This window comes from Mytilus galloprovincialis, chromosome 13, assembly GCF_965363235.1.
Source record: "Mytilus galloprovincialis chromosome 13, xbMytGall1.hap1.1, whole genome shotgun sequence".
NCBI classification, from domain to species: domain Eukaryota; kingdom Metazoa; phylum Mollusca; class Bivalvia; order Mytilida; family Mytilidae; genus Mytilus; species Mytilus galloprovincialis.
This window is the reverse complement of record NC_134850.1, coordinates 43,840,841-43,912,929: the sequence shown is the minus strand read 5'-3', so window position 1 is coordinate 43,912,929 and position 72,089 is coordinate 43,840,841. Positions and strand designations below refer to the sequence as shown.

The 72,089-nt window shown below is 32.0% G+C and overlaps 2 protein-coding genes and 1 long non-coding RNA gene across 3 annotated transcripts; 2 read left to right on the top strand and 1 right to left on the bottom strand.

Annotated features, from left to right (window-relative positions):
- Positions 1–7,443: 7,443 nt before the first annotated feature.
- On the bottom strand, positions 7,444–13,176 carry LOC143056664 (uncharacterized). The gene is made up of 3 exons (XR_012972449.1): positions 12,699–13,176; positions 11,641–11,719; positions 7,444–7,772 (listed from the first exon to the last, which is right to left on the bottom strand). It is a non-coding gene; the product is annotated as an uncharacterized LOC143056664 (long non-coding RNA).
- Positions 13,177–20,868: 7,692 nt separating this feature from the next.
- Positions 20,869–33,318, top strand: LOC143056537 (uncharacterized). The gene is made up of 9 exons (XM_076229622.1): positions 20,869–20,931; positions 22,506–22,720; positions 24,099–25,143; positions 25,764–26,056; positions 26,948–27,085; positions 28,486–28,584; positions 28,823–28,914; positions 30,299–30,446; positions 31,386–33,318. The coding sequence occupies exons 2-9, from the start codon at positions 22,555–22,557 to the stop codon at positions 31,409–31,411; spliced, it is 2,007 nt and encodes a 668-aa protein (XP_076085737.1). The 5' UTR covers positions 20,869–20,931; positions 22,506–22,554; the 3' UTR covers positions 31,412–33,318.
- Positions 33,319–38,668: 5,350 nt separating this feature from the next.
- On the top strand, positions 38,669–71,715 carry LOC143056536 (uncharacterized). Its single transcript, XM_076229621.1, has 9 exons — positions 38,669–38,699; positions 61,617–61,840; positions 63,618–64,662; positions 66,467–66,759; positions 67,217–67,354; positions 68,492–68,590; positions 69,369–69,460; positions 69,988–70,135; positions 70,997–71,715. The coding sequence occupies exons 2-9, from the start codon at positions 61,675–61,677 to the stop codon at positions 71,020–71,022; spliced, it is 2,007 nt and encodes a 668-aa protein (XP_076085736.1). The 5' UTR covers positions 38,669–38,699; positions 61,617–61,674; the 3' UTR covers positions 71,023–71,715.
- Positions 71,716–72,089: the final 374 nt, after the last annotated feature.

Below are 72,089 nucleotides of genomic sequence, written 5' to 3'. Positions count from 1 at the left end.
CAATATAATATCAATGATTAGTAAAGAAGATGAGACATATCAGAGTGTGCACTCTTGTTAAAGTGACACCTATTTCTGTCTTGAAGTGATTTATGTATTTTTCTTGAAGCTGCATAACTTTATATTTGAGGACCTGCAAACAAAACAAAAAAGAAAAGAGAATGTGATAATTTAAATTCTTAATATGCTTATACCCCAGAAATTGAAAAGTATTTCAACTCCTCAAGATATATTAGCAATAATTTATTTTTGTTTTTAATTCAGAAGGACAAGGAAGTGTGTGAGATCTACAAAGGAATTTTTCGTACCTACTGGTTGAATAATTCGGACGACTTCATGCCGGCGAAGAAAATATGTGAGATAGAAACGTAAAACAGAAGTAAGCATAGTATGTTTTTTTTAATGATAAACACACGAAAGAATTTGACCAAAACACATAAATCAAGGTAAAAATAAACGAAATAGTTATGATTCACATGAACTGCAAAAGAAGAAATGAGATCAGATGCGTCGACAAAGATCACAATAGGTTAAATGGACACAATTGGTAAATTTACAAATCAGACGGCTAATCTGGTATTTGAAGACCTATGAAAAACATGTTGCTGCTAGCATTGTATCGATGGTCAGGAAAAACAGCAAATACTTAATAACAAAAAAAAATCGGTTGTATTTGAAAATACTCATTTTCCGGCTTGTTTCTTTGTCGAGTCATGCTTTTAATCACGTGTTTGATAGTTAGTGTTGTGTAAGTTTAAGCCTAATCGATTTATTTTTCCTAACAAACCTCTATTTTCCAATTAACAGTTCCAAAACACGTTGAAAATCACTCACAGTTTCCGACGTTAAGGAGCAATCTGTTGATAGTTATTAGTCAAAACAATTATTATGTTTTAAAAAAACTTGCCGAAGTTTAATGTCAAAATGATTACACAGATGGTTGTACTAATCCTATTAATGAGGTTGCAGACAGCATGTAATGTTTATATGGTATACGTTGAAAAAGTAGTTCGTAATGTAATACTGAAAGATTTTAGATTTGATGACATTTCAAATCACTAAGGTGGTCCAGTTTTGTTTCTCACACTTAAGACCCAGTTCGATATTGATTTTATATGAACGTTATAAACTGGTAATGATTTGATAATTTCATTTTTGTCTCTAATTAAAGTATGAGGTAATACACAATAAAAAAACCGGGTATTTTGTTTCGACATCTTTTTAGTAATGTCACCACATCCAAGTGTCTATATATTAATTTATATCAAATAATTACAAAATAAGTATTGATCACGTGGTTCAAAGTTAACGGAATCGTCAAGTAAATTATCACTGAATTCAAAAAGAGCTGCTCAAACCCATAATATGACGCGCGTATTCGGTAAAAAAAATGTATCCTAATGTAAAAAATAAAAAAAAAAAGAAAGACAAATACGAAAACATTCTTCAAGTAAATAACAAATGAAGTAACAAAAATATCAAACTTCTAGGAAAATTAAAAACAAAAAGTATGAATAGGTATTTCAAAATTTTACTTTCATTTTTGAATAGATATAGGATGATGTGGTGTGAGTGCCAATGAGACAACTCTCCATCCAAATAACAATTCATAAAATTAAACCATTATAGGTTAATGTACGACCTTCAACACAGAGCCTTGGCTAACACCAAACAACAAGATATAAAGGGCCCCAAAATTACTAATGTAAAACCATTCAAACGGGAAAACCAACGGTCTAATCTATATAAAAACGAGAAACGAGAAACACGTATAAGTTACATGAACAAACGACAACTACTGTACATCAGATTCCTGACTTAGGACAGGTGGAAACATTTGCAGCGAGATAAAACGTTTTAATGGTACCAAACCTTTATCAATTGGAAGGCTTTTTTCTGCTATATATATGAACATATATCAATGTTGAGTAAACATGTTTAATATTCCAACTTTTGCAAAGGGACCTTTTCATTAATACCAAAGATTTGAATCTACATTTAAGTTTTTTTGTGATTGTTGTTGACAATTGTATTAATGCTTTACTTTAAATACATACTGTCATTGCTGAATGATCACTTTTATTTTTCAGGAAACATAACGTATGACAGTTTCAACCTGTTAAACAGAACCTTTGAATATTTCATCGAATATACCTCAACAAATAAGTGTCCAACAATAAAGCGTTTTTAAAACACGTTCAGACATATATTTCTGTTTAAGTGTCTGTCGTGTACCTTTTTTCAGGTGGTTGAATATTATGTGATACATGTAACTATGAATATAAATGGTGTGTTTGTATTAAAACTCCCTACTGAAAAATTTACTTTGACGGCTTTATAAAAATAAGTATGTAATATGATTGTCAATCAGACAATTATCCACTAAAAATCTAATGAGGTGAATGCAAGCAGTTATAGACAACCAGACATCATACAACAATGAAAAACACTCATAGCGCATAATCAGCTATAAAATATACCGACATGAAAAATATGAAACAATTCAATTTGAAAAACTGATGGCCTAATTCAGAACTAAACCATTTATTTACATAACATTGAATCTCTTCTTTTGTATCTTGTGGATCGTTTGGATCATGGGAATGTTTTGCTTATAAAAATGATTCATTTTAAACTCAGCCTCATTAAGTTCATTGCAAATTCTTACCATATATCTAAAATAATGAACACCATTACTAAGAAAATGTGTAAGCTGAAGGACCGAACAACCATGTGATTTCGTTTACTAGAAAGGACCACCAATGTTCAAACTAATGGATTTATTTGAAGAAAATGCAAAATGTAAAATTTCCGAGAAAAATTCAAATCTGAAGACTCTTATCTAATGGCAAAATCAAAAGCTCAAACATATCAAACGAATGGATGAAAACATTCGTATTTCATTTATTACAGACATTTTCTTACGTAGTAAATGGGGGATTAAATTTGGTTTTAAAGCTAGCTTAATCTCTCACATGGACAGAAACTTATGGCACTTCTTACATGAGAGACACACATTGATAAATTACTTCGTACCTATAAAACACAGTTAATAAACCTGCTGAAAAACGTAAATCTTTCTATGTGTAAAAAGGCACCATATGAACAGTTTGATAATGACATGATGTATTGCCGTCTAACCAGGGAACCCATTTAACGTCTCTTGAAAAGTTGTTCCAGGTTCAACCCATCACTTTATTCGACAATTACCCGTACTAAGTCAGAAATATGACAGATGTGTTCCATTGTGTCGATTATTGAAAAAGTCGAGCTTGTCACTTTGTATAGACGTATCTTTTTGAATTTACCTTGTGAAATCAAAATGTTTGGTAAATCTTCTCATTTTTAAACAAGTGTTAAACTGTTAAACATTTAAATATCGTTTCATTTCGGCCTCTACATGCTCTAGTAAGTGTTCTACGACCAATCTTTCAGTGCTTTTAACAGGTTCCTTAACTACTATTAAAGAGCTTATCATAAACTATTGTAATACAATATATGAACATTAACTATTTTTGGAGTGTATTAAATTCTGTTTTAGATAAATTACGTGCTTTTGATGGTTCTTTTTATTCTGTTCAAAGATTTGTTTTCTACTCCTTATACTACACTTCCACACTATCTTATTAAACAAAAGTTTTCCTATTTGATTAAATGGTCGTTTAGTAAAAATGAATGCAAATATATTTGCTGCAACTCATTAAAAGCCTTTTTCTAAGAAAGGTAAATATGCTAGATATACTTACTGGAGGTGTGATGAGATGATTGAAGCTGTTTATTTTCTCCTTTGTAATATTTATGTAATGTACGTTTCGGCAACAAAGTTCATCGACAGGTTGTAGGTATCCCTATGTTCTCTAATTGCGCCCCTTTAATAACAGACTTGTTTTTGTACTGTTATGAATCACAGTTTATGACTAAACTCAGTAAAGACCCGCCGAAATTGCATTTGATTGATAAATTCAACAACATTTACCGTTATCTTGATGATATTTTTTGTTTAATAATCAAGATTTTTCTAAATATACTGCTGAAATTTATCCCAAACAACTTACTTTAAATAAATCAAATTTAAACGGTCATAACTGTTCTTTCTTTGATTTAGATATTTTGGTTGTAAACGGGAAACTCCACACTAAAGTTTACGACAAATGGGACGATTTTTCGATCCCTATTGTTAGTTTTCCATTTTTAGATGGTGATGTTCCTTTGTCACCATCTTACAGTGTTTATATTTCACAGCTCGTTCGCTATGCTCGTGTTTGTTGTGACGTTTTTGATTTTAACGAACGTAATCTATGTATTACTGGTAAATCATTAAACCAGGGATTTCGTTACCATAAATTACTTATTAGTTATCAAAGGTACCAGGATTATAATTTAATACGCCAGACATAAGACTCATCAGTGACGCTCTTATCAAAATATCTAAAAAGCCAAACAATAACAAAGTTGAAGAGCATTGAATATCCAAAATTCCAAAAAGTTGTACCAAATACGGCTAAGGTAATCTATACCTGGGATAAGAAAATCCTTAGTTTTTCGAAAAATTCAAACTTTGGTCAACAGAAAATTTATAAAAATGACCACATTATTGATATTCATGTCAACACCGAAGTGTTGACTACTGGGCTGGTGATACCCTCGGGGACGAAACGTCCACCAGCAGTGGCATCGACCCAGTGGTGTAAATAGTTATCAGGATTATAATTTAGTACGCTTTTACTAAATTTTTCCATAGATATAAAGATTTGGTTTTGAAGTTTGGTTGTACCTGTAGAAAACTTATTTCATACGGGATAACACATCCTCATTTTTACGTAAATATTGTTAACCGTGCCCGGAAATTAGAAATGATCCTGGTAAACTTATCGCTCCTTTAAATAAACTTATTCTAAAAGGTTACTAATTCAACAATGTAATAAGATAATTGAATATTGTTTTTCTTGGTATAAATATTGATTTTGTAATCAGTAAATTAAGAGCAAACTAAATATTACTAGTATGTTATATACATATACACATTCATGGACCTACTATCTGTCGATACCTGTATCTTGACATTGCACAAGGTCATGTTTTTCTCTGACTGTTTATGACGTCTTTACACTTAATCCATTGGATGTTGGATGTGTACGGATTGATAATTTAGTCTTAGATGCATGCTTTTTTATAAGTTGTTAGTGACTTTGAACTTTGACTCTCAGATCTGTACCTAGTGTCTTTTTATTGTTGGGATGTACAAGTACGCAGCTACGTCCACTTGTATTTTTGTCCATCTGATGAGTTAAACCTTTTTAAACTGATTTCTATAATTCGTTCTTATGTTGTACTGTTAAACCACTGTCCCAGGTTAGGGGAGGGTTGGGATCCCGCTAACATGTTTAACTCCGCCACATTATGTATGTATGTGCCTGTCCCAAGTCAGGGAGCCTGTAATTCAGCGGTTGTCGTTTGTTTATGTGTTACATATTTTTTTCGTTCATTTTTTGTACTTAAATAAGGCCGTTAGTTGTTTTGTTTGAATTGTTTTACATTGTCATTTCGGGGCCTTTTTTAGCTGACTATGCGGTATGGGCTTTCCTCATTGTTGAAGGCCGTACGGAGAGTTGTCTCATTGGCAATCATACCACATTTTCTTTTTTATATTAAACAACTTAGTTTTATGAATAAAATGGAAACTAAGGAACACATGTACATATGTTACTTGATTTATAAAAACAAAAAAATGCCCTGAAACTGACAATACTATAATAATTGAATGATTATATAACAGCATATTTGTTATATTTAGGGAAGGTGTCTTTCAACAAAAGCGGCATTCCCTGGAAAATAAAATGTGCTCCTCGTCAAAGAGTAATTACCATAATTGCAATTGTCTTAATAAACCTTGAATAATAGCTACCAAAAACACATATAGATAAGCTTAAGAAAGGGGAAAGGTACCAAAATGAATATTAGAATTAATAAGTGGAATCAAATTGAAAAAGTCATGGCGGAAAACAGAAACGAAAACAGTGAAACAGTACACAAAACAAAGAACATCAAAGACTGAGCAATACGAACCTCACCAAAAATTGGGGGTGATGTCAAGTGCTCCGGAAAGATGAAACGATACATACAGTGTTTTAACGGAAATTTAAGCTAACAGCTAAAGAGATTATTTGAATTTTCCATTCGTGATCTTTCATTCTTATACAGAACCATTCAATAATCATCTGCATTCGGAGTCTATATATTCCAGATGATTATTTATTTCAAAGCATATATCAAATCATGATTCTTAACACTTAAGAGGGTGTAAAACGTACATATTTCGTATTTAGTATGTCTTATCTACAAGAAACAGATGTCTAAGTAACATGAACGCCACCATGAAAGGAATGATAAGAACATTCAGTTCGTTAAGTAGCAACCGTCGAGTTACTTAAGCTCAGAAAAAGATTCGGCGATAAGCCGTACTTGGTGATGTAACAGTCTAACAAAGGAGAACAGAAATGTGAGAACTACAATTGGAACATATAAATTATATCCATGATCATCAATGAACAAGAAGTTTGTTCAAAATCAAACAAATGATGATGACATCCGTCAAACCTTTGAAGAGATGAATTCAAGTACTACTGGATAATCAGTCTATGGTGGTATCATTAGCTCAATAATCAGTACATAGTTACCGATACGAAATTAAAACAATCTATTCTAATATTGTTTATTAGTATTTATTAAGTTAAACTTAGAAAAACTAAGGTTTCCACTCCCTTTTCTGACACCTAAGCTAACTGTACTATTGTAGTACACGATAACGTAACACGATCCCGCTAACATGTTTAACCCCGCCACATTATTTATGTATGTGCCTGTCCCAAGTCAGGAGCCTGTAATTCAGTGGTTGTCGTTTGTTGATGTGTTACATATTTGTTTTTCGTTAAAAATATTTTTGTTTTTATTATTTTTTTACATAAATTAGGCCGTTAGTTTTCTCGTTTGAATTGTTTTTCATTGTCTTATCAGGGCCTTTTATAGCTGACTATGCTGTATGGGCTTCGCTCATTGTTGAAGGCCGTACGGTGACCTATAGTTGTTAATGTATGTGTCATTTTGGTCTTTTGTGAATAGTTGTTTCATTGGCAATCATACCACATCTTCTTTTTTATATTAACAGTTAGCAGTTGTATGGCTGTTTATTGTGAATTGTTTACTGAATTATTTGAAGATCATTACAGATTTCCGATGGCCTCTTGCTGGACTAAAATACATTTTGTCAGGTGCCTTTTACTGTCCTATTGAGTTAATAAGAAGAACTAAGTCAAGGGTTATTTTTGAATAACTCTATCCAGTCTTGTTTTGCGTAACGCATTTAGACCAAGAGCAATTTCTGCCTTAAACTTTCCTTCCTGTAATAACTGATAACTTGTTCCAAATAAAGACAGTATATGCTTATCTTTTGACAGAGAGCAGTATATTTCTTTGGTCTCTGATAGATCTTTTCTTATTTCAACTAACTTATCATTAGTTATGTTTTCCGTAGAACAAATTTCCAGTGAAGCTAGAGATTTTATGAAACACATATCTGACTCGAATTCTGCCATCAATTTAGGTTCTTCTCTTGTACTTTCTATCACCCGGAATAGAACTCCATATTCATACATGTATTCACACTGCCCCTTCAAAATACTATGTTCTGCAAAAAAGAATTTCAGCTTCTCATATTCCAACTTATTCATTTTGAATGAAGCTGCTTGTTTTTGATCAATCTCTTCGGCAGTCTTCTGTAAAGTAAAACAAAAAGAACCAATAGCATTATACCACATTGACTGAACACGACCAAGTACCCCAACGATTATCGATAACAAGCACTTATTAAACTGTTCGAATTGTGTACGCTAATAATTTTGGTGTCCTTTATAGCTTGCTGTTTGGTCTGTATCAAAGCCCTGTGTAAAAGGCCGTACTTTGACCTGTGTTTGTTATTATCAGGTTGAGAACAACCCTCCCCCAGACAAGACACAAGGGATCATTTTACTGATGTAGAAAAGAAAATAGAAATACCAAGGATTTGTATAGTTCTTCTAAACAAAACCTTTGAACACTTAGAATTTTGTACTCAAAAAGAGGAGAGTTGCATCATATTTTAAACAAATTTTTCTAAAAGAGGGGTCCACTTATTTTGAATAATATTAAACTGTTAAAGTAAATGTGTTAACATGGTTAAAGTCCAGGAATATTACTAAATTCTTGGACATGTTTTGACCATTTAATACCAGATAGATATATAGTTCTATGAGAAAATATGAGCCCTTTCGTACAAACAAATATATTATAACTTATATTGATCCATCATTAAACATGTAAAAGGGATATTTATAACATTAAGGGGTTGCCCCCAAACTGATTATGATTTGGATGGAGAATAGTCTCATTGTCAGTCACACATACATAGACCAGATTTAATTACTTCTTGGTGAACAGGGAAAAAATACTTCAGAAATTAAAGAAATGTCAAAATACAAGTGATAAATAAAGTTTTAATATTGTCAAAACCTATTATTTTATGTTTACAAAAAAAAATTATAATCGCTCGCCTTTACTTTTCAAGCTTCGCATCAAAAATTTGCAAATTAAATAATTAAAATTTTCAAATCGCTCGCTCTCCCCAAATTTTGGAGTCCAAAAATCCGTAGAACAAGAAATTAAATTGGTGTGGCCTAAATTAACAATTGCAAAAGTACTCTATAAAAGATGATTAAAGGATGTAAGTACTAGTATTACTATTATAATGTTTCAAAAGTATCTTAAGTGGATTATTTATATGGTGGATTTAGGATATTCTAATTCGGGAAAGTTAACAAGATCAATAAGGCCACACCAATTTAAATCCTTATTTGACGGACCCGCCCGTACCTTTTTTTTCCAAAACAGAATTTTTTTTTATTTTTTTATATTCCCGCTTCCCGCATCCGGAAATGTAATCATGTCCATTTTACGCACCGTTTTTTGTAAATATTATAAACAGATATCAGTATTTGTTTTCAAAATCACAGTCTAACGATTTAAAACCTATAAGTACCCCACCACACTGTGTAAATATCTGTAGGAGTATTTGGGAACCTATCCCAAGTGGGAGTTCTCCGATATACATATATAACAGCGGAAACACCTGGACAGAACACAACATTGGTTTCTTTCCCCCTTACTTATATTCCCTATCAAAAACTGTTCGTTGTTAGAATAAAATACAAAGAACTTCTGAAGGATTTGCCTTCAATTGCAATTATATTGTATGCTGGCGAAACAAAACTATCCATAGCCGCTGCATGTTTATGCACCTGTCTTGATTGATTCAGGGGCCTATCGTTCAGCAGTTATTGTTTGTTGATGTGGTTCCTTGGTATGTCCCGTTTGGTTATATAAATTAGATAGTTGTTTTTCCTGTTCGATTTGTGTACTTTAATAATTTTGGGCTCCCTTATAGCTTGCTGTTTGGTCTGGATCAAAACCCTGTGTAAAAGGCCGTACTTTGACCTGTGTTTGTTATTATCAGGTTGGGAACAACCCTTCCCAAGACAAGGGGTCAGTGTTACTGCTGTAGAAAAGAAAATAGAAATACCAAGGATTTGTATAGTGGTGCTACTATACAAAACCTTTGAAAACTTAGAAATTTGTACTAAAAAAGAGATGAAATAAATCATATTTAAACAACTTTTCTAAAAGAGGGATTCACTTATTTTGAATAATATAAGACTGTTTATAAAGTAAATGCGTTATTTTGATTAAAGTCCAGGAATATTTCAAATATTACAAAATTGTTGGACATGTTTTGTACATTTGATACCAGATAGATAAATATATATTTGGGAAAATGTGAGCCCTTTTGTACTAAAAGGCTTTTTTTTTTTTACAAAAACAATATATTATAACTTATATTGACCCCTCATAAAAGGGATATTTATAACAGTAAGGGGTTGTTCCTAACCTGATTATGACTTGGATGAAGAATTGTCTTATTGTCAGTCACAATTACATAGACCAGATTTAATTAATCAATTATTTCTTGGTGAACAGGGAAAAAATACTTTATAAATTAAAAAAATGTCAAAGTACAAGTGATAAATCAAGTTTTAATATTGTTAAAACCTACTATTTTAGGTTAAAAAAAATTATGATCGCTCGCCTTTACTTTTCAAGCTTCGCCTCAAAAATTTGCAAATTAAATAATTTTTTGTTATTAAAATTTTCTAATCGCTTGCTCGCCCCAATTTTTGGAGTCCAAAAATCCGTAAAACAAGAAATTAAATTGGTGTGGCCTAACAACTAAAATTATGTGACGGTTTCATAATATGTAGTATAGAGAAAAGAAAGTTGTATGAACATTACATTATACATAGTTGATTCATTTTTTTCCACTCAAAATATTGTAAAACAAAATATTTTACAGTTTACATGAAAATGTAACAGTTATTAATGATTGTAAAGCTTTTTGTAACTAGCTTTTTTTTTTATAGACATGTCAAATGTTCCTTTCAAAGAAATGTTGTATGAGTAATATAATTATCTGTATTTTGCTAATAACTGATTTTATCTTTCAATCATAATACCCATACCTAACCAAATAATCATTAAAAGAAAAAGCTACTTAGATTTTTTTTATTTTATTGTGTTTTAACGCCACTTTTGAGCACCGCATTTAGACTATTTCGTGGCGGTCAGTTTATTTTGGTGGAGGAACCGGAGTGCCCGCTGAAAACCACCGACCTTCGAAAAAGCTACTTAGAAGTTGTTTGGCAATTGAAGTGTATTACATGTTCTTTGCATATTTATGCATTTTCTCGTTAGTCCATTTTTCCTGTTTACTTTTGATTTTAAAACATAAAAAAATATTTCATTTCATTTTCAACCACACGTTGGATGATTAATCACATCGGCTAATCTGTATAATACATTATAATGTATTCTATTAGAAATATTATATCTTAACATCTCAAAGCTTATATTTCAAACTATTTGGTTGAAGTAATGTAAGTTGCTTCAAATTTTTGTTTTGCTGCCAATAATTACAACAGGCCATAATGCTAGAATAGGCCAAGGCACTATGAAGGGCATTTTTTCTACAAGGAATTATTTTGAGATTTAATTTGAATCATTTAGAGTGTATGATAATCGTGTTTTACTAATGACTTTTTTCAAATACAGTTTCCATCAATCTATTTTAGTAAAGACAATCAGCAAACTTGATATAATCAGCTACATGTACCGAAATGCCTTTTTAATTTAATTTAAGTTAAAACTGGTGGTTTCAGTAGTATTGAAATATTTGAAGATTTTGTATTGCGGATGATTTTTCGTTTCACTGTTTCATCATGATATATTTTACCGCTAAGATTTATCAAAACTGTCGGGTGAAATAAAGGCTCAGAAATTAAACTAACAATTCCTTGTTTCCAACACCATGTTCAACTGATAATTGTTTTCACAATACTTAGTATATTGATATTGCCATTCAGAACATTTCTATCAAATAGTTTTATTCTGAATTAATAGTGGCGTCGCAATGTTATAGAATCAATTTAATTTCAATGCTAAGGACTTTTTATTAACTAAATACACATAGAAGAGACATCGTCAGAAATAAATACGTACTCTTCTGTTCCTCTCTCTATCTAACTCCTTTTGTAGTTTCCGAATATGGTTTTGCATCTGATTTTTTTCTTCCTGCTCCCTGTAAATAGTCAAAATCAAAGACTCAATTGATTCTTATTTTTATGATTTCCTTTGTTTGCATTAATGTAAAGTTTATTAACAGTTGTAATAAACAACAGTCTTTAATTGTACAAAAAGGAGTTGGAGCGATAAAAATAATAAATGATTAGATCTTCCTTTAATGCATCCTTGAACAAGTATTTATAACATTAAAAGTAGACAAAATATCTATATCAAACCGTTGTCTACATTTTTTTTTGTGGTTTACACGAAAACATCTGCAATTTCTCTAATTTGTCTGGAGATAATCTCCTCAATCCTTTATTGGAAGTAAGTAAAATTGTCTCAGAATTTTAGCCATAGATGCCCTTTTCGTTTTACATTTCGTTATAGGCTAGGGCTCTCTATGAAGACATACATTTGACTAAACTCAAGGTTTATTGAATTATATTGCTGTTGGCAATTATGAAATTTCAGATAGAGGAGATTCTTTTAAATATTTGAATTTATATTTCAGATAGAGGAGATTTATGTAATTGATCTACAGTTTTCTGAAACTTCGCAACATCACATTCAAAATCTGATTTTAATTGGAAAGAATGTTCTGTATCAATTTGGATCCTCAATACTCTTCAACTTTGTACTTGTTTGGCTTTATAAATATTATGATATGAGCGTCACTGATGAGTCTTTTGTAGACGAAACGAGTGTCTGGCGTACTAAACTATGCTCCTGGTACCTTTGCTAAATATTGAATGAACTTAAGATAAAATCTTCAATTCACATTTATCATCATCTGAATTTCGACATATATATAAATTGCAGTTTTTATTATCCTGTTTAATATATGGTTAAGGTAAACTATGTCAATAAATAATACACATGCATGTTTTATACTGTAATTATTTTAGCAATAAATCATAGAATTTAATTTTTTAGGCTAGCACTGATGAGAAAACAAATCAGGGGAAACAAGTTCCATGTCTTATTTTGCTTACTTCTTGTGAAAATTTGCATCAATTTCTTCTATGACTGAATCGGTGAAGTGATTCTGATTGAAAAGAGGAATTCGACCTGGGCTTGATAAAGCATCTTCAGTTTCTTCATTAATGCTTTGGACCTCTGTTTGTAAAGCTTTCCATTCGGTAAGGAATGTACTATCATGCAATTCTTGCAAAAGATTTTCAAACTTCAAATATCGATCCTTAATTTCGTCCTGAAGTCGTCTGAAAAACATCCTTTTTCTATCTAAATCTTGACTTTCGATTTCTTTAAAATCTAACGCAGTTGTCAAACTTATTTGTTTATATCGATCAATTATTTTATGTAATTCATCTACGGTTTCCTGAACCTTCGCAACATAACATTCAAAGTCTGATTTTAATTGGAAAGAATGTTCTGTATCAATTGTTTCAAGTTTTTGTCTTACTACTCCAACCTGTGTTCCTAACTTGTCTTTAATTTGGTTCACTTTTTGACGACATTTATCTGCCACAGTCCTAATCTTTTCAGTTTTATGTTCATTATGAGTACTTGTCATACATTCCGCGCATGTTAAACAATCACATTTATTGCAATAGTATGCAAATGTGTTCTTATGGGTTTCACATACCGGGCGGGGTCTGAAAACACGATTTCCTTCCACCACTTTATGATCTCTTAAACTTGGAACTTTATCATGAACGTTCTGTCTACACTCAACACATAAATCTTGGTCACATTCAGCACAGTATAAAGATGCCGAAGCGGTTTCACAAAATCCACAAATTATTGCCGGACTTTGAGCCATGATACTTAACTTAAACTATATTATTCCAATGTTTTGAACGGTCTCTCTCAAATATGGCGGATAACAAATGAGTCATATGCCGTCTTTAGCAATCAAAATCAATAAACTGTACACAATAATACGCACTAATAAATATTTACAAGACAATTTTAAATGTAGAAACAGGAAGTAGAATAACGGTACATATTAAATGAATGACGTAATACATTTTGTTATTTGAAAATATCAAAAGATATAAAAGAACAAACTTCTTTTTTTACTTTTCTTTTCTTTTAAATGGACAAATAAAATAAAGACAAGACTTACTGCAAATTTGAAGACATACCAAATGCTGTAAATTAAGTTAAATACAGAAAATGTTTTGTTGAAAAATGTTTTTTCAAGGAGTCATATTATTTACTTTGGTTACATGAAAATAATAAAATTGTTTTATTTAAAGGGTTATTTGTTGATTGCGATTTAATACGTGTTTTTGATGGTCCCTTAATTTTTTTTTCGCATCTGAATGATTCACTACCACAAAATCATATCAAACATTAATTTTTAATTTAATTAAATTGATTTTTAAAGTACAGAAAAGGTATTTATAATGGTAGTAGGACATTAACCAACATACTTTCGTAACTAATATCTGATGTGGTTGTGTTTGTGTAGACGAGTTGATGAATGAATCATTGAAGAATGTCAACATCTCCTTTTAAAAAAAATATTGTTGTATATTCTTACTCTTTGATAATGCATTTGAAGAACGGTGACTAGGGGGAAGGGGGGCTGGAAACTAACGTTATAACATTTCTTTTTAAAAATTTTAAACTAATACAATGCCACAAAAACCATTTAACATTAAAAGGTGTAAATACAAGTAACTCTGTTAACCCCTAATGCCAGCAATTTAATGGAATTCATATTAATTGTAGAATTAGTAAAAATCTGTTCTGCTTGATGTTAAAACATTATTATTGAATGACATTTCTTACAAAATAAAGGAATTTTAGTTTCTGATAATCAAATATATATTTTACTGAATCTGCATTTTGACGTTTTATAGTTCAAAACAATTTCGAACTGACAACTTGTGTTTATCAAATATATGACTGTATGCTCTTAAGGTGGTTTCTAATACTACAGGGAGATAACTCTGTAAAATCAGCTAAACGTTTAATTACGTTGTGTTGTTTAGGGAATATTAAGCTTCTCAATGATCAAAATTAGTGTTTGTCAAACTGCTATATAACCAATGTAATTTTTTTGATAAATTGGTTGGTTCAAATATTTTGAAATTTTTATATTTTTGTCAAAGGGTCAAAGTAAACACTTTTTTCAAAATTTTATGAAAACTAAAACAGCCAAATTGATTTAAGTGAAGGTGTTGGGTACCACCTTCAGTATAAATGTACGCGTCTTTTTTAATATTCTTACTTCATGTCACCCTTTTTAACAGTTTTCATTCTTCTAAAAGAGGGACGAAAGATACCAAAGGGACAGTCAAACTCATAAATCTAAAACAAACTGACAACGCCATGGCTAAAAATGAAAAAGACAAACAGAAAAACAATAGTACACATGACACAACATAAAAAATCTAAAGAATAAACAACACGAACCCCACCAAAAACTAGGGGTGATCTCAGGTGCTCCGGAAGGGTAAGCAGATCCTGCTCCACATGTGGCACCCGTCGTGTTCTAATGTATCCTTCGTTATTTTGACAAGTGTTAATGTTTAGTTTAAAGTTAGACAGTTAGATAAAGTAACAGAAAGAAAAATTAACACATTTTACAAACTTAGTTGGTAACCATGACAAAATCTGTTTACATATAAATATTTTTGAATTTGTGGGATTGAGAATCATCTTCGTATTCTAATATTTAATGATAAAAAATTATAATATCCAAATTTGTCATGGGGGATGCTGAATTGTTTTGAATAATTCTATAAAACACGTGACTATGACAACATTTTTAGCTACCTTATAATATTTATCCATATAGTCAAATGTTTTGCCTGAATCAAAATAATTTCAGTTTAAAAACGCTTGCTCAAGTGATTTATGACTTTTTCACACCGGTAAACTACTGTTGCCTTTATTAAGTGCATTTTTGAATAAATTATAGATAACTATAGATGGTTCAAAACTTCAATTTCAATCGATTGTAAAATACATTGGGTAATTTATATAAACATATATATAATACGTGTTGGACGTATTTCAATATATTCTCATTCAAAACAATTTCTTTATGATAATTATTTACTTAATACATGTAATAGCTCTAATTCTGACGTTTTGAATGATACAAACAATCACAGAAAAAAGAACGAGGTGCAATTAGGTACTTATTCGGTGTAATTTGTCTCTGAAATAAGGATTTTAATTTAACGTTTCAATTCATATTTATCTTAATGCAAAATAAATAGTTCCACGTAGGATCCATGACGTCATAAAACATAATCGTGTTAATTTACACACTTATTGTGATGTATTTGTTGTCAAGGCAAAATGTCATACAGAAAACTGTGACCATAAATGTTATTTAAAAAGGCAATTTTAAGAAAATTTCGACGAACGTGTTTTTACTTGTCCAAATTTTGCATCTAATAGAGTATCGATGCATATAGTTTATTATAATTTCTTTAGATTTTACGCGCATCGGTAAAATAAAAAATAAGAAAAAAAAACCCCATTACAATCTAGACTCCTATGGTTATGTTTAATGAGCTGATATAAATAAAGTATTTAAAATATTAATGCAGGTATTGAAGATTTTTTTATATAGATTATATGCGCATATAAGAAATAGACAAACATGATTCGCCTACATTATTAATACAAAAGAATGAGAGAAAAAACTTGAGAAAATAAAAGACAAATACAACAGGAATAACGTAAATCACAACTATTCAAATTGCATAGTTGAACGTTATTACAATAATCGTTTGAAGTATTTGAAAAAAATACATGATGCCCTTGATAGATATGAAATATACATGAATTAGTCATATCTATCAAAATCATAAATATCTGAAAAATGACTGAAGAAAGTTGTCCAATCGATCTACTACACAAATATTATAGAAAACATTGACTCGATATAAAGCAGCAATTCAGATTGTTATAAAAGCAGGATTAAACATAGAAGTCGTAGCAATAACATAATAACGAGATCTGGTCGTAATAACAAAATATTACATGCAAAGGGAGTTAACTGTGGTTTGCTGAATTGACTTTCGTTCGCTTCTTTTTGTTTGCTCATTCAATAATATCCATATAAAGCTTGATATATGAATTAAGCAAATATCTTATAATACATTTTTATAAATTTTTCTTATTTTCAATACTTTATATCTTATAGCCAAGTTTGATGATGACTTTAATTACTCAAATATAACACGAACGTTAGACAAAAGGAAAGTAAGTTTTTCTGCCTTTTCTTTTCTATTTAGCAACATTCCAGCAACGCCTGCATATTGAGTATATTTCTCGATTCGATATTTTAGGGCTTGCTTTTTCGATTATAATTTACGTGTTATAGGGTTGCTGCTCACATGGAAGCTATTAAATAAAGAATTCAAAGTGAAAAAGTTGAAATAATTCCTTCAGAAATCTAACAGACACATTCACGAGTTGATTGACCGTTGTGAGATACTGGTTTCACAGATCACGACGGATATGTTCCAATCGTCGAAATCTTTTACATCATTTCCCCGAATGTGACATAAAAAAAACGGGCTTTTTATTTACACAGACAAGACTACGGATGTGTAGCAGAATTTATTTACCCGTCCGGAGCACCTAAAACCCTGTTTCTGGTGAGGTTTCTGCAGCTTAATCTTTATTTTTTGCTAGTTGTGTTTTAATTTACTGTTGTTTGTCTTTTTTGTTTTTGCCATGGCATTTCAAGGTTTATTTTTGACTTATGAGTTTGAATGTGTATTTGGTTCCGTTCGTTTTCTGTTTAAGATGTCTTTACCAATATTTGCATGATATCTTTTCTAATGCACCAAAATAAATTAATGAGTTGCTATGACTGGTTTCTTTAGTTTTTCATATATTACTTTTTTAACATTTGGCTTCAGATATATCCTTTTGTGTGGCTAATTGACCAAGCAAGTCTTCCTCTTTGAAATAATGGTAATTCAAATACAAGAATCTTCGACAAACGAGACTTCTTCAATTTTAGAATTATGAATTATCCTCACCTTATCAATTATGAAATACAATATCTGTTTCGCATTTTATGAGCAATATACCAAATTCACCTGCGTATTGGGTACACATTTCTAAAACTCATACAATATTCAAAAGCTACTCACAAAAATTATAATCGGAAAATATCAAGAAGTTTAACAAATAAAAAAAAAAAAAATCATGTTTACTTCATAATTAATTTAAGACGGTCTAGAGTTATAATTTTTTTGTTTCGTTCGGTCGTATTAAATTTGACGTATCTTTGTATTTTTGCATTCCGCAATTGTGTGTTTGAATTTGAAACTTTCGAGTTCCTGGAACATGCACTCGTTTATATCCATGAAAAGGTCGACTATGCATATGTAATTGCAGATGGTAGCTAACGAATATCAAGATCGGATAATGACACTTTTCTTTTTACCCTTTAATCAATTAAAAAAATCCCCATTAGGAATTTCCTTTGGAATTCGGTATTTTGTTTTACTATTTTTCTCAAAGCTTTTCAATCTTCTAAACTTTGAATTTTTCGAAAAAAAACTAAGGATTTTCTTATCCCAGGCATAGATTATCTTAGCCGTATTTGTCACAACTTTTTGGAATTTTGGATCCTCAATGCTCTTCAACTTTGTACTTGTTTGGCTTTATAAATATTTTGATATGAGCGTCACTGATGAGTCTTATGTAGACAAAACGCGCGTCTGGTGTACTAAATTATAATCCGGTTACCTTTGATAACTATTCTAATTTTGTTTAAAAACTTTGAGTACAGTGGTAAAAGCTAAATTATGTTAGTATGTATTTAATTCAGGTACATTAATTAACCCTTAACGATACAATATTAGTATTATACATTATTGTTTTTTGATTCATACTTTATATTAGTATGAAAATATTCCCAAACGCATTCCTATACAAATCGATTTGAATGATTAGCACAATAAAGTATGTGTCATAGACTTTTATAAAAAGTCAGGTGTTATCTTATCTAGTTCTAAAAAGAAACATGGGGTTCTAATTTTAAATTCTTTATGAAGTTATACGTGCTCAACTTCATTTAGATAACATATAAGTAGCAGTTATATAATTGCTGCCATTTTGCACATTCTGTAATTTCTGTGTCATATTTTGTGCACCGCACTGTTATTTATCGTTTCCTTGTTTTTTTACCATGGTATTGTCAGTTTGTTGTCGACTGAGTTTTTTTTTTTATCATTTTGGAATCTGTCGCCTCTATTTCAAATATAAGATATATGAGTAAGTTGTTGACAGTTGTTTTGATATTTTGTCTCGATAACACACTAATATAATGATATAATGAGTGTAGAAAAATAGATACATGTACCATTATTTTTTTTATACATTCTGTCATTTTTCTCATATAACTTTTAAATTAGTAGCATGGATCACTCGGTAAATGAACATAATCAAAATAGCTTTTAGTCTTGCAGTGTGACACAACTGAACTGTCTTCTTTATTTCCACAAAAGTTAGCTGCCATGACGTTTGAAATGATTTTGCAATTGTTTCATGGTTAAAGATTTTAGTTGTATACTTAGGTTTCATCCATCATGTTTTAAAAAAAAAATGCGTGTACAATTTAAGGAATAGGACAGTTGTAAATCCATTCGTTTGATGTGTTTGATCTTTAGATTTTGCCATTTGAATAGAAACCTTCCGTTTTGAATTTTCCTTAGAATTCGGGATTTTTGTTCTTTTACTTTTTTGTGTATGATCGTTTCACTTGAATTACTACTTTGTTCTGATTTATAACTTTAGGCAAAATGAACAATGCAAGTTTTCACCCTGCAACTGTACAACAAACCTTTCTTAACTGCACCAACCAATTTATAGTTTTATGAATATTTTTTTAATTAAATTTCAGTACATTTATATATTTCTGAGTTTAGTAATACGTCCATTATCACTGAACTACTATATATATGTGATTAGGGGTTAGTTGAAGCACGTCTCTGGATGGGGGATGTTCTCGCTGTGTTGCAGACCTATTGGTGACCTTCGTCTTTTCTATACTTTGGACGAGTTGTTGTCTCTTTGACACATCCCCAATTATTATTTTCATTTTTATAGTCTCTTTGACATATTCCCCCTCTTCATTCTCAATTTTATTGTGAAAGTGGAGATGTTATATGGCGTATACAAAATAGAAAAAAAAAAAAAAAAAAAAATTGGAAGAAGAATCAGAATCACCTTTTAAGGAATTTAAAATAAATGTCACAACAAAACTGTTGACGTAAACTCGAGATATATGACGAAATGCTTCCGTTATTCTTATTGAACTTCATCTTTGTGGATAAACAAAAGTTAAAACTGTGAAAACAGTAGCCTTTGTCGATTAGTTTGTACACGTTACAATTTAAAGTAAACATATCGAGTAGACGTATTTAAATGAAAACAACTGAACAGATGCTTATATCACAGGTTAAATATTAGGACATACACGTAATCATTTATTAAATATTAAGGTATATTCTAGTCCAACTGAATTCGACCCTGTCAAAATATTCCAGCATCATAGATTATTTTTCATGTTTACGATGTCCGATTAGTCAGCGCTTAAGATAACTTTTGAATCTACTAAAATAGAGCTTTCTATTATTAAGTAGGTAAAACTTTATAAAACAGTCTTTCATTGGACACACAGGTTTGGACCACTTTGGCGTGAGGTTCTGAAATTTCTCATTAAAACCCTTGGATTGATTCACATTGAAAGTTGTATAAAACACCAAATATACTTTAAAATGTACCAGGTATTTACCAAAAAGAAAAAGGAAAATTGATAGTTCTAAACGTATCCACTCCTTTTGTGATGTTTTTTAAGACAATTAGACGATTTGTTTTTATTCATAAGCCGTTATGTCGTTTTTGTGGATTTTGTTTTAAATTTTATCTTTCTAATGTTAATTTTTTTGTACTTGCAGATATGGTTGAGGCGTTATTGTCATTGCTAATTGAAATGTGACAGAAATTACGTTTTGATCGAATGGCGAACAGTCCGTATTGATAATTGCTTCAGAAAGGCTCTAAAAGTTATGTTGGCACGTATTAACATCTTTAAGTTTTTATTTGTAAATTTCAGACCAATGAACTGAGTTATTGATATAAAGAGGAAACATTAAGAAATTACATCAATGGAAATTTTAACACATTTTACAAACATTTATGGTAACCATGGTTAATTTAAAACGTAAAGATACATAACCTTTACTGTTGATGTCTATGGCAAACTGACGTAAGGTAGGTATTTTGATTTTCTTTTCAAGCCGTTTTGAATTTGATATTTTTAAATTAAAATATATAAGATTCATATAAATTTAACAAAAAAATAAAATAAATAAAAATGCACCAACTGATTGATATGTTTATACACATTCTGAGACAGAATGTATCACCTTAAATTTTAACTCCATTGATTGAAAGTAATACATGTTTCCAGTTGAGGTCAGGACACTTAAAAAAAAAGACAAAAAGAACTTTTCAAATTAAATATACACACAATATATGTAGACTGTTTTAAAAAGATCTGTTTTGTCGACGCATTCCTTCTATATTTCCAATCCCGTACAATCAATGGAAATATCGAATTTTAGCAAAAATTCAATACGTCTGCTATATGTTATGTCATGAACAGAAGCATAATACGTCAATATTCCATCAAAATGGTAATTTACAACCGAGTCATTGTGTTATTGTGTAATATTTGTCAAATAGTTTCGATCTACATTTAAGCTAGAAATAGGGTCAATTACAGGACCTTGTGGGTCCTTCTGTCCTGTTCAATGTACGGTATTGTTTTGTACGTTTCACTGTAGAGCCATTTGTCAAAATATATGATTGTGTTATATTTTTAAAAGTTACTTATTAATTTATTCAATTCTTACATACAAGTACTAACAAAAGTGTTTTCTTAAATCTTGTTTGACTGTTTTATTTTCAAAAGCGTGTAAAACGTAGATTCACATTCACTCAAATAATGAATTGACGCACGAATTCTCTAATGTACAACTAGTTCGCCTTGTTTCTAAGGAACAGTAATACAAATTCATCGTCAAATTTCTGTAAGTAATGAACAGTGAAGCATACTAAAGATTGTTTTACTTTCTGAAAACATTTAACTTCTCTGTTTATTATTCCAAAAATTATCATCTAAACATTGTGGCAATTTTATTAGCTGTTATGTCAAATTAGTCGACCTACAGTAGTCAGTAGAATTCGTTGTGAATTTGTTAGTTAGAATTAAAACTTTAGAATTTATACAAACGTCTTTGGATTACATAAAGGAATATGACAAATCAATAGCACAGATTGGTCTACTTTCTGCATTGAATGTCATGTACTTTCCACTTGTTTCCACTTATTAAGAATATTGCTTCATGAGAGGTTCATTCTAGTTGATATAGAGAGAACTACAGAAGGCCTGGCAAATGCATGGACCAAGTAACTTCATCATACAAAGTACTTTGTTATTATTATTACATTTGAATAACACAAAGTATTTTTGAGTTATTAAGTATTGCTGACAGGGATTTTTATTTGCTCCCTTACTTTTTCTGTCCCCCTTTTTTGCCTTACATTTTAGCAAGACAGAAAAAGACAGTATGGCCAGTAATTTCGAATTGCTTCACACACAAAAAAAAAAAAAAAAAAGAAATGCATTGCTGTAGCTCGTATGCAAAATACATTGAAATATATCATGTGAATAAACACATCTGATTTTAATGGTGTTTTTTTAATTCTATATGTGCTTAACTTTAAGAATTGTCAATCAATTCAGTTATAGATTAATGCTCTTAAATTGAAACCATGTTTAGCAAGAGAAGACAATTAGGAGTAATAGTTGAATAAAAACCAGCCGACAAAATGCCTGGAAAGAAAATAAAACCTTCTGACCGGGTGTCAAATATTGCAAAGAGGTCATCAAGTTCCAGTTCTATGTTGTCCCTTACACCATCACAGCTCAATACAGCTATCATGGAAATGTTAAGCATGAGACAAGCAGCTACAAGATGTGACGCAGTTTGTAGAGGTAATAATTATTCAATTATAATCGTTATCAACATAATGCAAATGATGTGTTAGTCTACTCTATATCGTAAAGGCAAGATAACATATTTTCTTGCTGTTTTTCTAACTACCTTGTGTGTAGCGATTTACAAGCTAGCGACTGGCATAGATCATATGTGATCGCATTGCAAGCAAATTTCAAAGCAGTGTCGACACCGTTACTCTACTATATTCTTCACTTAACTTCACTTTTTTTGGTTGGGCTAAAATTTATAAGCTTCTGAACCAAATAAATCATATTGAATATCCAAAGAGGGCAATACAAAAAAAAACCGACACCAGACAAGAGTATGAACCAACAACAGAGTTAAACCACCATCAACTGAATTCATTAGCTTTGGTCAATACAACCTCCAGTGTGAACTAGGGGCGATACCATATGCATTGGTAGTGAAGGCAAATCTTAAATATTACAAATTCACAAGACGTTAAAATAGAGGCAAATATTATCAAATTCATAATGATACAAACTTAAAAATCAATGGGAACTGCTGTTAAACAAAACAAAAATCCAATCCTAGTCATCCGAAACAGAATATCGCTACAACTATTGCTTAAGTCACTCTGGTCATAGCTTAATCTTTCATGATATACGACCATCAGTCAAGTTTCTTAGAGAAGCAACTTAAAACTCATAATTTAAGTAAAAATATAAGGCCGTAGACTCGAACATTCCTACTAGATCTTAAAGTAAGGGGAACTTTTTAAGGACCCTAACCATTATAACTATTAGATTTCGAAACAACATGATTATTGAACTTTTAAACTCAAAAACAACTATTATATTTATATAACCGATGTATAGTCTATCGTCAAATGCTTTCATTAAAAACTAGTTGTTCAAACACACCTACTCTGTTGTTATGACTCATACAATGATATTTTTCTTTTTTTTAAACTGTTAATTTTGAATGATATGTTTAAGCCTAAACCGTCCTCATGTTAGACCTCGAGAAAATCATCAGCTCATGATAAATACACCATTAGTAGCATAATTTTCAGAAATTCCTCGTTGATATATAAAGAATTAATCAAAAAAGAGGGGTGAAAGATACCAGAGGGACATTTAAACTCATAGATCGAAAATGAACTGACAACGCCATTGTTAGGGTCCTAACTACCCCATTAATAGCTCAACCTAGATAAATTTTGCAACTTTAATCATAAAAATCCTAATGTTTCATCAGATGTTTTTCAATTCATGGCTCATAAATATCCAGGCTTGAGTGCTCCTGATACAAATTCCTTTAAAAACACAACAAATTTATTTTTGATATATTCATCAAGTTGTGAGTACATATAGTTGACAAGCAAGTTATTTTAAATGCTTTATTATATAGGTAATCCTATCACAGATGCTGGAAAACGCAAACAAATGATCAAAATGTTGTCAGTTGTTATGATTCCAGTATTGGTAATTACTGGCATGACAGCAAACACGTTTGCCATCGCCATTGACAACTATATCAGTTCTGCAAATATTCGAGAACTCCTCTTCTTCAGTATAGAATTAGGAGCATTGCTGCGTACCATTCAATTTGAACGAGACATGAGTGCCCTTTATGTCAGTAATATTAAGCCTGAGACAAAAGATTTTCTATTGCAAAGATACCCGGATACTGATCTTGCAATACAAAACTTATCAAAATGGCCAAGAGGAGACGATATTGTCATGGAAATGGAAACAAGGGAACGTTTTCTCTCCTATTTGAATAAACACCGATATCAGCTAGACGTTTATAATCAGTCCGTGGAAACCGAATTAGATTTTTATTCCAACAGCATAATGGTTTTATTGAAATGGTTATACGATGCAATTAGTGAATCAAGTACAGGTTCAGTTTGGAAAGACGTGGTAGCATATCAAGAAATCATTGTATCCAGCGAACTGTTTGGTAGGGAAAGAGCGTTAGGTGTGTCATTTTACGCTACTGGAGGTTTTGAAACAAGAGAAAAGTATCTTTTGTTCATGGAAAATCAGGATCGAGCAAACGTCACTTTCGAATCTGCAAGATTTTACTCTAAAATAGCATTTGACATTTATAACATAGAACTTGCTAAAAACACCGAAGTTATTGTTCCGATAGAAGATTATAGAAATAGAATTAAGTCAAATAATTACACAAGTACACAAGCTTCTATCCATGAAGCTGAAAGATGGTTTGATAACATGACAATATATCAGGGAGTCTTGACGCGAACTCAGAATGCGCTCGCACTGACCATTGACGAAAGTCTCGCCAAAGCATCTGAAGAAGAACTTCAAAGTGTAATAACTATATGTATAGTGTTTGGTGTCATTCTTATTGTATGCCCTTTGATTGTATTTGCTGTGTACTCATTAACATCTGAAATCCAAAAGTATTCCATATCAATCGCAAACAGGTAGGACTAACTTTTTTATACTTTATATTTTGATATGAACAACTAATAAGTGGAAAACTTAAATATGATGTCAACTAATGACGCGCATTGATCAAACATTTATTAGTTTCTTGATTATGACATAATGTGGAAACACTTCAAAAGGTTTTCTTTTGTTTAAATTCATTCGATCTCTATTTTTCTTCCCTTTTTTGTTAATTAGTAGATAGTTCATTGAACTCAGAACCAGTTCAAAATTGTTTATTCACGATGTAACCAGAAACAACATATGTCTAATGTTGCATGTTTCTAAACAGCTGTGTTCATATGTCAATAAGACCCTCTCCCACAGTGTTAATTGACGCCATCTGTAATGATGTTATTTTCATACCAATTATAAATACATTTAATTTTGTAATTTAAAAAAGTTTTGACAATTCTTTTTCTTTATTTCTCACTATCTACCCTAAACCAAATGGTAAATATGATAAAAAAGAAATGATTTGTTTTTTTACAATTATTACATAAAAAAAAAATAAAAAAAAAATAAATACATTGTACAATTTAAAGAAACAGTGTTGTGCCAACTAATTTCCCATTAATAAATATTTATAGTAAAAGTTCCACTTATCTTACTTTAGAACAAAAGCCTTAAACAAAGAGAAGAAAAGAACTGACATTTTGTTGTACCAAATGTTGCCAATGAGTGTCGCAGAAAGTCTGAAAAGAAGTGAAGAATTAGATGCTGAGCAGTATGGCGATTCCACAATTTTCTTTAGTGATATTGTGGGTTTCACGAGTATATCTGCACAGAGTTCCCCTCTTCAAGTTGTTGAGATGTTGAATGGACTGTATATAAGCTTTGATGCCAGAATTGAAGTTTACGATGTATATAAAGTTGAAACCATTGGTGATGCCTACATGGTCGTATCAGGTGAGAACTACATTTTAGGAATATAAAGATGAATAAAAAAATATAACGGCAAAAACGTTCTTAAGACATCATTCCAAGTACCATCAACTTGTGAGACTAATAAGCAACTCATTTCCGTGAGTGATCTATTTACACGACTTTTGCAAGTAAACAATAATGTTGAAAATATCCCAACGGTGAATCTCTTAAAAGAACTCAAACTTTAGACAATCGTTAATCTATGGCCGCACACTTCGAGTTTAAGTTATAAATGCGAGATAGTATCAGCAGAGATGGTTTAAAATGTCATAAGTTCAATTTAAAAATAAAAATGCAATATAAAACTTTATTCCGGCATCTAAAACACTTTTGAAAAAGCTTAGATATGCATATGAACAATGCCGATATAACTGCAAAACCTTAGGTAAAAAAAATGAAAACAACACATTTAATAATTTCAATGCGTCAGAAGCGCTTTTCTTGATTTATCTTCATTAGGAACGCTCAAAGCCAAACATTTGAAATCCCAGGAAGTATAAGTACCGAAATCGTTGAAGCGCTATATGACAAAAATACCTAAAATTGATAGCCAAATTCATCTAAAGTCAACTTTGCCTAAGAGAGTTGAAACCTTAGTTTCTTAATAATTTCAAAATTTATAAACGGACAATTTTAGAAAAGTTTGTTAAATCATGTCTGAGCTGATGATACCCTCGGAGACTGATAGTACACAACTATTTTTTTTGTCAATGCGTCAATGATGCCGTTACAATCGCATCAATTAAAAAAAAAACCATTACTTGTAATTGTCTTTATGGAAGCTTGCATTCGATAATTTTATACTTTGGTTATTTAAATGAAGAAATGGTCTATGATTTATTACATAACGTTTTCGATTAACTTGATTAAAAGGTGTTCCTCGGAGGAATGGAAGGAGACATGCATCAGAAATAGCAACAATGGCTCTTGATCTTCTGGATAATATCAAGAAGCTGGAAATACCACACCTACCAGGAAGTAAATTCAAGCTCCGCATCGGATTACACTCAGGTATGCATATTATATAACACTCACACATGATATTGCTTTCTAGGAACTTTAACTTATTCATGGACATTACCTTAGAAACTCATCATTAGTTGGTATTGGTAATAATTTAACTACATATGTTTAGCTTCTATAAGGTATTTGATGTAAAGTTTCTATGTGCAGATTATCACAGACATACTGAATTTAATAGTCAGCTAATATGTCGAAGGATAATACTTCAGTCAAAGGAAATGGTGTGACGCCCCTAAGTATGTTTGACCCCGCATATTGTGTATGCGCCTATCCCAAACGCGGAGCCTGTAATACAGTGGTTATCGTTTGTAACTTTGTATTATAATTGTTTTTCGTTCATTATTTTGTGCACAAATAATAGTACTCATGACACAACATAAAAAACTAAAGACTAAGCAACACAAACCCCACCAAAATACTGGGGGTGGTCTCAGGTGCTCCGGAAGGGTAAGCAGGTCCTGCTCCAAATGTGACACCCGTCGTGTTGCTCATGTTATTACAAACCCAGTAAATAGTTTAATTTGGTAGGTCAAATTCATGAAAAGGAAAGGGGATTGTAGTTATGACTTAAGGAACATATCCGAAATCATCTGTGAAACGGTTATTCCGTAACGATCAACCAATTCGTGATGGCGTTTGTAAAATTTACGAAGGGGTAATTTCAACTTCACCATTTGGAACTCTTGGTTTAATAGCTTCCTTGTGAGCAGCAATCCTCTATCAAGGAAATCATGATAGGAAATACAAGCACGGGAATATCGTATCAATTGGAAGATGTATATTCCGTATGCAGGCACTGCTGGGATGTCGCCACTCAGAAATGGAAAGTTCACAATTGGGAAACTGAAATAATCTCTTTTCTCGTAAAGTTTTGTTTTCAACCGACCCTCATTGTCAATTTCTAGATGTAAGTCAAGATATTAGGTCGACTTTATTTAAAGAGCAAAAATAAAAAAAAAAGCAAATTCAGTATACTTAATGATTATAATATTCACGGTTTCAAATTGCAAATTAATGTCTCTTAAAAAAAAAGAAAAGCGATTACTTAGATATTATATATTAGTATATATCATATATTTGAAGCGAAGGATCATATATCAGTTTCTTAACTACATAAGATGTCGTCACCTTCATTTAGTTACCCCACTTAGTTGAATGAACACTTTATGACATGCTTTTTTAATGTCAATAATGAATAGAAGTCAGTGAAAATTATTGAATTATTAAACTATTACACAGAAAAAAATCAATAAAAATGCTTTGATACTTACATATCCATTAAATGTATAGGATAGATATTTCTTTTAGATCTAGGTTATATTATGTGTTAGATTAATATGCTTACTTACAACTTGTACAATTTTGTATTAGTGTGTTTTTCAATTCAGGGCCAGTGCTTGCCGGAGTTGTAGGAACGAAAATGCCCCGGTATTGTTTATTTGGAGAAACTGTTAGCATTGCGTCCAAAATGGAATCCCAGGGTAGAGGTATGTGTACATACAATTTTTTAAAATGATAATAAAATTATTATGGCCATCTATTTTCCTGTATCAGTAACTACTAGTAAAACAATCTTTGAACCATTTTATCATTTTCTAGTTTTTGGCAATTGAATCAATATCTATGTAAGAACAAACAAAAAAGAAAAAAATGTATGTAACAATTTGCTGTTCCATGCAAATTGTCCTTTTCATATCATATGAAATGTAAATATTTTTTTTGTAGGCAACAAGATACAAATCAGCCTTACTACTAGAGATTTGTTAAATGCTTTTGGTGGATTTGTTATGGAAGAAAGACGTGATGATAAAATGAAAGTGTGTATCAAACATAATGATTTAATCAATTATTTAAAACATGTTTTGACCTTTTGTATGTTTGATGAAAGTAAGGGCGTTGCAAAAGGGGCATACATTGCAATATTTACATAATGGAATACCATTATTAGCTATATGATGGTCAAGATTGATAGATTTATCAATAAAACAATCATTTCTTTGGGATGCATTTCGAATGATCTAAACTATTTGCAAAAAGTAAAATCATAAAAATATTGAACTTAGAGGAAAATAAATTCGGAAAGTCCATAATCACATGGCAAAATCAAAAAACAAAACGCATAAAAAACGAATGGACAAGAACTGTCATATTCCTGACTTGGTACAGGCATTTTCAAATGTAGAAAATGGTGGATTAAACCTGGTTTTATAGCGCTCACCCTCTCACTGTGATGACAGTCTCATCAAATTCCGTTATATTTACATTGATGCGTTAACTAAACAGACACAAGAAATAAAATAGTCAAAACATGGGTACATCAGTCATCATTCATAACAATTTTAAAAGAACAATTTAACAGAACACAAAAACGTCTATCTACAAACACATTCATTGATTTGTGTGTCCGACGTCAGAAAATTTTATACAGAGACGGTCTATCATAAAATGGAAACAAAAAAGTAACACCACTGAATTTCGTGGTGTATTATGGTAAAAATATTACTTTAAAGGTGTATTATTGTCCTTCTTCACTGAAAACGCGTTGTCTCGCGAGACAAATGTTTTAGCAAACACATGCATGCAACAGAAAAAGTTGAATATTCATTAATTATTTAAAAGTGCAAAGGGCAAATAAATTATGTCTAGGCGTACGTTGTTCCACATTATTTACATTCCACAAACAGACACGACAAAATGATAGCAGCGTATGATAGATAAATGTATTCTTGCTCATCAGTTGAAACGAAGTTGGCAACACCCTGACAAAAGCAAAAAAGAATAGCGACCAGACACGACCAAAGTGTAGAACTGAGGATTCACTTATTGTTGTGGATAACAGTTTTGTTGGATTAAGGAATAATTTCATGTTCGTGGATATTTAGTTTTGTAGTTTTCCCGAAGTTTACATACATACCTATAGGAAATGTGTCATTCGTTGAACATTTGATTTCGTTGTTCACCTTAACCAACGAAATTCTTTCACGAGAGTTGGTATCCAACGAATAATAGTAAATCCACAGAATACGTAATAATACACATATAACTAAAGACATACTAAAGATTGTGTTTGTTTTGTTTTCAAAACATGACTTCAACAAACTAATAGTTAACCCTTGGTTAAATAAGTTCCATGTTCTACATTGATGTTTCATTATTCTTTATGATCGATAGCTATCATCAACTAATTATCTTACATTACAGCATGATCGAGACGTCTTGAATGCATTTCATGGTTATGTTCGCACATACTGGTTACTTCATCGTGATGGTTTCTTGTCTGATGACGATAATGATTCTTCCAGATCACCTTCACCAGAATGTCTTTTACAAAACACTGAAAAATCCGGAGGTAAGATCGTTTATCATTATGGATAAATAAAACTCTTTATAACTGAAGTTTAGATATTAAATAGTTATCCATTTGATATGGTGATTTCAGTAAATCCAAAAACACTTCATATATATAGAAGGCTGTAGTATTACTCAACTTTCCACTGAACATAGGAAATTTCAAAACGAGTAGTCCCTTATCAAATGACAAAATCAAAAGCTCAACCACATCTAACAAATGAACAACAACTGTCATATTCCTGATTTGGTACAGTTCCTTGTCTTAATATTCTTAATCAATGTGGAAGATGGAACTCAGAAATACTTTATTTACTTATTTCGGCTTGTGTACAATACTTGTTCCTACTGTGAGTGATTTTGGGCATTGTCGATTTAGAAACATCAATGTTAAAGCCAAATGAAGGTTAAAATTTACAAAATGTGGTCGACAAAACATTTCTAACCTAAAACTTAAAAAAGAGAGTTATGTATGTGACGCTTATTGTATTGAGCAATAAGTATCAATATTATTGACCATAATAATTATGAATATAATATTGAAAAAAAAAATCGCATTTGAATAAATAATAATGGTACCAAGCATACTTTGTTTTTCAAGAACTGTCGGGGAAAAGAAGTGTCTTAATTCAATATAATGGTATAATCGTAAATAAAGTAGTAATGCTTTAATAATAGGGTGTAAAAAATTACAAAAAAAGAGATGAATCTTATTATCTTCATCAAGCATGACATATTAACCTTGTACATTCTAAGACAAAATAAGGCAAGAGTTATCAACAGGAAATCTGATAGCATATCAGTGAGTGAAACACTGTAAAAATCATGGGAAAAACAAAACATGTCGAAAAGACAAAAAACTGTTACAGTTTACAAAATACTACACAAAAATCTTAATACTTAGTTGATAGCAGTTAACATCTTGATATTTCTATTTCAGGTTTGAAGTCGTATTTACCTCACTAATGGTGCTATCTTTTGAATTATCAACAATTCGAAGAAAACATCAAACTTGCTCAATTGTTTTACAATATTTTAGCAGATTTTATCAATTTCGCAAATGTGATAGCGATATTTGTTTATGTGTTATAAAATAATGTTCTGTTTTTCGATCTTTTTTATGATCTCCACGCGATTTACTAACTTTTTTCAAAAGGGAATTTGATACTCTTTTAATAATTTTTTTCTTGATATGAAACGTTTTTTATTAAGCAATAGAGGCAAATGTTCGTTTTTTTGCAGTCTGTTTATATGATAAGAAATACACAGTTTAAACACGTTTCTGACCATTTTTAGATTGTCTTTAACAAATTTAACGAATTTCATGATGTACGAAAAACAAAAGATACTTTTATTAAAAAAAAGCGAGTCAAACTCGGTTATTGAAAACAATCTTGTTTCAAACTTTAATAAGTGTTTTGTGGTTCTATCTGTTTACTTTTGTGTTCATATTAAATTTATATTAGTCAAATAGTGCGTCGGAAATATTTCCCGGTTTACTTAAGAGTGTGTTTTGGTGCTGCCACTAAATTGTCTCGTAAAAAAGGCTCCTCATCATTGCTAATTTTTGTTTTTAAAATAACATGATTTACGAGTTAACATACTTTAAAAGTCGAGTCACTCAGTTTTAAAAACGATCTTGTGTAATATTTTACGATGTGGAGTGTTGTTTATATAACTTTGATTTAGTGTATATATTTCTGAAATGGGATTTCAGGAATTTCTTCGATTTAATGTAAATCTTTCTTCTAGTGCTTACACATAAACAATCTCAGTAAACATAATATAGATACATTAATATATATATACTTAGTATATAAATAAGAAGATAGGGTATGATTACATTGGACACAACTATCCACCACAGTTCAAATAAAGTGGCGTTAAGCAATTATAGGGAACCGTACGACCTTTATCATTGAGAAATTATGGTTATGGTTGTTTTTATATAAATAGTATAAAGTATTTTGGTTATGTTGGAATCTTATTTATACTTAGCATCTGTTTATTCATCATGATTGAAAAACATTAGTTCATTGATGTTCATTTTGAATCAATTTCAATTGTTGTAAATAATTTGCATTTTATAGTGTCATTTAAAACATTATTCAAGAAACATTCTAGAATGTCTGTGGGTATGACTTTTTATTTTATAAAACAAGTAGAAGTTGAATTCTATGATTGGAATTTGAAATACGACTGAAATAGTATGAGAAGATAAAACATACTATGTTTAAACAATTAAAAGTAAAATTAAAAAAAATATTGAACTCCGTGGAAAATTATATTGGAAAGTCCCTAATCATGGTAAAAACACATCAAACGAATGGACAACAACTGTTATATTTCTGACTTGGTACAGGCATTTTCAAATGTAGAAAATGGTGGATTTAACCTGGTTTTATAGCGCTAAACATCTCACTTTTACAAAAGTCTCATCAAATTCTGTTATATTTACAACGATGGGTGAACAAAACAGACATTAAAAATTAAATAGTCAAAATATGGGTACAGCAGTCATCACTGTGTTACAATCTTAAAACAAACAATTTTACAAAATAGCACACAAGCATCTATCAAATTAAAAACTCATTCATTCCTTCGTAATTGTACGTAACAGCACAAAATTAACTAATGAATTTTCGATTGACTTCACAAACGATAAAAATTGTAGCCAAACGTAACATCAAGAAAGTTTTCTCTTCGATGTTATGGGATTCTGATTGTATCCTTATCTTGGTTGATAAAAGGATACAACCCAACCATATAGATGATAAACAGTAGTATACCGCTATTCGAAGACAGACATCTTCAGGTGAAAATATTGTCTTCAACAAAATATAGTTTCCAAAACAATTATCCGTATACTATATATATATATATATATATGCCTACAACAGAATAAAAGAATTTCAATGCAGAAAAATGAACGGAAATTTTACTTTTTATATAAGCTATTGTTTGATGAAAATATGCAAACACACACTTGAATCGGGAAAAAATTGCTAATGGCAGGGTATAAAAGAACGAAGAACGAAAAAGACAAACACCAGCTCAATATTAAAAACTTAAGACGTACCAACACAAACCCCAACAAAAACCGCTGGTGAATGAAGGTGTTCCAGCTGAGTAAGCCGAGTCTGCTGGACAAGTGACATCCTTTGTGATACCAAATAATGTAAGTTCAAAACCACTGTTAAGTCTAACTTGGTAAGACACAGTGGATACAAAGAGCTACGAAAATTGCTACAGAATATAGAGAAGATATTAGGCTAATGTGACAATAATTTCAATTTAGAAACCTATTGAGGGATATAATGATAATTTAATCAGATCAATCTCATTTATATATTTTGAAAATTCTAAAAAATGATCGAGATATTTGTATAGACATTTGTTATGGAATAACCGTTTCACAAATGATATCGGATATATGTTCCTTACGTCGTAACTACAATCCCCTTCCCTTTCATGAATGTGACCTCCCGAATTAGACTATTTACCGGATTTGTTATCACATAAGCAACACGACGGGTGCCGCATGTGGAGCAGGATCTGCTTACCCTTCCGGAGCACCTGAGATCACCCCTAGTTTTATGGTGGGGTTCGTGTTGTTTATTCTTTAGTTTTCTATGTTGTGTCGTGTGTGCTTTGTTTGTTTGTCTTTTTCATTTTTAGCCATGGCGTTGTCAGTTTGTTTTAGATTTATGAGTTTGACTGTCCCTTTGGTATCTTTCGTCCCTCTTTTACAGGTAACGTCATTTACGTGTCCCTATTGTTACACTCTAAGATTTATAGTAAAAAATATTAATTTCATAATCCTCAGAAAGGCCATCAACATTAATTATAAAAAGGGTTATCGATACTTTTAATGATGTGGTTTAATCAAGTTAATTTAAAGTTATGGGTAAAATTTGACATTTGGAGGATCTCAAAATTGGAACATTATAACTGACGATATTATCATGCAGGAGTAATTGTAATTGTTAATAATAATTTACTTATAGCTTACCTAGTCCGAAGGGCCAAGTGAGCTATTCTCGTCACTTTGCGTCCGTCGTCTGTCGTCGCCGTTAATTTTTTACATTTTGAACTTCTTCTAGAGAACCACAGAATGGAATAAAACCAAAAATGGCATGAGTATTCCTTATGAGGTGTTGACCAAGTGTTGTTACTTTGTACCCGATCCATTATCCAAGAGGGCCGCCAGCGGGTTGCTTAGTTTAACATAGGACACTATGTTAAATACATATAAATGTCTACTTTTAGAGAATCACTGAATGGAATGAAACCAAATATATCATGAATGTTTCTTATGGGATGCTGCCCAAGTGTTGTTACTTTGTAGCGGATCCATTACCCAAGATGGTCGCCAGCGGGGGACTTAGTTTAACATAAAACCTTTAGATGTACATTCAAAAGTCTTCTTCTAGAGAACCACTGAATGGAATGAAACATAACATAGCATGAATGGTCCTTATGAGGTGCTATCCAAGTGGTGTAACTTTGTAGCAATATCCATCATCCAAGATGGCCTCCAGCGGGGGACTTAGTTTAACATAGACCCTATAGAAATAAATGATAATGTCTTCTTTTAGAAAAGCACAGAATGGAATGAAATATTAAACTAAATTTGGCCTCAAACATTATTTAAGTAACTGTTATGATTTTATATGATTTCGAAAAAGTAGAGTCAGGTGAGCGACACAGACTCTAGTTATCTGTTCAAATGATTGAACGAATTATTTTAACTTGCATTGGTTCGTAACTGAATTAATCAAAATGTGTACGGATTGAATATTTTTCCCGCAGTAAAATTGTATATTGAGTAATAATATGTATATATTTATATTGAGAATTAAATGTAGCTCTGATTAAAAGCATCAATTAATATACTGTAATTTATACGTATAAATAAATATTAGATGGGGTATGGTTACCAATGAGAAAAAACTTTCATCCTGTTCAAAGGATTAGTTTCAGAATTCATAAATATAAACTTATATTCTGCTACATTGTTTTAATCATTGATTATAGATAGTAAACTGTATTAATACTAAAAATATATGTATATATAACAATTTTTTTTTTAATATTATACTTTCGTATCCCTAAATTAAAAGATTATCCTATTACAGCTTTTTGTTAAAAGTAACTATGAAAACAACAAATCAGTTAACATTAAATACACGGAATCTACAGTTATAACAGGAGCAAACATTACTGTAATGGTGTGCATCAAACGAAACCAGTAAAACCAAAATGCAACTCCCGAACATGGCGCTTCAAGGACATATGAAAAATTGCATGGTGACCCAGTTAACAATCATTATAAGATAATTTGTTCTGGTTTATACCTTGTATTCCAGCATCCGAAACAAATACAAAAAGTCAGTACAACTAAAATGGGTATGTCACTGTTTTCCTAAAAGCAGTAATACTTTAACACTTTGGAGTACAGTATATTTTTACCAGATGATTATAAGACAAACTGCAAACACTATCTGTGCACAATATTTATATAATAAATAATAACAACAATAAAAACTACTATATGCAATCAGTGTCGTATAGATATAAAAAGAAGATGTCGTATGATTGCCAATGAGACAACCGTCCACAAGAGACCAAAATAACACAGAAGTTAACAACAATAGGTCATCGTACGGCCCTCAACAATGAGCAAAGCCCATACCGCATAGTCAGCTATAAAAGGTCCCGAAATGACAATGTAAAACAATTCAAACGAGAAAACAAACGGCCTTATTTGTATAAAAAAATTAACGAAAAACAAATATGTAACACATAAACAAACGACAACCACTGAATTACAGGCTCCTGACTTGGGACAGGCACATACGTACATAATGTTGCGGGGTTAAACGTGTTAGTGGATCCTACCCCTCCTCCCCTTAACCTGGGACAGTGGTATAACAGGACAACGTAAGAACGATCTATAAAAATCTGTAAACAAAAGTCGAATAAATAGTGTCAAATTTGATTAAAAACCAAGTTGACAAAAACACACGGTTAACGAAATACTATAAGAAATAGAATGATTGACCACGACCAAAACCCGATTGTAAACTCACATGATACAAAAGTGTAAACAGTTCAAATGTGGTCACTGTATTGTTACAATTTGCCATTAAAAATCCTGGGATAAGTCGTATTTGATGTTCTTACATTTTTACATTCCAGCAAATGATGATAAAACCGTACTATGCTGTGCTTCGGCTAACAATTGCTTACCACTTATTCAGTTTAACTCCGTTGGATAGTTGATCTATTTGTATATACACGTCTGTTTATTGTTGAGATATACAAGTACCCGGCCACGTCTACTGTGTGTGTAGTATTGCTATTTGTATCCATCAGATGAGTTAAGACTTTTTCAACTGATTTTTATAGTTCGTTCATATGTTGTATTTTAACACCCCTGTCCTTGTTAGGAGGAGGGTTAGGATCCCGCTTACATGTTAAACCCCACCACGTTCTGTATGTATATGCTTGTCCCAAGTTATGAGTCGGTAATTCAGTGGTTGTTTTTTGTTTATATGTTTCATATTCATTTTTCGTTCATTTTTTGTAAAAAAAAAAAGAGGCCGTAAGTTCTCTCGTTTGAATTGTTTTACCTTTTCATTTCAAGGCCTCTTATAGCTGACTATGCGGTATGGACTTTGCTCATTGTTAAAGACCGTACGATGACCTATAGTTGTTAAGTTCTGTGTCATTTGGTCTATTGTGGAGAGTTGTCTCAATGGCAATTATGCCTCATCTTCTTTCTTATGTATCGTACCGATGAGCCAATTCGGGATTGTGAAGGCAAAGCGTACAGTATGCTGTGTTGATTTAGACTTTCTACCTCAGAACTCTGTTTGAGCAATTTTGTAAGGTGCACACCTCTGCTAATGAAGTTTCTTAATTTAGTGTGAACAGACACGAGAGAAAATTTCAATTGATTTTTGTAAACAAAGTATGGTGGTGAACTCCAATTAAAATTCAAAATGGAAAGTCCATTATCAAATGACAAAATAAAAAGCCCAAACACATCAAACAAAAAGAAAACAACTGTCACTCTCCTGACTTGCTACAGGCATTCTGGGGTGGTGTTCTCGAAGCTATCTTAGGATTAGGACGTGTCCTAAGACCATCTTATGACTAGTCTTTGTCCTAAGTCGTTTTCTCGAAGCTCTCCTAACTTACGATATATCACATTTTTCGTCCTAACTTTAGGACACCTAATTAGGTGTCTTAAGATCATCATATCTTCATCCTAACTTTGTGCATGCTTTTTTCTCATTTATTTACGTGAAGATGAACGTGAAAAGAAACGCACCATCGGTTATTAACTCGTATAAAGAAATTGTGCATGATTTTAAACTTTGAACTTCGTGTTTTTACGATACGATGACACTACGAATTCAATATTCTCATTTCAAAACAAATTGTTTTACAGTTTATATCAAAATCCTATTTGATATTATTTTATAATTACATTTGAAATCATGCATTTAATTAAATACATGTTATTACAAAATTTTATAAACAATTTTATTAATTGGTTTCGTCTCTAATAAATGTTTTATCAAACAATTACTTTAACTATTTAGACTTTCGCACATAGGATATGTTTAGAACGTCCTAACATAAGATGCGTTTGAGATAGTTTCGAGACGCAACTTAAGAGTGTCCTAAGTCGATCCTAAGTCCATCCTAAAATCGGTCTTATCTATGACTTAGGACGAATCTTAGGATACTTTCGAGAACACCACCCCTGGTTTATATCTAATTAAACCGCGCAATTGTATGACAGTTGCATAGACATTCATTTTATTGACAACAATATCTGAGTATAACAGGCATATTCATTTAATTTATTGGCACACATTAATGAACTATATATTACTCATTTATTCAAAAAAAAAAAAAAAAATTCCATAAATATACAAAACAAATACTACCCTGAAAATTTGATACCACAATTGTCGCTCAAACAGTTTTTATTTTCGAGCAATACGTGTCCTACCTATTTTCAAAAGTTTTAAAAATAGCTGTCAATATTTATAAAAAAAAAAATCACCCAGTTTTACCTACCCGAACAAAACAAAAAAATAGAAATTTATTTTAAATATCAAAGATGACAACTGACAGCAAGTTAACACATTTTATTTACTTTAAGGGTAACCATAGCAACTATTAACATAGTCATATATTACTACTTCTACGACTTTTTAGGAAAAGCTGAAATAAGGTAGATATTTTAATTTACTTTGCATTCCGTTTTGAATGATTATGTTTTTATTCTATCAGCTACATATAATCTCTACAATTCGAAAAGTTACATGACAGTGTATCAGAAACACATTACCTTTTTAGCTGAAAGAGTACACTACTATTTATGTTTTATGCATAAAGAAAACTTACTTATATTTCATTTCAATATCTATCATTGTGAAAATATATGTATGTAAGCGAGTAGACATGACATTGTATGTATTGAAGATTTTTACATATAAACTAAATGAGGACCCACATGATGATTGCTTATGTCTAATATTAGACAATCGTCTTCAAAATAGTAATAAAAAAATATAAGGTTTATTTAATAACTGGTCTATAACCTCGGGGCAAGATCTTAATTAAACATAATAAGTATACTAGTCTTGTTTTTGTTAAAACTAACTTAAAATCAGTAATTCGATTTATTAATAAATTTAAGACTTACTTCATTATATTTTTGATCTTTTATTGCGTAGACCTTAATCTGAATCGTACAAGGCTTTGTCATACTTTGTCATCACTGAAGATACATGTATTGTCGAAATTCGCATCTGGTGCAGAAAAATTGGTACAGTTATTGTTATTACTACCAATGAGGCGATGCCTCTGCTGGTGGACTGTTAGTCCCCGAGGGTATCACCAGCCAGTAGCCAGTACTCCGGTACTAGCATGAAAATACGGATTTTTTTGTTTTATTAAAATGTGCTGTTACAAAATGTTAGAAATTATTATAAATTAAGGAATGTATCTCCGTCATGCAAAGCTCTGATTCCTTTCACGGATTTGGCTATACTTTTTGGAACTTTTGGATTATAGCTCTTTATCTTTTATATAAGCTTTGGATTTCGAATATTTTGGCCACGAGCATCACTGAAGAGACATGTATTGTCTAAATGCGCATCTGGTGCAGAAAAAATGGTACCGTTATTGTTATTACTACCACTGGGTCGATGCCTCTGCTGGTGGACTGTTAGTCCCCGAGGGTATCACCAGCCCAGTAGCCAGTACTCCGGTACTGGCATGAAAATACTGATTTTTTGTTTTATTAAAACATGCTGTTACAAAATGTTAGAAATTATTATAAATTAAGGAATGTATCTCCCTCATGCAAAGCTCTGATTCCTATCACGGATTTGGCTATACTTTTTGGAACGTTTGGATTATAGCTCTTCATCTTTTATATAAGCTTGGGATTTCAAATATTTTGGCCACGAGCATCACTGAAGAGATATGTATTGTCGAAATGCGCATCTGGTGCAGAAAAATTGGTACCGTTATTGTTATTTAACGAAATAACAACTTAAAAATTGTGAAATGCAAATCAACGTGAACGTTATAAATGTATACTTGATGATACGAGTAACACGCTTAACCCTCTCCCTTTCACACCGGTACAGCTTACCGGTGAAACCAATTTCAAGATTTTTTGGGGACATTTAGACTTGTTTTATCGCCATTTGCTGACGTACAGATGTGGTTAAGGTCTCAAATTAATCCTCAGATAACCAGCAATGCGATTTAATGTGCATCAAACCTCTATCATTATTAGTTAATAAACAAGTCGCCCCTTAATGATGTGTAATTTTTCTGTAAAAACCATTTATTTTTCTTCGAATTTTGAGGAATATTCTCAAAAAGAAATGCAAAGAAAACTGCTCTTTTAAGAGGATTTATGACTTTTTTCAATAACTGTGCAGTGAGTTTTTGGAGAATAGTATTAAACTAATAGTTCTAACTTGTACACTAGTTGCAAATGTAATTTTTAGTGTAGCAGCGCAATCACAAACTTGAAATACGCTAAAAATCTGAAGTCATTTCTTAAAGATATTATGAGAAAAGAGACAAAAACCGCTAAAATATTCTGAATTTTTTTTGCTAAGTTGAAATAGATGTAACAAAACATGGTTTCGTAAGTGTTGCGGTATACTAAAGTTGAAAACACTTTTGTTTGAATAAAGGAACATGTATATTTCAATGATAAAATTACAGTTTAAAGAGTGGATTCCTCCTAGATTTGCGTAAAAATCATGCATTTTGCAACAAAAAATTATCATCTGAACACATAATTCCAAAAAGAAAACAAACTGGGTGAGAATCTTTATATTATTATTTTTTTTAATTTCTTCCGTAGTAGTAGACTTAAGTACTTAAATTTCAATAAATTCACTATAATGCCAGTGGCGCAGGGGTACGCTGATCTATCCCAAGGCGCTAAGAAGTTGGAAAATTAAGTTCCTATATTAAATGTAACAACTTAACTTGGAAAATTAATTTCCTATATTAAATGTAACTTAACTTAACTTGGAAAATTAATTTCTTATATTAAATGTAACTTAACTTAAAATGTAACTTAACTTAACTTTACTTTCTATTTCAAAAAGGAAACCTACGAAAATTTTTTAAAAGAATGTGTGTGCAAAATTGCCCCCCCTTTTTTACCCCCTTTGCTCCATCGGGCTCGGTCAAGGGTGTCCCAGATCAATCTAGCATTGGTAATTCAATGAATTTTCCATTGTAAAAACAAACTTTAGTTTGCTGATTGATTGAAAACGAATTAGACAAATAACTAGGGTCCAAGTTTGAAATCGGACATAAAGAGCGTCTAAAATCTATTATTTTAAATGTTACGGACATCGATATCAAGGCCTATAGCACGTTATGCGTCTATTTATACCACTATGATAACTTATATGGCTTCAACAGACTCGAGGCATTGTGTTCCCACCAAAACCTGACCCTATTAGCCCACCAATATGTCTCTGCACGACTTTTTGGCCAATTTTTCGTATTCAAGTTTTCACTTTTTCTCCAACAGTCACGTGACTTTTAGAAATATACCACGTGACAAAAAAAGACGAATTATCTTCAAACTTAATTTTTTGAAATACCAATTATCTTTCATTTGAGCCCAACATGACCTGTGTATGATCATTGATGCGGATGCTGTATTCATTTAAACTTCGATAATGTATTTTCGATAAGTAAAGGTCGAAAATGCATGAAAGGGAAAGGGTTAAGCTTTTAAAATTAAAACACTCTACATTAATTTTTTGACATCAAGAGAAAATGAAAGAATCATCGATTTCAGACATTTTTAAGAAGTTTGTTAATCTTTTCAATCTGAAGTAATTACAAACGCCATAGTAGATAAGGTAGTTTTAGATTATTAAAAGTCAAACTTCGCCAGGAATCCTCACAGACAAGTCTTATAATGCCAAAGGACAAACGTCAAGTTATCGTAAACAACTATTATTAAAAACGTACATTTATAGGGTTCAATGTATAAGGCCTTCAAATATCAACTTAAACTATCGGTTAACCGGTAAGTTGGTCGAACGATTATTCGAATAACCGGTTAGTCAAAACTGTTTGATTTGGTTGACGCATTTTGCAAGGCTCAAAGTGTTAATTGTTCAGATAGTCATTGTGTTATGCACAAGAAGCCTACAAAAGGCTCAAAAATATTTCATACATTTTTTCAAGTCAAAACAAAGCTGATTGATAAATTTATTCAGTTGGTCGTAAGGCTCAATGATACGGAGCCCCGCTAGGGACATGCAAAGAAAAAAAAATATAATGTGCGCACAAAACAATATAGTGTGCGCACAAAATAATATAGTGTGCGCACAATTTAAATATATTGTGCGCACAACTTAAACATATTATGCGCACAATATAATATGGTGTGCGCCCAAACTTAGGAAAACAGTTTTCACTTGACCATGAACTCATTTTATGGATCATTAAACAAGGTTAAGGTAACAGGTACGTAAATGGCTTGTCCTGCGATTTTTAAAAGAAATTGTATGCACGTAGAACTTATTGAAAGATAATGAAAAATCGAAAGATTTAAGTTGGTCACCGATCTAATTTCCGAGTTCCAGGCATTTGAAAATGGTAATGAAACAACATAAAGTATATAGACATAATGTCAAATTTGAACCAAAAATAAGAAATTTCAAGCTGTATTTATTCTGCAGTTTAAACCAGTCCTACGATTTTTCTATAAAAATCAAATGTTTTTAAGGTATTATTTCCTTTCTTTTGATATATAATTTTCATGGGGTTACCGAACTCCTTTTTCATATATCAGCCGTTGAAAGGGTGTTGTTGACGGGAAAAGAGAGAAAAATCATGACGTCGCCGAAAGGATTACGAAACGTCAAGGCTATTTCAGCAGAATTGTAAAGACAACGACTGCCTCATTATAATTTGTTTGGCTATTCAAATGCGCTATAGAGCATATTATCCTGCCTGGAAAAAGGATTGATTACCTATTATTGTTTTTTCAGTAAGTAAACGAAGTCCTAAGTATTTATAACATATTTCTGGAAAGATTAAAAACACAATGTTTAAGGACATATGTTTATAAACTTATTGAACAGAAACGATAAAAGATCTATCATTAAAATAGATTCTCCGAATGACGAGATACATTCAATGTTCACATATTCGACCACAATTTTGCTGCTTCACAATATTGAAGGCGAAATATACCGCGCAACGGGAAATTGAAACTTATAATCCGAAAACATAATGACAATGTCTTGTGAAAAAACGAAAAACGACCAAAAGACAAACAATGGTAAATAAATGGGTAAATGTGTCCATGGGACACAGATGCGCCCGCTTGCATATGATGTTATAAAGTGATATTACTAAAATACTTTAAAAGTGACGCCACCAAAATTTAAACTAGATCTGTAATTTTTTTTGGTAATCAGCATTGTGTATAAGTCTTCTAACATTTGGTTGAGGCAAACTAAAATTAGAGATCGGAAACCAATTTTGGACGGTATGACGGACGGACAGACGGACAAGTGTTTAAAAAAGTAATGCCCCCTCCGCTACGGCGTGTGCATAAAAAAATCGTTTGTTCATGCGGAAGGCCCCATCACCATTAGTCATTACGATTCTCGTTCAAGTTTATTGTCACTTTCTCTTGCTTACCCGTCTGAAGTAATTTCCGACATTATATTTTACAAATTTCTTGTCACACAGAAAGCAATTAAACTCTTTTGCTTTTCAATATTTTTTTTACTATAAATTATTTGTTTTAAAATAGCACTAGTACTTTCATTTTCAAATTCTATTTATAGACCATATCGCGGACGTGAAAGAAAGCACTTTAAAGAAAGATTTATGTTTATGTTTATATGAGAAAATGGTTATATAACAGTTATAACAGGAATATCAAAATTATATTTTTTTAAGTATTAACCTCTTTTTTTTGTGTCGAGGATTGAATACGTCCTAGCCGTTTTCACTCACGTTGACAGTTGTTTTGGGAAAATTTATTTCTTTGAATGCAAATGAATGAATGCAAGTCCGTGACAAAGTTTGCTATGGAATTTCAATAAATAAAATGACAATATATAGTGTAAGCTTTAATTTGTTATTATGGGAGTTTACGCGTGTAATGCATGTACGTGTTTATGATATTCTTATCAATATACTACCTACATTTCGTTTTCACGTCACATATCAATATTCCCGATTTTTTAAGTCTCTGATCTTTGCCGATTACCGGCGTATAGTAAGTTCATGTATGGACAGTTACCCCAAGGTATAAACAAAAAAGTTCCGAAATCCATTCTTTGTACTTTTAACAGTTTTGTAGAAACATAATTTATATGCATTGCAAGCTTTAAGTTGGTCAGCTAGTATTAGTGAAGGACAGTAAACCCAACTCAGTCGCTCTTCGGCCGTCACGACATGCCAAGTTTCTTTCATTTTCATGGGAGGAAAGCACTGTTGAAATGTTACAAGATATTTCATTTTACATTCTTCAATTTTAGCTATATTTTGATGAGATGCATTCAATACTCTTCCACCAAATTGACCATTATTCCGACGAAGCGGAATATATACCGACATCTTGAAAATATTTTTTTCTGGTGTACGGGAGATAACTCCCATAGCAAGAAACCCCGATTTTCCTGTTTTCCGCTAGAGGCGTTCATTTACGTACCTCTCACCTTAAGTGTTCGTGGTTTAGACAAAATCTCAGATACCAAATGCAATAGTTTGGTCGTATGAAACGATTTTAATGTGTAAATGTCCACTTGACAGGTGTCATCTGACCTTGATCTCATTTTCAGGGTTTATTGGTCAATGTTAAATATCTCAGAATTGGTTTATTTTTTAGATATGATAATAAAGGTATAGTTTAACTGTATTTAATGTACAAAATCATTATAAGACGCGCATGTTGCATAAGGTTTGTTTCTCAGATACATTTGGTTCTTCAATTCAGCAAGAAAATTGCGCTCCCAAAGGCGCGCTTCAGCTGGCCCATAAACAAAAATATGTACTAGTTCATCGATAATGGACATCATATTAAACTTCTTATGTGTTTCTTGTTTTTCGTTTTTTTATATAGATTAGACCGTTGGTTTTCCCGTTTGAATGGTTTTACACTAGTAATTTTGGGGACCCTCTATAGCTTGCTGTTCGTTGTGAGCCTAAGCTACGTGTTAAAGACCGTACCTTCACCTATAATGGTTTTCTTTTATAAATTGTGTCTTGGATAGATAGTTGTCTCATTGGCACTCATACCACATCTTCTTTTATCTATCCAAAATATATACAAGAAACTTAAATTAAAATTCATAGACGACCAACCCAAAGACCAGAGGCTCCTGGCCTTGGACAGGCACGAAAATGCGGCGGAGTTAAACATGTTTAGTATATATGGTGGTGTTTAACGACCTTGACTGGCTATACAGCCCTGGCACATGTTTAGTGAGATCTCAACCCTCCTTTTATACCTCTAGCTAATGCAGATAAAAAAAAACCCACAGCAATACCGACAGTAAAACGCAGTTTAAAAGAAGTCCGTATCCGATGTCAGAATACATTACAAATGAAACTTAACAAAATGACAATGGTACATAAATCAACAGCTACTAGCAGTTACTGACATGCCAGCTCCACACCTCAATTAAACTGATTTAAAGATTATGTCTTAATCATTTGAATATCAAGCACAATGCCTCCCGTTAGGGGTTTAATATCAAACCATCATAAAATATACGAGAAGAATATAACCCGTATTTGTATGAGCTATGGTGTATATGTATATAGTTGTCTCATTGGTACTCGCATCGGTCGCAATCAATCGGGCCACACATTTTTGAATAAATGATGCCCCAAAACGGACCATATTTGGAAAAATTGAATCATAAGTGTTCCGTTTGTTTTCAATATATACCACTGAGGAATACAATTTCATTGACTATTCCTAAATTGCTTCGTAACATTTCAGTTTCATAATGAATACGAACAATATTCTGTAAATATGTAAAATGAAATCGATCAAAAATAGATACGATCAGTGACCTCTTGTCCTCTCTTCTTTTAATCAGAATGAAACTATAACTTCACCTGAAATATTTGTACACAACTCTTAAACATTCTAAATCATAATTAGCATACTGTTCTGTGTCGGAAACTTGTTATTTAGTAATTGTCGTTTATTGGTGTGGTTCATATATGTTTATCGTTTTGTTATAGCCATTTTGGGCCTTTTATAGAATGCTGTTTGGTGTGAGCCAACGCACCGTAATGAAGACCGTACTATAATCTATAATTGTTAACTTTTAATAAATTTTGACTTGGAGAGCTGTCTTATTTGGTCTCATAGTGCATCTTCTGATTTATATATGTACTCAGTTTTATCTCTATTTGATCACAACTTCATTGTGAATTTCTTAGACTGTACACACCGTCACATTTCAATAACAAACAGTACGTTTTGAGTCAAAACCGTACTTAATCATGAACAAACATAGTCATCTTTATTGATAAAAAAAAACCCTTGTATACGTGTATTCAGTTTTCAGTGGATTTGACTTACTCTACACTTTTACAATGAAAAAAAAAGAAATAAAGTATAATGCATAAGTGCAAATAGTAGTTTTATATTTGTTACAAGAAAGTATGGCCAAGTCTGTTTCAAACCGTTCCAATAAACACTGATATAAAGTGGAGGCTTCCATCGCATCTGTTGGTAAACCAAGTTTCACACGAAATAAACGTAACTTCTCCAGTATTCAGGAGTCGATACAAATGCAGTGACGATTTTTTGCTAGAGTATTTCCATGTAATCTAGCCCCATTTCAAAAGAAAACCTTATGCATATCTCCATTCTACCACTTTACAAAGGAGACACTGAAGCCCCGTACCATGTGTAAGGTCAAAGAATTTATCGCACACTATATTATGTTGTGCGCACAATATATTTAATTGTGCTCACAATATGTTTAAGTTGTGCGTACAATATATTTAAGTTGTGCGCACAATATATTTAAATTATGCGCACACTATATTATTTTGTGCGCACACTATTTTATATTGTGCACACAATATATTTACGTTGTGCGCACAATATAATTTTTTTCTTTGTATGTCCCTAGCGGGGCTCCGTACAATGATAATTGTTTATGTCTTAGCTGTTAACATACGCGAAGCAACGAACAAACTTAAGTATATTAATCGTCAGAGTCAATTGTATCAAAGGTGCTTTATTTTCTCCTTAAAGTGTTATATCTGATAACAACAAATTGCCCCTATCTACTGCCCATTCAGATAAGTTTAGAATATTTACGACTTTGTCTACATGCATCTGTCCTAAGTCAGGAATCTGATGTTCAGTTGTTGTCGTCTGTTCATTGGATTCCTACATGTTTCTCTTTTCGTTTTTTTATATAGATAAGACCATTGGTTTTCCCGTTTGAATGGTTTTATACTAGTCATTTTGGGGCCCTTTATAGATTGCTGTTTGGTGTGAGCATAGGCTCCATGTTGAAGACCTTACCTTGAATTATAATGGTTTACTTTTATAATTGTGACTTTGATGAAGAGTTGTCTCATTGGCACTCATACCACATTTTCTTTTATCAATTTGATTATTTGTCTAGTTAGAGATGATACTTTTATGCTAAATCTAGTAGATACTAGTATGTATTTACTGAAAAGAAATACACATAGGTTTGGGTAAACGTTGTGTTACGGCCAGAAATCGCCTTTAAATTGTAGCCAACAAAAGACACAAATCAATAGTAAAATTTAACAATATTTATTATACAAAAGTTTACAAAAGGTATTACACAAATATTACTGTTAACTTAACTGTCAAAATATGAGTCCAATCTGTTATCTTTATCTGTATCCGGAAATCTTTCGGAATCCAATCTGAATATTATGTTCACTACTAAGGTCACAATCCAGTATGATGTTGTTTGTAGAATAAAAGTGTCAATCCAAATGCTGTGAATACTAATGTCTATCAATGTCTATGTCCAAGTTTAATTATGAGAGTTTAACTTTAGTGTCTGTATATATAGTGTTGTCATGGAAAATTCTAGAACACTCTATAATGGAACATTGTGGAAAATCCTGGAAAGTTACAACGGAAGTTTCTGGAATAACGTAGAAGTTTAAATTACGCATCTTTTATAAGGATCATTCTAGAAAGTTCCAATCATTCCTAAACTGCACAGTTATAAGATTATTTGGTAAACAACTATCAGGCCATACAACACAAATTAGGCCAACATAAATAAACATAATAATTACAATATCATAACACCTTCCCCCTTAAAAGAAGTTTTAGTGTAACGAAAACTTATCATGAATAATATGAACAAAAATACATAATATATACAAAGTGATTTAATAAGCTCTAGATAAAGCATCAGATATTACATTATCTTTACCCTTAATATGTTTTACAATTACATCATATTCCTGTAACAATAAACTCCACCTAGTCAACCTCTGATTCTTGTTTCTCATTTTATGTATGAAGGTGAGAGGATTATGATCAGTACAAACAAGAATAGGATATACAGTGGGATTCAAATATACATCAAAATGTTGAAGTGCTGACAACATTGGAAAACACTCTTTTTCAATAGTTGAATAATTTTTCTGATGTTTATCTAATTTCTTAGAAAAATATGATATAGGTTTCTCAACATTATCATCTGTCTCTTGATATAAAACAGCTCCAATTCCTACATCGCTTGCATCAACAGCAAGTTTAAATTGTTTTTCAAAGTCTGGAGTAATCAGAACTGGACTATTAATTAAAAGTGATTTGCTATTTTCAAAAGCTTTTTGACAATTTTTGCTCCAGATAAATTTAGAATCTTTCCGTAAAAGATGAGTCAATGGTTGAACAACAGTAGCAAAATTTGAACAAAATTTTCTGTAAAATCCAATCATGCCTAAATATCTCATAAGTTGTTTTCTATTTGTAGGAGGTGGAAATTTGGAAATAGCTTCCACTTTACCCATAATAGGTTTTACTTGACCTTGGCCAACTGTATGCCCTAAATAATCAACAGTGGCCTGACAAAATTCACTTTTACCAAGATTAACAGTCAAATTTGATTTTGACAATCTATCAAAAGTATCATACAAATGTTTTAAATGCTGTTCCCAGCTATCACTACATACAATAAGATCATCAATATAAGCATAACAACAGTCTAAATCTTTTATAACATTATTGATCATTCTTTGAAATGTAGCTGGAGCACTTTTCATGCCAAATGGCATTACAGTATATTGAAATAAGCCATCTGGTGTAACAAAAGCTGATATTTCACGAGCTCTCTGTGTCAATGAAACTTGCCAATAACCTTTCAATAAATCAAATTTGCTCACAAATTTTGCTTGACCAATATTGTCAATACAATCGTCTATCCTTGGAATCGGATAGGAATCCGATTTTGAGACTGAATTTACTTTTCTGAAATCAGTCACGAAACGAAAAGTTTTATCTGGTTTTGGCACAAGGAGACAAGGAGAGCTCCATTCACTGTTACTCGGCTCAATAATATCATTGTCAAGCATATATTTAATTTCTTTTCTCATAACTTCAAGTTTGAGTGGATTGAGCCTGTAAGGATGTTGCTTAATTGGAGAAGCATCTCCGACATCAACATCATGACAAACAGCAGTGGTTTTGTTTGGCACATCTGGAAAAAGATTTTTAAAAGAAAATACCAAAGTTTTTATTTCTTCTCTACGATCAAAAGACAGATGTGCAAGTTTTGAATCTAAATTTGACAAAATTTCTGAATTTTTCAATCTAACTGTCTCTTCCATAGTTTTACAACTAAAAGTTGGTTCAATTACATCTGGTTTGTCATGATTGTTCTCAAAGTTAACCATGCCTAAAGTGGCAACTGGTTTACTATCACATAGTACATTAGTACGCTCAAAATATGGTTTTAACATATTAATATGACACACTCTATTTTGTTTGCGCCGACCTGGAGTTTTTACAATATAATTCAAATCATTAATTTTATTCTCTATTGTATAAGGACCACAATATTTAGCCTGTAAAGGATGTCCAGGGACAGGCAGAAATACAAGTACCTTATCACCAGGCTCAAAAACTCTGTCCCTGGCAGCTTTATCATACCATATTTTCATCTTGTTCTGTACATTTTTTAAGTTTTTCTGAGCAATTTGACAAGCAGTATACAATTTTTCTTTAAATCTAGATACATAGTCTAAAAGATTCAAGTCAGTATGTTCAGTAAGCCACTTTTCCTTAATCAATTTTAACGGTCCCCTTACAGTATGACCAAATACCAACTCAAAGGGACTAAATCCAAGGGATTCTTGAACAGCCTCTCGAACCGCAAAGAGTAGAAAGTGAACTCCATCATCCCAGTCTCTGTCAAATTGAAGACAAAAAGTTCTAATCATGTTCTTCAATGTTTGATGAAAACGTTCTAAGGCACCTTGAGATTCTGGATGATAAGCACTTGATCTGTACTGAGCAATCCCTAACTGGTATACGACTTGCTGAAATAAACCTGACATGAAATTTGATCCCTGGTCGGACTGTATAGACTTAGGAAGTCCTACTAATGTGAAAAATTTGATCAAAGCTTTGACGATAGTAGGTGTCTTGATATTTCTGAGCGGAATAGCTTCAGGAAAGCGGGTAGATGTACACATGATTGTCAATAAATATGCATTTCCAGTCTTGGTCTTTGGTAAAGGTCCAACAAAGTCAATTAGAACTCTGCTGAAAGGTTCGTCAAAGGCTGGAATAGGCAGAAGTGGTGCTGGTGGTATTTTCTGGTTAGGTTTACCAACAACCTGGCATATATGGCATGATTTGCAGTATTCTGCGACATCATTTCTAAGTCTGGGCCAGTAGAAATGTTGCAATATTTTTAGGCAAGTCTTCCTTATACCTAAGTGCCCAGCCAAGGGGGTGTCATGGGCAAGACCAATAATTTCTTGCCTATAAACTTTAGGCACCACCACTTGGTATAGCACTCTCCATTCCTCCTCTGGGGTGGCATCAGGAGGCCTCCACTTCCTCATTAAAATGCCGTCCTGATGGTAATAGCATTCGGCCACTTTGTCTGCTTCCTCCTGTGGTTGAGCTCTCTGGCTGAGCTGAAGAACCTCAGGGTCTTTATGTTGTTCTTCAGATAAATTCTTTCGGTCTAATGAATGGCTGTTAACGTCTGGCCATGGCATAATAACATTCTTGTTAACACTAGGTGGTCTTGTAATGGCCTTTTCTGAGCTACCAGGACCTTCAATGTCAGCTATAAAAGTGTCAGAAAGGTCCATGTAATCAAACTTGTCTTCTTGCAAATTCTGATTTTGTTGTTTTCTAGCCATCGCCCTAGTAACAACACAAGCTGGATACAATTCAGCATCATCTTCAGGTGATTTAACATCCACCACCGGTTCACTGGTAACAATTGGTTCAGCAACCACTTTGTTCCTAGCTAGATCATTTCCTAGCAATAATGTAACACCCTCAACAGGGAGATTAGGACGAACACCTACAACAACTGGTCCAGTTATCAAATCTGACTTCAGATAAATACGATGGAGAGGAACATCTATACAACCTAACTCTACACCTTGTAACAAAACGGAGGCACCAACAGAAGTATTCTCGGACAAAGGCAACACACCTTCTAACAATAAAGTCTGAGAAGCTCCAGTGTCCCGTAAAATCTTAATAGGCTGAAGAGTGGTATCATCAACAATAGAAACAAACCCATCAGACATAAAGGGTTTGTATTCCTCCATGTAATCACAAAAACTGGACTTAAAAGCCTGACGCGCAGGGCATTCCAATGTACTGGTATTATAAGGTGTCGTACAAGCACTGGTCTTCGGCTTATTATCTCGTTCATTCTTCTTCTGGAGTCTAAAACAATCAGCCATCAGGTGACCAATCTTCTTACAATAAGCACAAGTCAGTGACTTCTTCTCAAAAGTATCAAATTTTGGACTAGACATATTATAACTGGACTGACTCTTATTCTGTGCAACAGGCTTACTATCAGTACGCTCATTGCTTTGATTTTTGTAATTTCCACTGGAAGTATTGACATTTTGACCCTTGAAACTTCTTTTATGTGAAAGAGTATAATTATCTGAAATGACAGCTGCATCATGTATTGACTCAACAGTTTTGTCGTCTAAATGTGTTTTTAAGTCTAAATGAACACATAGTTTGAACTCTTCTAATAATATCAATTGTCTTAGGTTATCAAAATTGTTATCTGTTTTCTTTGACGTAAGCCATTTGTCAAATAGATCTTCTTTTTCCCGAGCAAATTCCACATATGTTTGTGAATCAAACTTTTTATAAGATCTAAATTTCTGTCTATATGCTTCTGGTACTAGCTCATAAGCTTTCAAAACTTCCTGTTTTACCGTGTCATAATCGGAACTTTTTTCTGATGGAAGTGCGGAGTATATTTCAGCGGCCTTCCCCTCAAAAACACTTTGCAGCATCGTAGTCCAATACGGCATAGGCCATTTCAAATTGTTAGCAATTTTCTCAAACTGTGGAAAATATTTATCAACTGTTTTTTCACAAAATTTTGGAACCAAACGTATGTTTTTTGCTGCATCAAAATAATCTGATTTAGAGTGAACTTTAGTGTTGCTTTCTTCTTTGACCATTTCAATTTTCAGTTTCTCCATCTCTAGCCTTTCCCTCATTTCAAGTTCTTTTAATTTCTCCCTCTCCTTCATTTCCAGTTCTTTTAATTTAAATTCATCTTCTTTTTCTTTTTTCTCCATTTCTAACCTTTCCTTCATTTCCAGTTCTGCCTGTTTTAATTTAAATTCATCTTCTTTTCTTTTCTCCATCTCCTTCATTTCCATTTCTTTTAATTTAAGTTCATGTTCTAATTCAAGCTGTTTTAACTTAAAGGCGTCAACATTTTCAACCTTAAGATCAAGAGCCTCTTCACCTAAAATTTCTTCGTCAACTAATTTGTCTATAACCAAATTTTTTATAATTTGTTTTCTCATAGATACTTTGAAAACTAATTTCAGTTGTTTAGCAAGCAACACTAGTTCCTCTTTCTTTAAATTATCAAAACTCTCCAGGTCTGGCGTTTTCAAAAATTTACCAGCATCAAATGCCATTTTGTAGAATTTTGTTGGCTAGTTATAATAAAAATATTAAACAAATTTTGAATAAAATATGTTCAGTATCCCGGACGAGCCCCCAATTTCTGTTACGGCCAGAAATCGCCTTTAAATTGTAGCCAACAAAAGACACAAATCAATAGTAAAATTTAACAATATTTATTATACAAAAGTTTACAAAAGGTATTACACAAATATTACTGTTAACTTAACTGTCAAAATATGAGTCCAATCTGTTATCTTTATCTGTATCCGGAAATCTTTCGGAATCCAATCTGAATATTATGTTCACTACTAAGGTCACAATCCAGTATGATGTTGTTTGTAGAATAAAAGTGTCAATCCAAATGCTGTGAATACTAATGTCTATCAATGTCTATGTCCAAGTTTAATTATGAGAGTTTAACTTTAGTGTCTGTATATATAGTGTTGTCATGGAAAATTCTAGAACACTCTATAATGGAACATTGTGGAAAATCCTGGAAAGTTACAACGGAAGTTTCTGGAATAACGTAGAAGTTTAAATTACGCATCTTTTATAAGGATCATTCTAGAAAGTTCCAATCATTCCTAAACTGCACAGTTATAAGATTATTTGGTAAACAACTATCAGGCCATACAATACAAATTAGGCCAACATAAATAAACATAATAATTACAATATCATAACAGTTGTGACGACAGCGAGCCAACGACAACATATACAAAAAGATCTAGATAACAAGAAACAACATTCAACAATCAACACTATATACACAGTTCTTGGTCTTTATTTTTTTTATCTCGTCAACGTATGATTTATCAATTATTTTGTTATCATACAACTGTGGACAAAAACACGTTGCCCACAGTTATCAATCATTAATTTTGTTCAATACAGAATCTCCATTTTGCAGTTTGAATATCGTTTATTGCATATTAGATGAGTATTTGTTTTCAAAACTCTTGACGTGCATTGAATCAAATAAATTCGCATGATACTTATATGTAAACGAATGGTATACCTTCGTTCGACAAATATAAAAAAGTGTACATTTCAAGTAGATTAATATCTATAAGTTCCCCATAAGTATTCATCGAAGAGAAAACAAATCCATAAGGTACAGTGGAGATCAGTTCTAACCTCTCATAAATTCTGTCAGAATCTGTCAGGAGAACTGTTCTAGAACAGTATGTAGAACTGTCAGCCTGACACCTTTTAGTCAGTTCTAGGTTAGAACTGTTCTAGCTAGAACTGATTTGGTCAGTTCTACCTAGAACTGATTTGGACAGTTCTAGCTAGAACTGATCCTGACAGTTCTACCCTAGAACAGTTTTAGACAGTTCTAGCTAGAACTGACCAAATCTTTGGTCAGTTCTACTTCTAGAACAGTTCTACGGTTAGAATTGATTTCAAATTCTACGGCTAGAATTGATTTATAAATTCTACGGCCAGAATTAATTTATAAATTCTACGGCTAAAATTGATTTATAAATTCTACGGCTAGAATTGATTTATAAGTTTGAAGAAATATTTGTCTTAATATAAAGGCTTCGGCAAAATAGCGATTAATATTATATAGAGTTTTGCTATTTTGCCGGTTTTTTATCAGATTTATAATCGGCAAGAGAACATGTTTAACCCCGCCATATTCTGCATGTATGTCAGTGCCTGTTCCAAGTCAGGACCCCGTAATTCAGTGATTTTCTTTTGTTGATGTGTAGTATAAAATATTTGTTTTTCTTTCATTTTTTGTTCATAAATTAGGCCGTTAATTAGTATTATAGGGGGAGGGTTATTATTTGAATTGTTTTACATTTGTTATTCTGGGAGTCAGGATGGCTCGTTATCACTTAACAAAATTATCCTCATTAACCAAATGTAATATCTGTTTACGAGTAGTTTTCATACCTCGGACGGACCTGTTTAACAAAAATCTTTTGACCACATCAATCTAAACTGACATTATTTGCTCTATCTTTCTGCAAATCTATATAGCTGCACAGTACTTCAGTTTTAATTTTAGGTCAAGAGGGACTGTACTATACAAGTTACAGCAATATTGGAAAACAATTTTGTTCGCATCAATTTATAGTGCCAGCATGCAGGGGCAGATCCAGCCATTAAAAAAAGGAGGGGGGTTCCAACTATATGTTCAAATTCAAAAGCATTGATCGTAAAAAAAAAAGGGGGTTCCAACTCCAGAACCCCCCCCCCCCCTTTTATCAGCCAATGAGCATGTCCTCTTTTTATTCAAAATATTGAATCATAAACAAATATCAGAAATTTTCATACTTCAGACTGAGTCGTATAATAAAATCTTTTGACCGCATCTACCAAAACTTACCATATTTGCTTTTTTTTATGTAAATCAAAATAGCTGCACAGTAATTCAGTTATAATTTTAGGTCAAGAGGGACTGTAGTATATAAATAACTATAATATTAGAAATCAATGACCACAATTTTTTTTCTCGCATCAATTGAGAGTGACAGCATTTCCTATTTTTATTCAAAATATCGCATCAGAAACAAATATCAGTCATGTCAGTAGTTTTCATACCTCAGACTGACAGTAACATGTAATCATGTAACAAAATTATTTGTCTGCATCAATCAAAACTGACCATATTTGACAGCATCAATCAAAACTGACCATATTTGACCGCATCAACCAAAACTGACCATATTTGCTCTTTTTTATGGAACTCTTATAGTCGCATAGTAAATCTGTAATATTTTTATGTAAGGATGGATTGTAAAATCATGAAAATACAAATGATAGAAATATGGAAACACAATGCTACCTAATTTCATTTGCATCAATTTAGAATGCCAGCATGTCCTCTTTTTATTCAAAATATTGCATCATAAACAAATATCAGTAGTTTTCATACCTCAGACTGACTGGTATAACAAAATGATTTGTCCGCATCAACCAAAAACTGACCATATTTGCACTTTATTATGAACATGATGTCAATCTTAATAGCCGCAAAGTAAATCACGTATATTTTTATATCAGGATGGATTGTTTAATATAAATGAAAGCAATATTGGAAAATAAAATTATGCTCACATCAGTTTATAGTGCCAGCATGTCCTCTTGTTCATCAAAATTTTGAATCGTAAACTAATTTCAGTAGTTTTGATATCTCAGACTGACTCATGAATATAACAAAATTATTTGTCGCATCAACCAAAACTGACCATATTTGACAGCATCAACCATAACTGACCATATGTGACAGCATCAACCAAAACTGACCATAATTACACTTTGTTATGTAAATCTTAATATATATATATAGCCGCATACTAAATCACTTATAGTAATACATATTACGATGGATTTTATAATTCAAATGACAGCAATATCAATGAATATTGGAACACATTGGCTACAAAAAAATTTCCACATCAATTTAGAATATCAGCAAGTCCTCTTTTTATTCAAAATATTGAATTGTAAACAAATTTCAGTGGTTTCGATATATCAGACTGAGTGAGAGTTGTTTTAACAAAATCATTTGACCGCATCAACCAAAACTGAACTTATTTACACTTTATCATGTAAATATATATATATATATACATGTATATATGGCCTCATTGTAAACATGGTAAACCAATATTATTTCTATGTGAGGACGGATCGTATGATAAAAATGACACCAACTTTGAAACACAATACACCTTATCGCTAATCCTGGCTGACCCGGCCTCTTGAACTTTTGAAGCATACAACAATGACTTTTCCATTGTGGCGTCAGATATTTTGTTTTATGACGTCAAAATTTTACGGAAACCTGTGTGATATCCAGTAATGGCAGACAAATAGCGACAAGGTGTATTTATACCATATCTAAGAATTTAGCTCACCGTTATTTCCTCTCTGTATCCATAATAATGAACCGTCATTAAACATGCTAAAGTGACTTTTTAACATGTTTAAGTCAGTAGTTTTTGATGGGTTTTTTTTTTAAACAAAACTATTTAATGGCATCATCCAACACTCACATGACTGATTCATATACTTTATTTTAAAAATAAAATAAAAAGTACATGTATGGGAAGTCCTCTTCTTGGAATAGTATACTGTTAATATAATTTGAAGAAGGCAAAGAAAAATGCATGATTTTGTTTGTAGCCGAACGTCCAGGGGCAAATGTTTCATTCATGTTCAGATCCAGTATATTTTTCTGAGTTCCAGACTCCCAGATATCATTTATAATCGTTATGGATAAGCAGTGGCGGATCCAGCCATTTTAAAAAGGGGGGGGGTTCCAACTATATGCTCCCATTCACATGCATTGATCGGCCAAAAAAAGGGGGGTTCCAACCCCCGGACCCCCCCCCCCCCCTGGATCCGCCACTGGATAAGTCTGGCTAAATTGACGAGATGGTGCAAATGTATATATAGTTTTTTACGTTAGGCTACACAACACTTATTTCATTAATATCCCATAATTCATCCACTGTACAATTTTCGTTTGAACATTTGTCAAAACAGAATCTTAAATGAATGTAAATCCAAGGCAAACAAGGTAAATTACGATTAAAATTCCATGAATCAAATTAAATGTAGAGTTTTATTTAGGAAGAGACTGTTAAAAACGGGGAACGAAGAAACGTAAGGCAGCAACCATTTGATTTTCTGGGGGGGGGGGGGGGGGGCTATGGTTTTTTTTGGAAAAAAAAGTTTGTTTCCAGTTTTTGGAGAAAAAAATAATTTGTTTTTGATTCTGAGAAAAAAAAATTGTTTGTTTCACCCTCAGCTGCCACTATATGTAATGCTAAAATTGAAAGAAAAAAATTGTTTTCGACTTGTCACGAAAAAAATAGATTGCTTACAAAAAAAATTTGTCCAGAAAAAAAACCATAGCCCCCCCCCCCCCCCCCCCCCCAGAAAATCAAATGGTTGCTGCCTAAACAATGATGTTTCCGTATGCAATCTTATAAAAATATCTCCGATGAGTTGGATAACCTTCTATTCACTTCAATGTACACTGGGACTAGTAATATGTATCAGTTTTTTGGGGCATGTTTTAGTCCGACGTATTTTGGTGAAACCACTCTAAGCAGCCTTTACAAACGAGTGATGCAGCAATGTGCACGTCAGTATTGCATACTGTACAATTCCATTCTGCACTATCGAATGACTATTGTGGATTATTATATGATTTTATGTTCACCTCGCTCCGATTTCAATATCCAACTTAGCATAGCTGAAAAACTTATAAAACTTAAAAGTCAATTTGAATGCAATTAATGTTAACAGTTGCCAACATTCATTCGTTAATCGTTGTTCTTAATTGGCGAAAAAAATAAGCAACAAAACTAGGGAAGGCTAGTTTAAGTTTAATTAATCTACCCATACCCGTAGCCAGGAGGGGTTCGGGGGGTTCGGACGAACCCCCCCCCCCCCTCCTTGAAATCAAATAAGCACTGTTAAAGTCAACGTTTTGTTCAAATTGTGACTGTTAAAGTCGAGTTCATGAGTCACGAACCCCCCCTTGGAAATTCCTGGCTACGGGCCTGCTACCGTACGTTGAAGTGCAGTAATGCAACAATAACTCAATGTAACCGCAGACACAAATATTATTGTTACATTCGTAATTAATCGGATCCGTACCCCACCCTGTATTCCGGCAATTAGTCTCCAATGTAACAATAATTATTTTATTATTGTTACATTTCCATGTAACCGTAGCCAGTGCCTTAATATATAGCAAAGTAATTGGAAGTGATTTATTTCTTCTAAATTCTAAAGTGCCCTTACTGCAGTGACGTCATTTAGAACTGTTCTACAGTCCTGACTGATTTAGTCAGTTCTGCTGACAGTTCTACGGTTAGAAGTGATTTGGACAGTTCTACCTAGAACTGATTTAGACAGTTCTACCCTAGAACTGATCCTGACAATTCTACCTAGAACTGATTTAGTCAGTTCTACCTAGAACTGATTCTGACAGTTCTACTTAGAACAGTACTAAGGTAGAACTGTTCTAGGTAGAACTGTTCTAGGACAGGTTAGAACAGTTCTATGACAGAATATTCTGACAGTTCTAATGAGAGGTTAGAAGTGATCTCCACTGTATCGGTAATATACAATAGACCTCATTCTGTCCCCCAAAAAATCAAATTAAATAGGGCTTAACTCATCAAACAGATTAAAAACAGAAATATATTTAAGAAAAAACACAGGGTACTTATACATCCCCGAAACCAAAAACAATAATTACAGACCAGTGAGTACTCGAAGTTACTGACAGCTATTATTATTTGTCTAGGCTGTATTTTGGAAAAGCTATGGTATACTTCATTCACATTAAAAATATAAAATTTCATTCGAATTAACATTGAGTTGAATTTAAGCTTAAATTTCATTGGTAGTAAAATTTAGTATTATATTTGAGACTGTCCCAAGTCAATAGCCTCTATCCTTTGTTAGTCTTGTATGATTTTTAATTTATATAAAAAAATGATGTGGTATAATTGTCAATAAGACAACTCTCCACAAGAGACCAAATGAGACAAAAATTAACAACTCTGGTCACAGTTCGGCCTTCAACAATCAGCAAAGTCCAAACCACATAGTCAGTTATAAGGCCCCGAAATGACAATGTAACACACTTCAAACGAGAAAACCAACGCTCTAATATAGTTCATTTAATATGTTTTGGAGTTTAGTATGGCGTCCGTTGTCAATGAATAGTTTACATTCTTGTTTAGAGGCCAGCTGAAGCCAGCCTCCTGATGTGGGATTTTTTTTGTGATGAAGACCCGTTAGTTGCCTTAGTCTAATTTCTGCCTATTTGAACGGGTTGTTGTCTTTTTTTTTTTTTTTTTTTTTTTTAAACATTCCCCATTTCTATTATCAATTTTATGCAATTATAATAAATCAACGGTCGTATGATCAATTTTTAATTTCCATTTTCTACATGAACTAATTTGAGTGCTTTATCAGTTTCGTATCATAAAGTGTTCATTTGATAAAAATGTGGCTTAAAACTGTATAATATCTTTTATCAAGTGATAATATGGGAAAATACAGGAGAGAAAATTAAAAATAAATCACCTTTTGATAATTGCTTATTAATAACTGGGTAGAATTTAAATTTCAACAAGATTTTGGAATCCTAATACCTGAACTGCATGTATAGTGAAATGTCACAAAATAATCTGACCAAACTTTTCGAAAACGAAGGCATTTCAGGCAAATCTTTCCTTTTCAAAAGAACTAGTAAAAAACGTCTCAGACTAATAGTTGTGTTCTTTGGGAGATTTTTCGAAAAAAAACCTTATCTTAATCATTCCTATCAATTGTACATGTATAATGTTTGACCCTCAGTGCTCTTCTATATCGTTTTATTTTGCATTTGACCTCTTAAATTCGAATGTCACTGATTGGTCATTTGTTATTTCAGGCATGATTTTTGAAAACACATGATTTTTTGTCGGAAAAATGTTGATTTGGAAAAGTAATTACTTTGAAAAATAATGTACATTATTGATTGGAAAATACATTGTTCATGCAATTAGAGTTTCAATACATTTTTTACACCTTTACTTCTACTTAGATATCAATTATGCTTCTTAAAACTGGTATCCTAACCAGATGGGACTTAAAGAATAGAATAAAATTGAGAATGGAAATGGGGAATGTGCCAAAGAGACAACAACCCGACTATAGAAAAAAACAACAGCAGAAGGTCACCAACAGGTCACCAATGCATTTTATTAAATATACTTGAGGTCTGGTAATCAGAGGTTAAGTGGTAAAATTTTGCCAGACATTTTGACATTTAATAAATTTAATAGATAACTATTTCTATAAAAGAGGGGCGAAAAAATACCAGAAGGACAGTCAAATAATGCATCGAAAATTAACTGAAAACGCCATATTTGAAAAATTAAAACACAAACAGACAAATAAAAGTAAACAAGACACAACATAGAACACCAATTAAAAGACTAAGCAACACGAACCCAACCAAGAACTGGGGGTGATATCAGCATCAATTTCCTAACCCATCATATCCATGTCTAAGCAACACGAACCCAACCAAAAACTGGGGGTGATATCAGCATCAATTTCCTAACCCATCATATCCATGTCCACTTTATGATAACGAATTGTCACTCAGGTTGATAACTAGTGTCAACTTGAAACAGAGGCCTCCTTTCTTACATTTCTTATAGTTTATATCATTGAATTTGTATAAAAGGCCTGCCTATGTGCTGTTAGTTTATTCATTTTATCAACTTTCTTTTGAAACTTTATTGATAAAGTGTACCTGTAAATAACATAGCCAATCTTTTGAATTGTTTTAACAACAATTCGGAAATAATGTTCCACAGACACAACATACCTAAAAATCTGTTATTTATAGTTGCTTTTTAAGATATCTTATTTGAACAGCAAATTAATAATCTTTTGAATCAATTATCTGCAATATTTTAGGTTTAATAGTGAGACAAAAATAAGGGAGACAGAAAGCTAAAGAATAACTAATCACAAAATGACTGGAACGAAAGTGAAACCATCTGATAAGGAGAAACAGATGTCCCGTGTTTCAGCAAGCACCACTTCGATGCTCTCCCTTACACCATCACAGCTGAATACAGCCATAATGGACATGCTGAGTATGAGACAAGCAGCCACAAGATGTGACGCAGTGTGTAGAGGTAAATTACTACATCATTGATATGCTCATATTGATAAATCATCTGGTTACAACACTTTTTAATTTTTGAAATACTAAGACTTTTCTTCCTAAGTAATAGATTAGCTGTATTTGGCAAAACTTTTGGAATTTTGGTCCTCAATACTCTTTAACTTCGTACTTTATTTGTCATTTTTAACTTTTCTGGATTCAAGTGTCACTGATGAGTCTTTTGTAGATGTTCCGGACCATATGAGTATTTGGACCATACGCGTATGGTCATGACCATATGCGTATACTCATATGGCCCGACCATACGCGTATGGTCCGACCGTACGCGTATGGTCGGACCATATGAGTATAATACTCGTTTGGTTATTAACGGGCCGGACCATATGAGTATTTTGACCATATAGGTATTTTTTTTAATTACATTTAAAAGTTTCAATAATGCAAAAACTTTATCTAAAAAAACAATGATGGTTTACTTATATGACAGTGTATTCTTTTTATAATTCAAATACTACGTAAAAATTAAACATTGATGCCATAGTTAGTTTTCATCTCTAATTACATTCTTGTATGTAGGCTTGGGGTGACATTTACTTCCACACGGTATCATAGCTTTTTTTTTCATTTCCAAGTCTTGGTTGTGCACGATCCTTTTCATTTAACCTTTTGTTTGCGAGTGAAAAGCCTATTTATCCTAGTTTTCGCAATTATAGTAAAATAAAATAAAATTAACTATGTGAAACTTCTAATTCTTATTTAGCTAATTTTAATTATAATATAATAATAAAATTTAATGAACTATCATAGTTTAAACATATTTATTTATAGTGGATTGGGAAACAAGTTTTGCAACTTATATTAATCCCTTTCCACTTTGCGGGTGCGAGTGCTGCCTTGTAGCGGCATTAGTTAATACAAAAGTAAATCCTGATATCTATGATGAGTTTGTTTACTAATCAATTATACACGATATAAGTATAGATAATGTTATAAAAACCAACCAAACTTATCATACATACCAGAGAACATTTTAGTTGATATAGTATTTAAAACACAAGGATAAAAGTAGAAAAAAGTTGAGGAATTCAACGAAATTAAAGATACTTGAAGGAACAACAACTCCAAATAAATAAAATGCGTCATATATTAAAGAAAAAGTCGGCAATAAAAGGAGTACAGTTTGTTCTCATCGCTCGTTTAAAGTGAGTCTTCCGAACTCAAAAACTATCTTGTCATTAAATAATTCCCGATGAAAGTAAAGCATGAAAAAAAGTTCGGACGCATTAAACTAATAACATGCTGTTTTTATTAAGCCCCATTTATGGGCATTATGTTTTCTGATCTGTGCGACCGTCTGTTCATTCGTTCGTCCTCCCGTCCGTCCGATCGTCCCGATACAGGTTAAAGTTTTTGATCGAGGTAGTTTTTGATGAAGTTGAAGTCCAATCAACTTGAAACTTAGTACACATGTTAATTATGATAAAATCTTTCTAATTTTAATGTCAAATTAGAGATTTTACCCCGTTTTCACGGTCCACTGATCATAAAAAATGATTGTGCGGATGTGGCATCGTGTACTTAGGACACATTCTTGTATTTAAAATAATTGAGGATCTTGATGAAGTCAGTTTCAGAGAACATTTTGTTTTAATGATATGCAAACATTGTATAAAAAAGTTATGAAAAGCTTGATACTTTTGCATATTCTTGTCTTGTCTTGTTTCAGAAGTAACCTAAATATGTATGGATGAAATCCAAACTATCGCACTAAATATTTTATTTTTAAGGTAATCCTATCACAGATGCAGGGAAACGTAAACAAATGATAAAGATGTTGTCAGTTGTTATGATTCCAGTATTAGTAATTACTGGCATGACAGCAAACACATTTGCAATAGCCATCGACAACTACATCAGTTCTGCTAATGTTCGAGAACTGCTCTTCTTCAGCATAGAATTAGGAGCGCTACTGCGTACCATTCAGTTTGAACGAGATATGAGTGCCCTTTATGTCAGCAATATTAAGCCAGAGACAAAGGATTTTCTACTGCAGAGATACCCGGATACTGATCTTGCAATTCAAAATTTATCAAAATGGCCGAGAGGAGATGACATAGTGATGGAAATGGAAACAAGGGAACGTTTTCTCTCATATTTGAATAAACACCGATATCAGCTTGACGTTTATAATCAGTCCGTGGAAACTGAACTAGATTTCTATTCCAACAGCATAATGGTTCTATTGAAATGGTTATACGACGCAATTAGCGAATCGAGTACCGGTTCAGTTTGGAAAGACGTGGTGGCATATCAAGAAATTATTGTGTCTAGTGAACTTTTTGGAAGAGAACGGGCGCTTGGAGTATCCTTTTACGCTACTGGCGGTTTTGAAACAAGAGAAAAGTATCTTTTGTTCATGGAAAATCAGGATCGAGCTAACGTCACTTTTGAATCGGCCAGATTCTACTCGAAAATAGCATTTGACATTTATAACATAGAATTGGCTAAAAATACCGAGGTTATTGTCCCAATAGAAGATTACAGAAATAGAATTAAGTCAAATAATTATACTAGTACACAAGCATCTATAGTTGAAGCTGAAAGATGGTTTGATAATATGACAATATATCAGGGAGTCTTGACACGTACACAAAACGAGCTCGCCATGACCATTGACGAAAGTCTCGCCAAAGCATCTGAAAAAGAACTTCAAAGTGTCATAACTATATGCATTGTGTTTGGTGTCATTCTTATTGTATGCCCTTTGATTGTATTTGCAGTGTACTCATTAACATCTGAAATCCAAAAGTATTCAATTTCCATCGCAAACAGGTAGGATTGTGTGTCACTTTGGTATTTGATATTAAAAAATGTAACAATGCACCGATACATCATAACTTCAACAAAAATTAAACATATATGGGTCAGATCCTTCAACTGCAAACAATGATGCCTTATCACAATATAGTAAAACGTTCAACCTTTCGTGAATTACTAACATTTATACCATATTTAATAGAAGATACTCAATATATACCAAAACCAAACCTTGCGGTCATAAAACTTTCGAGTCAGTTTTTTGTACTCGTACTCGAAATTCAACCAATCAAAATGCTGGATTTCATGTTTGGAGTATGATTTTTGTGCTCCGAGCACTGAGCAAAGTTTTATGACTTCAACTCCAAATGTGTACAAAGTAAACAATTATAGGTCAAATCACAACCTTTAAAACGGATCCTTGGCTCACACCGAACAGCAAGCAGGTTTTCCTGAATTTTTATTTCAATTTCTAATGTCTCACAATATCGATTGATTGTTTTAAAAAATAATTTCGTATAGGTCAAATTTTCTTCATTTTCTTATTATCTATGAAGTATACATGATGATATAACCGAGTTCTATAATTTGTTTCTATATGTAGTTTTTCAATATACCTTTAAATCATTTTTGGGGACAATAACATTAACAATATTTGCCTGTAAAAACTGCCACATTTTGGTTTCTGCTAGTTTTAGCTTGAAACTGCTTATGAAGAGGCTTCCATTACGTTTCAAAAGGGTATATTATCACTTGCTAGTCAAACCATCTCACACAAAGATCAATGACGTAGTTTTCAGTAATAATTTATAAGATAACCAGTACTTATTGAACGATTTCGGCTGAATTCGTATAACATTTGTGTTTCATATAGTTAGGAACTCAATATCAATACAGTTTTGAAAATCATTTACTTCATTATATATCATATTTAACTAAAATATTCCAAAACGCACCAATTTTTTTATCAAACATTATTAATATTCGTCTCATAAATTTAGCCGGCCTTACATTACGTAATATGTTTGAAGTAACTCCGACAAGACGAACACTTTTTTTAATACTAGCTTTGTTATATTCAACTTGAAAACATCTATATCAAATTGTTCGTGCTATGGCTCACAATTTGATATTCTCTATGCTTTTTCGCAGCATTTTCACACAAATAATCCCATCTACATATCTATAGACAAATGACAACACGTACCAGTAAAAGACTGATGAGTTTTGGTATCAAACGTACGAAATTAATTTTGGCTTGGATTAATTATACTAGAAAAATGGTTTTTGATGTCATGATCACTTAAATTAATCAGATCCTAACATATCCAGTTTCTTTATATAGTTGGTTTTCAAATTTGAGGGTTTGAGTCCCTATTTTGAATCTAGGTTAATCCAAACATATATATGGAGTGTCATTTGTTTTTTAAGCACTAGGTTGAAACTGCTGGTCCCAAAAAGTTATTATCCTCTATGGTGTCGGTATACTGAGCTGATGTATTACACACCGTTTCAAAACTCTGTACTGATAACATTATTAAGAAATTAAAGTTACAACTTTCTGAGATAAAAGTTGAACTGGCTTCCTTATTAATATATTTTACCGTTTTGATGAGGATAAATCAAGATATTCGCTTTGGTCGAACAATCTCTTTACTACAATATTCTTTTTCGTGTATTCCAAAAATGATTGCAAGAAATTCAAACAAGCAAAGTGTTTTCGAAATAAAAAAAATAAATAAAAAAAATTCAAACTTGAATTTTCTATTGTGAGAATGGTTGTGTATATACCATTATCATAAATCCGTATTACTTTTAGGACTAAAGCCTTAAACAAAGAAAAGAAACGGACTGATATTTTATTATACCAAATGTTGCCAAAGAGTGTCGCAGAGCGTCTAAAAAGAAGCGAGGAAGTAGATGCTGAACAGTATGGAGATTCCACAATATTTTTTAGTGATATTGTGGGTTTCACAAGTATATCTGCGCAGAGTTCACCTCTACAGGTTGTCGATATGTTGAATGGACTGTATTTAAGCTTTGATGCTAGAATTGAGATTTATGACGTTTATAAGGTAGAGACCATTGGTGATGCATACATGGTCGTATCTGGTGAGTTACACTATTATAGTTTTAAACGTGTATAGACATTTGTGTGTTTTAATTTTCTCAAAAAGTAGAACAAATACATCGATTTCTAATTCAAATTAAAAACAAAACGTCTATAAAAACATAAAAATGGTGTGTTGAACCTTGTTGTCTATGATTAAAAGGTTGATGTCAGTTATTTGTCAAAGACACATTTACCCCATTTTTGTTTGCAAAATTTCCTCTGTAAAATACAGTTCTTGAATTATTTACATTGATCCATTATGAGTATACAGCATTCCACGTTTAAAAAAATAAACAAAATTATTAACGCATGATCATCAACAATGACTATAAATATTATAATTAAGATCTGGTTGTTTCTTGAACGAAAAGGAAAGATTCGTATTTACTAAAGTCTTTCACAATTTCTAAATGTTGCAGAAATGCATGATTTATTGTTAGAAGGTCACTTTATTAGGTGTTCCTAGACGAAATGGTAGAAGACATGCACCGGAAATAGGCACAATGGCCCTTGATCTTATAGATAATATTAGGAGACTGGAAATTCCACACCTACCTGGAACCAAATTCAAACTGCGAGTCGGATTACACTCAGGTATATATATTATATGCTATTGTGTGTTGATTTTTATACTTAGACGTGACTTTGATGTAAGGCTATATAATATTACTTTAATAGCTCTTTTTGTCGAAACAAAGGTTGGACATCCAGATGTCCAAAATCCATTCGTGTTCATTTATTTGATTGTACTGCTCAAATATTTTTTCTTTTTGATTTTGTAATCAATGTGTTGTCTTTTTTTATATCGCAGGCTTTCAAATATTTGACATTAAATTATTCCATACAAATGTTAAATGTTATTAAAAAAGCTGTTTTAGTGAATATCTGGTTATGCATTTTATTATTAAAACGATTATCAATAGTTGAACATTTTAAATTTCGCCGAGTCCCACAAAATGTTGTACAAGACAAACACATACAAAATATTACATATAATGACAAATATATAATAAGAATTATTAAGATTACATGTCAAAATAATGTTGAAGAAATAAACATGGACAGTAAAATAATAACATTTTTAATTTAAAGATATATCACATAAAGATATTTATCCAATTGTTTTGATAACATTTTTAATTTTACACAATATTAGCGAACATCTGATTTTCTATATTATAATTATCAATATAAACATGATGATGAGACATGTAGTGTCATTTGTAATGTGACAGATTGCACACGCAATTGTCATTGGGTTTTAAGGTTTCGTTATTTTTAATATCATTGGTCCATTCGTCATCACTCTACACTATTCAATTGTCTTTCTCTGTTAGTATTATAAGTTCAAAATAGATTACAATGTATCTTCATGTGTACATAATTTAATGTATAAAACTATAAATACAAATTGCTAAGTAATTAGTAATAATGATACCTGTGGTATAGTCATTTTATTACTTCTTCTTATCCGTTTCGCATACCCTTTAAATGTAGTTTTAATCAAATATGAGCTGGTAAAGGTACTTTTTTGAAAACTAGATGAAACATTTAGGCGAATACAACTATCCAAAGCAATACATTAAGTTTGAACAAGATTATCTTTTAAACATAAATCTTTGATTTCTATATTATCTGATGAAGCTATACGGTAGTTGTTTCATTCTAATAACATTCTGCCATAGGTATACATGTCTATTTAATCTTTGCTTTTGAATTGTCTTAACGCAGGACCAGTTCTTGCCGGAGTTGTTGGAACGAAAATGCCTAGGTACTGTTTATTTGGCGAAACAGTCAGCATTGCGTCCAAAATGGAATCCCAGGGCAGAGGTATGTTTAAATATAATTGTCTATCAAAAAATATAAAAAATATTTCATACAGTTGATGACAGTCAAATGTGGAAGACAATTGTTCATTACAAACTAAATGATAAGGGAATAAGGATATATAGAACATTATTTAACAACATTGAAAAAGTCGAGTACCATCTACATAAAAGCGAGAAACACATCTGAACCACATCAACACACGACAACCACTGAACATCTAGTTCCTGACTTAGGACAGGTGCAAAAAATGCTTACGTCTGTTTTATACGTTAGAATTAACCACATATTTGACCTTTCTCACAAAAATCGGTATCTAAATTGCACAAGTTTCATTGCAACGTTATATTAAGGGGTCTTCAAGATACAACACAATACCTCTTTCTAAATTATTAACCTATCAGCATAAGAGATTGTTATCACAGTTTGGATCAAGAACTTTTTGTAAGGTTGGAGGCGCTCCAATCAAGTAAATGATCCCCTATATAATCAACCAAATTTTTCCCATGAAAGGGGGCCCGACCTGAATCCGCCTATGCAGTTACTTATGAATGTTCCACTCAAGAAATCACAAGAAAATTGTATGATCAATGGCATTTTTTAGGCTGATGTTACCTCTCATTTTACTCTTGTTATTAGTTTTTTGCAGGTCCGTTATGTGAAATCATTATCCGAAGATGTAAAATATTTCATGCAAATTAGACGAAACGAGCGTTTATCTTCTACATTATGCTTATTGACATGTTGTATTTTGTGAAATGTTTACATATATTTTCTATAGCAAACAAGATACAAATAAGCCATACTACTAGAGATTTATTGAACGTGTTTGGTGGCTTTGTCATGGAAGAAAGACGGGATGATGAAATGAAAGTGAGTATTAATCAAATAAATTACTGTTTTTTGCTTTTAGACCTTATATTCTAAAATTTTCTGTTTAAAAAGAGAGTCGTAAGACACAACATTGATATTCGAAGACAAACTGAAAATGCCATGGCAAAATAAAAAAAGAGGTAACACCTACCTACACACGTTCTCAATTTTCAAATATTTGGCATTCCTCCTGATTAATTTTTATTTACAACAACGTACCAGTCAATAAGATCAAACGACCTTAACAGAACATAACAGCCACATAACTTCAAAATGAGATTGACCTATTTGTGCCTTAGCATTTATACTTCAAAAATTAATAGAATGTATAATTGAATACAGCAAGTACCGACGAAATTGCTTCTAGGCGAAATGTGCCATCTACAACTGACAGTCAACCATAATTACAGAACATACTTGGAAAATAATCTTTAAATGCATTGTTTGTTCTCACCATCAGAACAATCTTTTTGTTGTTGTTGGTTAATGTTTATCATTTAGCAGCCACCTCACTTACTATATTGCAGCAAGATCGAGATGTTCTAAATGCTTTTCATGGATACGTTCGTACATACTGGTTACTCCACCGTGACGGCTTTCTGTCTGACGTTGATGATGACTCCTCAAGATCAACATCATCGGAAATTACATTGCAAAGCACTGAAAAGTCTGGAGGTGAGGCAATTTATGGTTCAAGATGTATGAGAAGTAAATTAGTTAAAGCATCCTGGATGAAGAAGCAGCATGTCAATGCATTCGGTCTCTCTACTGTTTGACCTAATTTGTATTCTCTAGTTTTTTGTTATTTATCCTGATTTGTATCTGATAAATCCATTTATGAGATTTGAACATCGGTAACAGCTGTTGTCGGAATTTTAACCCGTACTTAAAAGCAAAATAACAAAAAATACCGAGCTTTAAGAAAAACCAGTAACGGAAAGCATGGAAAGTTCCTTTTCAAATCGCAAATTCAAAATCTCTAAATTTCAAACCAATTGAAAACATATTCTTGACTTGGTAGAGGTATTTCCTTAGGTAGGAAATGGTAAATTAAACCTGGTTTTATAGCAAGCTATACTGTCACATGTATGATAGTCATATAACATTCCTTTATATATACAACAATATGTGAATAAAACAAAGTTAGTAAGGAAAAAAGTCATAATAGAGAAACAGCAGTCATCAGTGTATAATTATCTTAATCACGATATAAACAAACATGTACGTCACAAAAGATAACCAAAACGGCAAAAAAAAACAAAAAACATCAGGAAAAATGAAAGACAAAAATACATAAATTCACCTAAGCACAATAACATAGTGTCATGATGTATAAGCACACCAAAGGAACATTATAAAAATTTGACAGTGTCCTGCATTAAAATTCTATACATATTATTCATTTGAACAGTGTTCATCACCTTCATAGTTTTAAATATATATAGTTTATTTGAATTATAATGCCCTAACCAGAATTATCTTTAAGACAAAGTATTAATGAATTTCTATCATTGCATATTGACACTTCTTTTTCAGGTTTGAAGTCGTATTTGCCTCATTAATAACGCCTCAAGTCTGAACGATCCGATATGATATACATTGACTGCATAGTATAAACATATGGTTATACAAATATTGATAGTAAATAAATTGATTTAACATTATCCAAAAAGTCTATACAATAGTTTATCCAATCATGTTCAGTCTCAGTTTTAAGACTGTACCTGTTCAAATCATTCGTTTGCAGACAATTTGGTACTACGTTGTTTTAAACATGTAAATGTAAAACTGAAAAATCTGAACAGAGCAAAACGGCTGCAAGCGAGTTGTATGAACCGTAGAGAGATTATTGCAATGATAAATCTGAAAATTAACTGCACGAATAAGATTGACTTATATATATATAATTAGTTTTATACTGCAACAAGTGGTGTTTACCTAAATATAGTAACATATCTATATTTTGTGTAATTTCCATTTTATCATGGAACACTTTCTCCACAATCTGGGGGCCATTAAGGAATAAAAATAACTTTTAGATCTGTGTTTCTATTTAAAAGCTACCAATTTATTAATTTAAGTTGAAGTATAAAAACAAAATATACACTTTTTTGTACTCGGCACAAAACTGAGGACGGGCTCTCTAAACTTCATCCTTCTCCAGTTTCTCAGCCTCATACAAAAAAAGTATATATTTTTCTGACATTGACCTAATATTGTATATATCATTAACTTTTCAGATAAAAATCACTGTTTCAGATCAAAATTTGTTCGCTATTTTATTTGTTGAAAAAAGTATTAATTGTATTTATGACTATTGTTACTTGTGTATTACTATGTAATATAGATTTGTAATTATATGATTGTGGTTTCTACTTTTTTTACTTTGTTTTTCTAACGTATGTTTTCATAATCGTTTGCTTATCTTTTAGCTGGTAATTGATTTGATAAGAAGGGAAAGTACATAGATATAATTTTACTGTAGCTAAAACGAGGTTGGGCCCTTCGTTTAAGAGATAAATCATTTTGAAAGCAACCGTTATTAACAATGTATAACAATAATTATTAAATTGGAGTTAAAATCTGTTTCTAAAAATATTCCAATGATATTCTTGAAATAGAATTTTTA

Bases quoted from the DNA above. Each gene is read 5' to 3' on its own strand.
- LOC143056537 (XM_076229622.1), top strand. From the start codon at position 22,555: ATGCCTGGAAAGAAAATAAAACCTTCTGACCGGGTGTCAAATATTGCA. The intron at 25,144-25,763 runs GTAGGACTAACT...ATCTTACTTTAG, and splicing joins TCCATATCAATCGCAAACAG to AACAAAAGCCTTAAACAAAG. The intron at 28,585-28,822 runs GTATGTGTACAT...TTTTTTTTGTAG, and splicing joins AATGGAATCCCAGGGTAGAG to GCAACAAGATACAAATCAGC.
- LOC143056536 (XM_076229621.1), top strand. From the start codon at position 61,675: ATGACTGGAACGAAAGTGAAACCATCTGATAAGGAGAAACAGATGTCC. The intron at 69,461-69,987 runs GTGAGTATTAAT...ACTATATTGCAG, and splicing joins GACGGGATGATGAAATGAAA to CAAGATCGAGATGTTCTAAA. The intron at 70,136-70,996 runs GTGAGGCAATTT...CTTCTTTTTCAG, and splicing joins AAGCACTGAAAAGTCTGGAG to GTTTGAAGTCGTATTTGCCT.